The sequence below is a fragment of the Danio rerio genome, chromosome 12 (assembly GCF_052040795.2).
Source record: "Danio rerio strain M-AB ecotype USA chromosome 12, GRCz13ab, whole genome shotgun sequence".
Taxonomy (NCBI): domain Eukaryota; kingdom Metazoa; phylum Chordata; class Actinopteri; order Cypriniformes; family Danionidae; genus Danio; species Danio rerio.
The window spans coordinates 12,661,636-12,733,724 of record NC_141032.1 but is presented as its reverse complement, the minus strand read 5'-3'; the positions used below and the strand labels follow the sequence as shown (position 1 = coordinate 12,733,724).

At 38.4% G+C, this 72,089-nt stretch overlaps 1 long non-coding RNA gene across 1 annotated transcript; it reads right to left on the bottom strand.

Moving 5' to 3' along the window:
- Positions 1-30,700: 30,700 nt before the first annotated feature.
- Positions 30,701-52,773, bottom strand: LOC147841311 (uncharacterized). Its single transcript, XR_015503955.1, has 3 exons — positions 52,624-52,773; positions 41,902-42,048; positions 30,701-31,849 (listed from the first exon to the last, which is right to left on the bottom strand). It is a non-coding gene; the product is annotated as an uncharacterized LOC147841311 (long non-coding RNA).
- Positions 52,774-72,089: the final 19,316 nt, after the last annotated feature.

Below are 72,089 nucleotides of genomic sequence, written 5' to 3'. Positions count from 1 at the left end.
GTCTTCATTCACATACTGACATTCTGCTATGAATACCTCCTTTTGTTCAAAAGTATTATACATTTTGATAGGCTCCAAAAGATTAGGGCAAAGAATAAATGATGAAAGAATACATTTTTGTGTGAACTATTCTTGTAAACACAGACTTTGATCGACTTCAGAATATTTTTTTTTGACAGATTTCTGTTGTTCATTCATTCATTCATTTTCTTCCACTTTTCCGGAGCCGGGTGGCAGGGGCAGCAGCCTTGGGAGGGAACCCCAGACTTTCTTCTGCCCAGTGACTTCTGAGAGACATAGGCCCCGTTTACACTGCCAGTTAAATGTGACCCCATTCCGATTTTTTGCTCATATGTGACACAGATCGGATCTATTCTATGGGTGTGTAAACACAAAAAATGCATGCATTCGAATATTCAGAGATCGGTTTCAGGCCTCCTTCATATGTGGAAATAAATCAGATATAGATCGGATATGTGACAATGCGACTGTCATGTAAACAGGGAGATCGAATTTATTGAGGCATTCCGTTCTGTACATCATTAAACTTGCGACAATGTTGTGCTTCTCCGCGGTTTAATGACAGAAGGAAGAGCATGTGTGGAGATGCCGATGTAGTAAACAACATCAGAGGAAACAGAGGAGGGAATTGGTCAGTCACCACAATTTGCTCCCACCAGACCTGAGATCTCTCTCGTACCCACAAATTCCTCTGAATGGTGGAGGACATCATAAAGCATATTAACCATAAGCGCAAGCTGCGATGGCAGCCCTTTCCTACCTCCTCCGCCTCAAAATCATCTTAATGTTGGGTGAACTTAGTGTTGTAACTTTTACTTTTTGTCGCTATTATTACACGCACTGCGGCTTCACATAGAATAACTTTATTCTCTCCAACACACAGGCAAAGGCTACATCTTCAACTACACACACACATTAGGGCCATACCATTACATAAACTGCATAGGGTTAAATCTGGACTAAACCATTCACTGCTTATACTACACTTTGCATATTTCGCAGAGCTAAAAACAAGACAATTTCTTCCATCGTGGCTAGTGTGGCACGAATGCTAGAATCCGCCTTTATGCATGCGCGACATCGTAAATTGTATGGCAAGTGTTAACACATGAATTGGATATGGGTCACAATTAAAATAACGTGTAAACAGACAGGCAAACGAATCAGATATAGGCAACAAATCTGAATTGGGCATCAAGACCTGACAGTGTAAACGGGGCCATAGTTCCTTCAGCGTGTCCTCCTGGTGGGACATGCCTGGAACACATCTCTAGGTAGGCATCTAGGAGGAAATTAAAAACTGATGCCCGAGCCACCTCAGCTGACTTCTCAATGTGGAGGAGCAGCGGCTCTACTCCGAGCTCCACCTGGGTCACAGAGCTCCTCACCCTATCTAAAAATGTGCACTCTGCCACCTTGCAAAACCCAAAGCTCATGACCATAGGTGAGAGTAGGAACGTAGATTGACCAGTAAATCGAGAGCTTTGCCTTTCGGCTCAGCTCCTTCTTTACCATAATGGACCAGTGCATCGACCGCATTACAGCTGCACCAATCCACCCGTCAATCTCATGTTCCATCCTTCCCTCACTCGTGAACAAAACCCTAAGATACTTGAACTCTTCCACCTGGGGTAAGAACTTTCCTCCAATCTGGAGATGGCAAATCACCTTTTTCTGTTGGAGCACCTTGGCGTTGGACTTGGAGGTGCTGATTCTCATCTTATGCTCAATGTGCAATCAATAAAGATTGGCCACAAGGCTGGAAAAATTTTGACATGAAAGCTCCAAAACTAAATTGGCCAGCGGTGTTGTTTTCACAGAATATATAGAGGTCAGCTTTATTGCCCCTGTATATCCTGCTGCTAACGTACCCAAGTCAGAGTATTTGACTAGTTTTTTTGACATATTTTTTTTTTTTACAGTAAGAGTCTCAGTTTACCCCCTAGTGATCAACAGTACACCATTTTAGGTGTTTTTTTTATTTCTAAACTTGCTTTTCTTTTCCACCTGCAGCACTAAAACTGAGACTGCTGATGTACTGAAGGTTCCACTTTCTGTTCCGAAGCACTGAGATGTATTCCATCTCATTACAAAGAATCCGATACCGAATTGTACACTATACTGTGATTATATGTTACTGGGCTTAGCATTGTGCTGTAGACTATTTTCAATGATTGTTTACTTGCTTCCAAATCAAACTTCTGCCATTTGTCTGTTATTTTCTTTATATGTGATGCATTGACCACCTTCTTCAATATAATTCAATTTTCTGTTCTGATTACAAACCAAAAAAAATGAGAAAGCACCAATCAATGGCCGCATTTTGTTTGATGTAATTTTTTAGCTCTCTTATACAAAGTAGGTTACAGTATTTTAAAGATCTGTGAATTTCAACCTCCATTACCCCCGACCCCCAAGGAATGAATATTTTTTACCATGCTGGAAAATCACATTACATTATTACCTGCAATGCTATTCATTTTAGTTGAATCCACTCTCAATACAATTCATTAAGTTAAATTAAGAAATAGTGTAATAGTGACTTTCTTTCGAGCCTGATAAAGCAGAAAAGTGCAGTTTTGTTATTTTCGTGCAGTGGAGGTGTACTTTACTGGGGATTTTATAACGAACAATTTCTAAAGAACACTGTTAACCGTCAACATTAAATTTTATTCATAATTCACCCTACATTAATTACATGACACCTCCTGTGTAGAATTTTCTATAGTAAAAAAAAAAATTTTTTTTTGTCTGGGTGGGCCAGCCTTCAGTGTGAAAGGGCCAATGCCACCCTGGCCCTTATGTAGCCAAGCCACTGATTGACATACTACACTTACCAGCCACTTTATTAGGTACAACTGTCCAACTGCTTATTATTGCAAATTTCTAATTAGCCAACCACATGGCAGCAACTCAATGCATTAAAGCATGTATACATGGTCAAGACTATCTGCTGCAGTTCAAACCAAGTATCATAATGGTGAATCTGTGGTCTGTCGATGCCAGACAGGTTGGTTCAAGTATTTCAGAAACTGCTGATCTACTGGAAATTTCATGCACAACCATCTCTAGGACTTACAGAGAAAATATCCAGTGAGTGGCAGTTCTGTAGGCAAATTTTTTTTTGTTGATGCCAAAGGTCAGAGGAGAATGGTCAGACTGGTTTGAGTTGATAGAAAGGGAACAGTAACTCATATAACAACTTAGTATAACTGAGGTAAGCAGAAGAGCATCTCTAAGGCTGCGTCCGAAACCGCCTACTACTCAGTAGTTACTGCATTTGAATTTAATCGTACTACTCGGCCGTTAAAAAAGAATGTTCTTTACAGTATGAACGTGAAAAGTATGAATGGAATTCAGACGTACTACATGCGCCATTTTGTCATGGTCACGTGACCTACCTGCGTCAATTGCGTCGCTTTAATCCCATTCATGAATTCGCTTGCAGGGCATCATGGGATAGCGCAGCATGCATGGGATGCGCACTCTAGAATCTCGCCGGAAGTAGTAAGTCATCCTGGTAATTCTCACATACTGATTTTCGAATTCTATGAATTCGGACATACTACTCGGCTCTCATACTGATTTTAGCGTACTATATAGTATGGAAGTATGCGGTTTTGGACGCAGCCTAAATGTATAACACATCAAACCTTAAGGACGGATGAGCTACAGCAGCAGAAGACCATACTGAGTTTCAATTCTGTCAGCTAAGAACAGGAAATTGAGGCTACAATTCTCACAGTCTCACCAAAATCGGACAATAAAAAATTGGAAAAAAGTTGTCTGGTCTGATGAGTCTTGATTTCTGCTCCGACATTCATATGGTAGGGTCAGAATTTGGCATCAACAACATGAAAGCATGGATTCATCCTGCCTTGTATCAATGGTTCAGGCTGGTGCTGGTAGTGTAATGGTGTGGCGGATATTCTTGGCACACTTGGGGCCTATTAGTATATATTGAGCATGTCTTAATGCCACAGCCAGAGTATTGTTGCTTACCATGTCCATCCCTTTATGACCAAACACCTGATCTTAATCCAATACATATTTACATATTTAATGCTTTGTTTATCCTCCACAAATAAACATGTAGCAAATTATAATAATAATGTAGATTAACTTGCACGCATATCTACATTAATAATCTGTAACAAATTATAATGTAGATTAAAGTGCTCGCATACCTACACCATTATTACTGTAAAAATTAGCTCAATGTTATTCTTCCCGCGCCTTTTCCGCCGTTATAATGTTGCGAGTTATGATTTAGATTTCAATGCTCGCATACCTTCTGGAACATTATATAGCGGACTAGCTTAGCTGGAGGAAGATTCATTTGAACGGGGTTTCAAATGAATCGACTCTTTTGATCCAAACAAACGAATCGTTCAGCGATGCTATCAACATAAAGTTTGAGCAGGGTAGCAAGATCAAAGTTTAAAACATTAGATTCATTAATATACACAGACACCTTTCTTTATACAAAATTAAACTTTATTGACTATTTTAACAGAAACTAACACTTAACACAAACACACATTCATACAAGCATAGGGAAGAGTAACAAACGTGAAGAGGTTGAGAAGATGTGATGGGAAAACCTCTTGAGTTTGTAAGCGCAAACCAAACGTCATCAAATTCAAAATAACCCTTCTATTGTCTCTTTAGGGTTGAATTTAGTTCACACCAGTTTAGATGTTGGGAGAAAGGTAATACTTGCGGTCTGATCATGATGTCCGAGCTCCAGTTGTTGAGCACGTGGTTGGTTAGCTGATCTTTGTTCCTCACGAGGTTGTAGTTTCAAGTTGAAGCGGCAAAAAGCATTCTGGGCGGTGATATATCTGAGCGCGGTGCGATTAACCCTTTCCGTCTGGGTTTCTGCCTGCTTTCTTGAAGGTTTCAATGCTTAGGTTTTTGAGGAAGTTGCATAGAGTTTGAAGAATGTTTCAAAACAGAGGCCTTTGGAGCCGGGAGAGAGAGGGAGGAGCTCCCAGGCAGCGCGTTTCAGAGCAGAGAGGGGTGCGAAGAGAGCGAGCGAAGAGAGGTCCCAAGAGAGAGAGTTTAGCTTGGTCCTAAACTTTTATAGGGCGGGTTCGGATCCAGCCTCCATGGAAAGTTGACCAATTAGAAGCTAACTTCCTGGAATAGTAATTTCAGCTCTTCGTCTGAGGCAGAAGAATTTGCATAGGTATATTTTATACAAATCAGGACAGAAATGTTAAAGTCTCTTAAAACGTTAATATGTTGCACTCATACTAAAATAAAATGTCAAAGATCGATTTGTACAGCGAGTAAGCTTTTTAAAAAGTCCAAACCTGAAAAGTATAAGAGGTTGTTTAGCTTAGGTACAGTTAACATTATATGCAGGGGTATTAAAACCAAAAATATAAATACAAGAGAAAGGGAAACTTTGCAAAACATATGATTAAACATAAATAGAGTAAAGTTTATGTGAAAACGTCAGTGTTAAACCATTAGTTTAAAGAGTCCTTTGTAAGCTGTTCCTGTGTTTAATGCCGCTTGGCACATTCTTTTGGGTCGTAAATACCTTGGAATCAGGTTTCGAGTCTACTCTGGGCAAAGTTGGCTCGGTTGTGGAATACAAAGCAAAATAATTATGTGTCTGGTCGGCCATTCGTTACAAGAGTATTTTTGGAATGTGGTTAATTGGATGTGCAGCCGACAAATCTGCAGCAATTGTGTGATTTGTCAATACGGACTAAAATCTCTGAGGAACATTTCCAGTACCTTGTTGAATCTATGCCACAAAGGATTAAGAAAGTTCTGAAGGCAAAATTGGGTAGTATGTACCAGTGGTGTACCGGTGTACCTAATAAAGGGGCAGATGAGTGTATATTAGTATGCTATATGGTTAGGCTATACACTAGCATTAACGTTACCATTATTATAATGTCCACTTTTTTTTTTTTTGCTGCTGCCATCCTCACTTGCATGTCACCCACCTCACAGTCCTGTATTACTGCATGGGAAAACTCCCCCACAGTTTTGGCACTGCTTTTATCTGAAAGTAGCTGCAGCCTCTCACATGACAGCAAGGAAAGACACATCCAATGTTCAAATGTGTTTTGGGATGGTAAGACCCACATAGAGAATGTGATTTAACCCTTTCTGCATGTCTAGGTTAATGTTGACAATGTGATTTTTTTAAAGTTAAAGAAATTATTGGTGGGGACATTTCAATAGTTAGCATGCACGCTAAATCTATGCCCCTTCAAGGCACTGAAGTATTTGACAGAACATTTTAAGCCATTTAAATTAACCATATCAAATACAAATTCACCAACATGGACCACGCCACACTTTGAGCTAGACTCTATTGTAAGGATGAAAGGGGTGGTAAGGGAACAGTGGGATGAAGGGGAAGGGAAGTAAGAGGATTAACAGTGAGGTAGGTTGATTGGGCGTCCTACGATGATGCCCAGAGACTCAGAGTGGGGGTACTGTCTCTGTAATATTTTGGTGTGATCATAGTTTGAACCTAGGAAGGAAGAGAGGTTTATAGGATTGTTAATGGGAAGCAAGGAAATAGAGGGAGGGTTTGATAGAACGAGAAGAACAGTGCTAGAGGGCTGATCTGCCTTAAGTGTTTAGGCAGTAGGTAATTGGTTAAAAAGACAAAATTAGGCATGGTTCCACTGCCGAACCTTTGTTAACAAGTTAACTCCATTAACAAAATAGTATTTGGAATTTGAAATGCATGTATTGGGGCGGCATGGTGGCTCACAGCACAAAGGTCACTGGTTCGGTACCCAGCTGTTCCAGAGTGCATTGCTGTGTGGAGTTTGCATGTTCTCCCCCTGTTGGCGTAGGTGTTCTCTGGGTGCTCCGGTTTCCCCCACAGTCCAAAGACATGCAGTATAGGTGAATTGGATAAACTAAATTGGCTTTTGTGTCTGAGTGTGTTTGTATAAATGAGTGTGTATGGGTGTTTTCCAGTACTGGGTTACAGCTGAAAGGGTTTTGCATGTTTTCACCTGAGTTACCGTGAATTATCAGTGTGGTTATTATGACAAGTTTAGCTAATTCAACTTTCTTGCAAAATAAACATTCATCCTTATGTGCTTTTACTTTTATTAAATACATTTAAAAAAATCTAATATTTTTGCACTTTGACTTAAGAAATATTAAAAGTAAGGAAACTATACTGTACTTCTACTGAAGGAATATTTTATAGGGTTTTTGTACTTTTATTCAAGTGTTTATTTTGTATGTGATACTTTCATTAGAACAGTACAAAAAAAAAAAAAAACAATCCCATCCACAGAGGGACTTCAAATCTCAAATAATAATTTCGAAAGACATTGGTCACCTAAACACAGCGCTTGAAACACACTTGTACTTTGTAGCCATATATTAAGCACAAGAGACAATAGAGTGTCCCATTTGTATATTTATGGTTCAAATGGATGCTCAAGAGCCCCCATGTGTAGCCGCAAACACCCAATGACTCAGACTTTATGGTGGTGTTACATCACCTAAAAGTGGACTCAGATATAAACCCTGAGAGCTGAGGACATTGGGTACATGGCCTCAGAGACTTTGGCTGCTTTCACACTAGTGCTTTTGATGCTGACCCAAGTAAATTGCTTTTGTAGAGTAATTGGAGTTCTTTGCATCTCTCGTATTGCATCCGCTGTAGACTTTTGTGCTGGTCTGATGGTGTAAAGATTTAGTGATCTCTAAAGGGACAATACTTTAATAACACAGTGGTCCGTTACTAGGCTGTTATAAAGAATGGTCGCAAGTACTTACAAAAGTACTCATTTTGATAAAAAAGCCCCTAGTATGCATTAATAACGGTCTTTTTTTGGTTTTGGGGGTCTCCAACAACAGGATGATATGCATGCAACGTCAAAAAACACTTTTATTGTCTAATATTCTGCATTTATTTATTTATCCCAACCACTCCAATATGATTAGTTCAGAGATTCATTTGTTCCCAAACCCCTCCTTAGTGTGATGCTAATCTGTATGGATTAGTCCGATGACCTAGTGTCAGAAAGAATCGTCCACCACGGCTTATCAACAATTGTGTAATAGTCAGAGTGCAGAATATACATGTGAGCCTAATGCAGGTGTGCATTAAAGCAGTGCAGTTAAACATCAGCATATCGCTCCATTCCAGGGTTTCTTCGGGGCCTTAAAAAGTCTAAAATTTAAAAATTTTTAATTTTAGGCCTGTCAAAAAATCTAGGTTTTAAACATATTTGCACAGGTCCTATTTTTTCTATGTCCATGTAACAGTAAATTTATTGCTAATTTAAATGATTTTTTGTTGCTGTTGCTTGGTTTTTGTGGTGTTGTTTCACTAGGCCACTTTATTTCACTAGGCCTAATGTAATATGCGGTTTTACAACTACAAATGAGTCCAACATGTAATAGCCAGTAAGCTTTCTGTTATTGAACTTAGTGCGTGCGGCAAATGTTACATCATCAATGTGCTTGCGGAGGTTCGCTTTTGGTGCGCATGACATGATTTCGGCTGGTGGATCGCACAAATTTTTTGACTTGAGTGAACAGATCGTGCGCTGTTTGATTTGAGTTGAATATGAAACACTTTGAAGAGCTTTTGTCTGAAACTGTACACCTGTACAGACATCTTTATGATCCATCCTTGCATGAACATAGGGAGAACCAACTGATTCTTGACTATAAATTGCAACAGCAGTGGAAAAGGGGGAACGTTTGGAAAAGTTTTAAAAAAACTTGAGGGATAATTTTGTTAAAAGCAAAAAGAGAGGCCATGCAAAAGTGTTTTTAATATTCCAGAATATTTCCCACTGTTTATAGGTTTTACACTGATGTATATATTCATTCATTCATTCGTTTTCTTGTCGACTTAACTACAAACGGCCAACGAATCTACCAATTGAAAGTGTGGAAGGATTGCAGAAGCACTCGTCAGAAAAACTACGGGAGCACAGCACACATCAAAGGCTGGGGATGTAATGATGGGGCATTTTTGCAAAAATAAACTTAAACCACTGACTCTTCACAGCCTCATCTTTCGGTAGGGAAAGTAACACAAACTTTTTGCACAGCGTCTTCACGCTGTGATACGATTCAACCAGGATCTGCTACAGTGTTTGTGTTTTTCTTTCTACAGTGTTTGTGGGCGGAGGGTTCAATTTTCCTGGGTCTGCATGTGCAACAAATGGGCGGGACTTGAGATCTATATCGATGTCACGTCGATACGGCTAAAGATTTGTTACCCTGATGATTCATTTAAACCACTCCTTTCATTTAAACCAGAGTAGACTCTTCAATAGATAGATGAATCAATAGTTTTAAGCACATTTTCAGATTTAAGCCTTAGCTGAATATTTCAGTTCACTTGCTGTGTTACACACCGCATGGAAGGTCATTTCCCACCATAATAGGGGCTCTTTAAATAAACATAGTTCAGAAAAATACTTGGGAATGAGAGGGAAAGATGATGGCATTGATTTTCTGGACCAAGCAATCAAATCAAAAATGTAAGGTCAACTGGACTACCTCTGAAGCTATTACGGTGCATTTAAATGGGACTTCAGCGTCAACAATTGACAGAGGGCATGTCTAAAGTTCAGTCTGACGCGATAATAGCAGTGTCAGCCAATGATATTAGTCCGCAATCAGCTACTGTCTGAATAGGTGTATTTGCATGCAGCGATCTGATTGGCTGTCGCTTCTGTTGGCACTTAAAAAGTTGAGAAAGTCCCAACTTCTACAGCGAGCAACACCACTGAAGCGGCACAGACAGATCCACAATGTAGTTCTTCAACACCTGACATCACCCATTAAAAGTAAATGGGAAGCATTGAAGCTGATCCCCTGTGTGAATGGGGCGTTAATCTTAAAATGTTCTACTAATTTCAACTAATTCCAGTTATTAAACTGTGCATTAATACATACAAATGTCTAATTTTTAGGACAATCTTTGGCAAAGAGACGATTATTTAAAAACTGCAATCTCAGGCTTAAAAAAATGAATATTGAGAAAAGGACTTTTTTTGTCTTAATAAAGTGCGTGTGTGTGTCTCTCTCTGTGTGTGTGTGTGTGTGTGTGTGTGTGTGTGTGTGTGTGTGTGTGTGTGTGTGTGTGTGTGTGAGTGTGGAGAAAAGTAGCTTTAGGTAATAACTGCATGTTTGCAGTATTTATTTGTGTAGTTACCAGGAAACAATAAATTTATAACTACAAATAATTTTCCTTTTATGACTATTATCCATGGCTGACTTTAAATAAGATAAGATAAAATAATTTTTACATATTTATGTTACATTATGACTTACATTTTGATTGATTAATGGATTTAAATAGTAGTATTTATTTTTAATTTAGTATTTTTTTGTTTTTATTATTTTTTATGTTTTTTAGTAATTATTGCTATTATATAGTTTTTATTTATTTATTAAGTTCTCTTATCTTTTAAACACATTGAAATAACATATTTCTTTGGCAATGAGGCAAAATAGGAGATAAATTATGTATATTTTTTCTATTTAATTTCGGTTCATGTTTTTTTTCAAGGCTTTATATGTAATCCTGGTGATTACATTATTACTGCAGGACCATGACCTTTTGCACATTCATATGAATTTTAATCGAAATATTTGAATTCAAATTTAAATACTAATAAAAAAGTTCATGGAAATGTTATGTATCATTCTCCACATTTACCAGGTTTAAAAAAGCAGTGCTTCAATATCCAAATATCTACTTTTTTGTACACTGTGAAAAGATCTGGCTCACGTTGCATCATTTTTGCCTCACTGCCTCTATCATCATCCCAGATCTAGATTTACAACCGAAACAGGTCTGTAAGTGTCCCATGGCTACAGAGCACTGTTGTCAGCACGTTACAAGGTGTATCTGAAGCTAATTGCTCCATAAATGCAACATCACGCCTGTCGTACGTGGGACTGGTCCCCACTGTGAATGCAAAAGTTGTCCTTGGTGTTCATGGAGGGTGAAACTGCAGCCAAAACCAAGACAGTAACAACCTTACCCCACACCTCTAGCTCTACTGTCCCGCTGTACTACCTGACCTTCACTTCCACTGGCAAAATGTTTTTTGACATTCAATCATTTTGATTTGTTTTTGTTTAAAATGAGATATGATTTTACTCACATTCATCTTCTTCTGTTCACTGTGCAGGAAACTTCTTTGCTGAATGTTCAATTGTTTCAACCAAATCCAGGTCCACTGATAAACATCATGCCTGTGGCAATATTTCAGAAAATAGATTTTAAATATATATATTTTAACATTTCACAACATTATTAACAGTAAAATGTTAAATGTGTGGCCAAAAAGAAAGAAACTATGACAGAATTAAACGTTAAAATTTTTACTAAGTAAAATTATGACCCCAGATTAATAAAGGGACTAAGCTAAAAAGAAAATGAATGAGTGAATAAATGAATGAAGTAAAATTATGTTAAATATATCATTATGAAATACAGATTTCTTTTTTGCATGTTTTTCACACTCTAATGTTTCAAATCATCAAAGTAAAATAAGTAGATGATAACACAAGTAAACACATCATGTGATTTTTAAATGGTGTTATTCATTCATTCATTCTCTTTTCGGCTTAGTCCCTTTAATAATCTGGGGTCGCCACAGCGAAATGAACCACCAGCTTATACAGCATAAGTTTTATGCAGCGGATGCCCTTCCAGCTGTAAAGCATCTCTGGGAAACACCCTTACACACTCATACACTACGGACAGTTTAGCCAAACCAATTCACCTTTACCGCATGTCTTTGGACTGTGGGGGAAACCGGAGCACCTGGAAGAAACCCACGCGAAAGCGGGGAGAACATGCAAACTCCACACAGAAATGGCAACTGAGCCAGCCAAGGCTGAAACCAGTGACCTTCTTTCTGGAGGCGACTACCCACTGCGCTACCGCGTCACCTAAATGGTGTTATTATAAATGGAAAGTAAAATCCAAAACTTCATAGCCCTGCGTGAAGCACATAGATAAATCCCATGAGATCTAACAGACAGAAAGAGGTTATAAAACCATTTTTAAAGCTTTGCAACTGCAGTGAACCAGAGTGAGAGCCATTATCTCCAAATGGCCAAAACATTGAACGATGGAAAACCTTCACAGGAGTGGCTGGTTGACCAAATTAGCCCAAGCGCAAAGCAAACAACTCACAAGAGAGTTACAAAAGACCCTACAACAACACCCACAGAACTGCAGGCCTTGCACTTGCCTTAGTTAAGGTGAGTGTTCATGACTCCACCATAAGCAAGAAACTGGGCAAAAATGATTTGCATGGAAAAGTTTTGAGACAAAAAAAAAAAACACAGCTGAGCAAAAAGAGCATAATTATTCATCTCAGTTTTGCCAAAAAACATCTTGATGGTGTCCAAGATTCTTGTGAAAATAATGCGTTGATGAGACTTTTTGGAAGGTGTGTGTCCTATTATTCGTGGCTTTAAAGTAACACAGCATTCCATAAAAAGATTATCATACTAACTGAACTGTAAAATGTGGTTGTGTGATAGTGTAGGGCTGTTTAACTGCTTCAGAACCTGAAAATGTGATAAATGGAACCATGAATTCTGTTATGTACCAAATTATCCAGAAGGAGAATGTCCAGCAATCTGTTACTGACCTCAAGCTGAAGCGGATTTGGGATCTGCAGCAGGACAATGATCCAAAGCACACCAGCAAGTCCACTTCTAAGTGGAAGGAGAAAAGCTGAATAAAGACATTGGAGTGGCCTAGTCATAGTACTCACTTTAATCCAATTAAGATGCTGTGGCATGGCCTTCAAAAGCCGATTTATGCTCAAAAACCTTCCAATGTGGCAGAATTACAAAATTTCTGTAAAGACAAGTGGGCCAAAATCCTCCACAGCTTTATAACAGGCTCATTGCAAGTTATAAAAATGCTTGATTGCAGTAGTTGCTACTAAGGGTAGCCCAACCAGTTAAGCACTTTTTTCACACAGGGATGTGAAGTTATGTATTTTGTTTTTCCTTATTAATAAAAACCTTAATTTTAAAAGTGCATGATGTTCACTTGTGTTATCTTTGGCTTGTGTTTATTTGTTTGTTTATTTATTTATTTGTTTATTTATTTATTTATTTATTTATTTATTCTTGATGATCTTAAACATTAAAGTGTGACAAACAAATGCAAAAAAGAAAGAAAGAAAAAAAGAAATCAGTCAGGCGGCAACATCTTTTTCACACCGTTATATTTTTTAATAAGGACTTTAATCCCAGGTGTGATGATTGTGAAATGCACACTAATGAGTGAGAACTAGCACTGAAATCTTATGATGTTTCTTACACAATAATTTGTATGTATTATTATTATTATTTTGTTTGTTTGTTTTATTTTGTTTCATGCATGTATTGAAATTACATTGTGAGAGATTTATTTACCTAAATAACCAAAAACCAACCCAGACTCATTCTAATTATGTACCCCTATACAATACCTTTTTGAAAAGAGCAAAGTATGCCGCAGGATCTACTTTTATTTTTGTTTTCGCAAATCCACCTCTGGCCTCTGTATACGCTTTTTTAGATCTCAAATTTCTCTCGCGAGTGCCATTCGCGCCTGCTGTTCTTACATAAATCCACCAGAGGCCTAAGTCGACTTACTGACTGACCGATCCCCCCATCCTCCCTCTTCCCTAAACCCAACTAATAGTGTTTAAAAAAGCACCGATTGACCAGTCCACCACCTTCCCTTAACCCAACCACAGTGTCTATACTTTTATTTTTTGTACAAAATATTATTTCAAACTACTACAAATGCAGTAAAATGTGTTAAATACTACAAATGGGTAAAAAAGGTTTCAATTTTAGCCCTGAAAACACCTATGAATCCCAAAACAGCCAAACCTTTAACAGATTTTTTATTATTATTTATCTTTTTTTTAAGTATTCCTGCTGGACTCTGTAATGTTGCTAAGCTCACACTATGCCATAATTATTATTATTTTGATATGACCACAATCATGTGATGAGTTATTCATGTCCTCAGACTCCAAATGTTGCATTCCTTTGGCAACATTATCAATCCCAAAACAAAGTGGCTTAATGAATCTGCAGCAGTCTGGTAGTTAAGCTTTATTAATAGTTTTCAAAAGACCTAAAGTGTGTTATGTTGGACTTGATGTTGGTTTGTATCTCATAACTATGGTATTATCAAGATGGCAAAAAATGCACCTTGTATCAAGAACGAGGCTGGTGTTTTACTGCCAAGTTCATTTTAGTAAGTATAAGCACAATTAAAGTTTTTGATTATAAAATAATCTTTAAAAAAAACTGTATTTTTGGACAAAATAAATGTAAGTGGCTACACAGGTTTACTGCCTTCAGAGAATGAAATAGCTTGGATTTATTGCTCAATATCTTTTGCAAACAATGAAAAGGGGATAGTGATGGCTAAATTTATTACAATCAATAGGAAATTTGGCAGGAAGCAATAAAATATCCACAATAAAAAAACTAATACAACCAACACTGTGAAACAACACTGAGAAAACAAAACATAGAAGCATGTTTCGTTTAATAAACATACACAATATCAACAAAAAGTAATTGAGTTTTATAGTCCCAATACACATGAAGTGCAGTTTTGAACTGAAAAACTATCACCAGCTCAGACACACAATAGCAGTGTCTAATTTGTGAACAGGCACTTTTTATTATTTTTAGTCGAATGATGAAATGAGTTTACATATTATATTGTACATTGGACTAGTCTAATTTCATCTGTTCTCAAGTAACAACTGATTCAAATGATTTAATCAAAGTGAGTCTACAATTAACAATTTACTTAAATCCCAAACCTGAGCTAAGAACAAGAAACCTTCAAAACTCAAGTGCCTGTGACTGATACACCAAAAAATTTAATCATTAGTTCATTGAAGAGCCCAAGAGCAGTTTTAATGATGTGATTCGAAAACACATTAACATGGCAAAACTATACAGATTTGATGCAAGGTATGTCAAAACTCAAAAAAAAAAAAAAAAATTAACAACAATGGGGTTACAATAACAAAGCTTGATGAGAGGCCCGTTGCACAAAACTGGTTGAACAAACTACAGAGTAAGCTTTGGTTTGACAAGATCAGGATAAGTTAATATGATATTAAATATTGTTAAGCTAAAATGCATATATCACCAAATAATTAAAACAAAAAAGCAATTTTTTTTGTACAAAGACTTGCATTGAATTACTGCGAAAACAATGCATACGGACAAAGCTGTAAATGTGCGTACGCAGTAAAAAATCAGATGTATGAAACACTGCGTACATGGTATCCGATGTATATTCTCTTTGTACATCCAAATTAACGTAAAACTGAGCGCACGTGCACGAGTGCAAAATCTTTCCCTGCCTCTTCATGAAAATCAAATGAAAAAACAATGGCAAAAGCAAATAAGAAAAAAAACTTCACAGAATGTGAATTGAAGTTGCTACTATCGGAGGTAGACCGGAGAAAAACTGTGTTGTTTGAAAGTTTGTCCTCGTGAATTAATAACAAAAGAAAAAAAAAAAGAGTGGGAGAGTTTAGCGGACATGGTTAATGGGGTCTGAACATCGCACTGTGAACTAATTAAAAAAGAAATGGTCTGATGTAAAGGTGCAGTATAAGAGAAGAGCAGCGGAACACCCTTAAAGTGTGAACCGAACAGGCGGGGAAACAGAGGGTGCTGAACTAACACCCTTTGAGGAGAGAGTTGCCTCAATTGTGGATGACACTTTACTGTCTGGACTTGTATCCGTGTCTGTGCGAGTCACAGATTTATTAGAGGAACACTTTGTTAGGGAGGTAGAGCAGCACCCCTCCACTTTCAAGGCCGCGCCACTGGTATTTCAACTGCCCAAACGCCTGCTCTACAACCGGCCAAGTGTGAGATTGGGCATCATTGTATTTGCACTCTTGATCAGTTTGTGGGTTGTTAAGGGGGAATAACAGCCACGTCTTTAATTGATAACAGCCGTCTCCTGATATGAAGTTAAATAATTATGCTCAAAATAAATTAAAAATAAAAAACTTAGCTAGAATAATATCTTAAAATACATCACTCACCAAGAAGCAACCCATGAAGCATCCTGCCACCTTGGAGCCTTTGAATTCGACCATTGACAATGTCGACCAACACTGCCATTGCCATAGACTAAGGGTTGTATACATTTGCAAATGCTTTAAAATGTTCTAAATCAAATAATTGGTTAAAAAAATGTGTCAATTAACCCATTTTATCACTTATAAATTAATAGCAATGTTTTTTACATGTGTTGGTGCGATAATTTGTAGTGTACAATTTAGCATAATTGCCTCTAGGAGTCGCCAATGGAAATAAAACAAACACACAAGAAATACACGCGAGCCAGACGTGAAATCAGCTTGGACCAACTCTCTAGTAAATTCTCTAAACTTTCTAGAATTCTCTAGTAAATTTCATCATAAGTACATCCAAACGTAAGCATGAAACCTGGCGTACATTTTTTTGGCGAACGGAAGTTTTGTGCGCACACAGCGTTGATACATGAGGCCCCAGGTAACCTTTTTGAGTCAAACTAAAAGAAAAAATTACACTGTAGAACTTCAACACATCTAGCAAACAGCAAAAATTTATGGTAAAGAAAACAGTTTTTACATATAAAAACAGACCTGGACTTGAACAGATGTCAAATTTTGCACCATTCTTTTTGAATGGCCTTTCTATATTTGCCTTACCTGGCTGCTATCTTTTTATTCTCACGTTTGTTTATCAAACCACAATGTAGCCAGTCAAGACTAATGCCGAGTTCACACCGAATGCAAAATGAGAACTTATGATAAGCCAACATGACTTTACAGTTAGAAGAATTTCACCATCTCAGCATGCACAGTCAAGTTAGGTTGTCAGAATCTAAGGACAATGTTATTTTAACATCTAATAACAATTTGAAAAGACATTGATATTTTGTTGATTTTAGGTTGTGTTGGAAAGTGACTAAAATCCAACGTCGAGCCAATGTTTTAAACGAGGGATGCCCAAACTTTTTTTATGAAGGGTCACAAACCAAATTTGATTGAGGCTAGTGGGCTGAAGGCAAATTTAGGGGGTGGCAATTTACCATGGGTAATTTCCTAACTTATTTATGCTTAAAAATTACTCGAAAACATTGCTTTATATTAACCAATACAGTATTTTTTACATTGTACAATGAATTTATTACAGTAAAAACAAAATCTAAATTTTTAACGGAATTAGGTCACGCTTTATTTTGGTTGTCTGTTTGTTCAATTGAAGTTACATTTCAACTAATTCTCATTAAATCATAAGGTTGTACTCACACTATGCACAGTTGCCTCGAACCGGGCCAATGCACGCTTGACCCCCCTCCCATCTCCCCCGACGGCCCGCACTCACATTACAATCGGCCTAGGCACGCTTACGCCATCGATGCTGCGCTGTTCAGTAAGCGCTCTCGCTCAGCACAGTAGAGATTTCTCTAGTTACATCGCTTTAGTCCTTAGGGATGCGGTGACACGCAGTCATATTTTGCCGAACAGATCAGCCACTTTTGACACTCATAAACAATCATAAAGCCCTCGTGCTGCAGGAATGAGGAGGTTTGCTGAAGGTGCGCAGCTGTCATGCAGTGAGGGGTTTGAGTATTTAATAAACTAAGGCAGTTTGCGTTCATTGAACAGTAAAAATGATTAATAAATCCACATGAAACGGTCCCTTAAAAGTCACATTTCGCTTTCAGTTTCGGGCTTTGGCGCGTTCTGCAGCCCAAATGAACCGCGCTCAGGCACACCTCTTCCAACCGGGCCAGGGCTGGCCGAGTTAACCCGATTTAAGCCCGATTTAGCGCACTCACACTTCTTAAACAATCCGGGAAATGGGTCTGAGCACGGTACGGATTGCATAGTGTGAGTAGGCCCTTAGTAGATTGCAAGGTTCGGGTTAGGGTTAGTGTAAGTTGACATTTACTTTCAAAGTTTCTTATAGCCAGTTAAATCTCTGTTGAAGCATCAAAATTAAAAATCAGATTAATTGACATTTTAATTGATTTACACATTTAATTTCAGTTTACTTTTTTTTGTAGCTCAGCAATAAAACAAACGAAAAGGTTATGTCAAATTAAGAGTGACGATCTCTGTATTAAAGGCATTCACCCCAACTCTCTCGATCATACTCACTCTCCTCTCAGATGGGATGGTGGGCCACATCAAAGGTTACAATGGGCCAACATTGGCCCGCAGGCCCTACTTTGGGCATCTCTGTTTTAAACTAACGTCATATTGACATCAAATACCGACATTTACTTGTCAGGTATGGCAACCAAAATCTAATGTCTGATAGACGTCATATTTGCAACATCCAATAGATGTCAAGCTGTAACATCATCGGACATTGATATTTTGATGTTTTTAGGTTGTGCTGGAAAGTGACCAAAATACAATGTCTGTCCAACATTGAACATTGACCTCACCCTGTCGTTTTGTTCTAACGTCAACCTGTTTTTCTTTACAAACAAAATGCAACGTCCTACAACATTGGAGTACAATGTCAATCTGATGTCATGTTGATGTCCTGTGCCTGCTGGGTGCTTTTGAAATGCTTTTTAATGCTTACACTATTCGTTTACACTAATACGTTTTAATTTTAAAACACTACTTTCATCTCATGACCACACACACACACTCTGGCATGCGCTGCAGCGTATGCAGACTTCTGAGCCCCAGGCAGTCAGCAGGTGCTTTGAGCACACCTCCCCAGGTGAGAGCAGCACACGTCGGTCAGTTCATCAAGGATCTACGGCTGGATGTCATCTCAATAAATTTGTTAACCATGATATTTCATTAATCTTGTGTTTATCTAATAACTCTTTGGTCTTTTGAATCTATTACTTACGTGTAATGTGTTTTGGAAAGATACGTTAATATTTTCATTTATGTAACCACATTGATTCTGCACATTTGACAGATGGCTATATTGTATAAACTTAATGTACGTTATAGTTTTATAATGGCCGTTATTCATTATTAAAACTGATATTCAGTGATAAGTATGTTTTGGATTATTCAATGAAAATGAAAGGAGGCAGTTATGTTATAGACTCTTTTTTCTTATAAATATGCATACAGTGAAGATAACAGTCATAAATATTTAGCTACACAATGCCTCAACATTTTTAGTGTCAGTTAAGTTGTTGATATAAAATAAAAAATAGGCAGTTCCTCATATCAAGTTTTCATTTTTATGTATATTTTTATTCATGTAGATTTTTTTATTGTTAAGACAAACAACATAGCCATGTGAATGACATTATAAAGTACATTGTTCCCTTTGAAGATTTACCCGACTTGTCCTTGAGAGTTTTCCATTTTAAACTTGCGAAGTCTCAACTAACAAGGAAAGAATGCAGACTGAACTTTGTGCACTTCATATTGAGGAAAAGCCCCAATCAGACAGTTGAATGTCTGCACTCACGCCTCTGTTTTTAGATGTCTCCGTTTTCCCCCATCCACACTGACACAGAGCAGAAGCGGTTTAAAAAATGAAAACAGCCTCTCCTTTTTAAAATGCTCTGTTTTTGGTGCTCGAAAACTCTGGGGTAGAGTTGACAGAAGGCGTAGCCATAGCAAAGCTTATGCATTTTAAAACTAAAACAAGTGTAAACAGGGCCTTAATCACATCCGCCACACAGGTTAAAAAATTAACTGAGGAGTAAATTGGCTTGAGAAAGTAAATTAGAACATCTCACAAGTAAGTAGATCAATGACGCAGTGCTTTGTATTTGGTGTGACCCCAGCACACCAATTTACATTATTATGTATTTAATTTTCATTTTTTCAGACTGAATGCTGAATTACAAAAATTATTTATCAATATTTCTATAATATAAAATAAATAATATTGTTGTTAATTTTAAAAGAAATAATATAAACCTAGTACTGGCAAGATGGGCCTAAAGTAGTCTGTGTTCAGTATTAAACTTAATCCACTGTGTCTCACAGTACACAAACTCTTGGCTGTTTTTGGCTATTTACCTGTCTTTTTGTATCTAGATGACAAAGTTGTTGATGTTGCTTCTCACATTTGCTCCTCTATGTTTTCTGGTGGGCGTCATGTACATGACTTTTCTTAATGACCGCCTTGGGCACTGTGTTTTTGACTTTGTTTAAAGCTCCTATATTTGCTTCTGTCATGCAGTATTTCACTTGGGACTTATTACGCAGGGTGGCTGGGTGTTCTACAGGTTCCAAATAACATTTCACACTGTACGTTTATTTATTATTGCTACCCAGTGAGCTCTTTGAAATGAACTTCTGAATGTCTAATGCTTGCTTCGGTTTGGGTGAAGCACTTTGAAACTCTCAGAAGAAGTGATTCATTTAAAGTCATCAGTTCAAGTCCCAGATAAATTCAAAGCCAAGATTTTTTATACATTTTTTTTTATATCCTTGCAAACATAAGTCTGGAATGCTAAGGTCTCTCCAGTCTTTCCTAAGTCAATCAGCCTAGCTCACATATTTATGCTGCATAAAAATATGCGTTAGAAAATACTTACATTTCTGTGCTTTAACACTCCAGAGAATACTTTAGACTATATTAATCAGATGTTTGGTAAAACTTGCCACAGGCAAAGTGTTTGCTATGCAGACTGGAATTTGAAATGTTCAAATGTGAGAGTTGTGAATATTAGATGATTTGAGCGGTGGAATCAATCTATCATACTCTCACAAGGTCAAGTTCTATTGGTCTAGAACAAGTTTGATGTCGGGTTAGGTGTCAGATAGGGTAAGGTAATGACTATGATCAGAGTGGGTAATTGAGTTCTTCTTTCTTATGATAGCCAATCGAATCCAATCTGACATATTTCCCTATTAATAGTGTTTTCAGAAAATCCAGTTCTTGATCCTCAAAATGGATTGCTAGTTGAACATGTCAAGTCTTGCTTAGGGCAGGCTAGATGTAGCAACATCTTGTTAGTCTTTATTACTGTGTAGATTTTAATTGACATTTTGATTGAACAAATTGATATTTGTTCACCTTTAGACATATGGTCAAAAAGTGATTTGCAGTTTACAACTTAATCGGTATACTTCAGAAAACTAGTGATTAACACATCGTCTTGTGGAATAAAGGATAAATATTAAACAATAATTAATTGTTTATATGCTAAACTTTGGCTATATGTAAAACTGACTTAGACCATTGCATTTAGATGACAAACAGCAAAAAGAAGCACAAAAGCCCACTGAATACAGCTTTACCTTGGGTAGCTCATTTGGAATTTGCACTTGGATGTATGGATCTTGGATCAATGGTTTAAACCCAAAATCTACATGATTTTGGCTCAATACTTTGACTCATCAATCTATCATTTGTTCCATTGAAAATACATTTTAAACTGTTTAAATATATGTATCTACTTGATTTGGATTGGCTGATGAACATTATACCCAGGTAACAAAGTATTCTGGCCCAGATTTGGCATAAAGCTGGCACAGCAGGAGTTCATCCGGCACTTGTATACGGCATGTGGGCCAAATATGACTCAGGTTTGGCAGAGGTTGCACCATCTTTAAGGCAGCACAGAAGACTTGGGCCAGATATCAAATGTAATATTTGGACCAGATGTTGTGAATTTAAATGTAGGCAATGTAAGTTTGGCCTATGTTGAGCCCCTTTTAAAATACATTTAAGTTTTTGAGTAAAAAAAACCCACCAATTAGGTTGCTTCAAGGTGTCACGGTGGTACAGTGGGTAGCGCAATCACCTCACAGCAAGAAGGTCACTGGTTTGAGCCTGGGCTGGGTCAGTTGGCAGTTTTGTGTGGAGTTTGCATGTGTCCTCGTGTTGGCGTGGGTTTCCTCAGGGTGCTCCAGAAACATTTATAGGTGAATTTGGTAGGTTAAATTGTCTGTGGTGTATGTGTGTGAATGAGTGTGTATGGGTGTTTCTCAGTGATAGGTTGCAGCTGGAAAGGCATCTGCTGCGTAAAACATACAAATTTGTGATTCATTTTGCTGTGGTGACCCCAGATTAAAAAAGGGACGAAGCTGAAAAGAAAATGAATGAATGAACGAGTGAGGTTTCTTAAAAAAAACATACCCATAGTGCAGCCAAAGCACAATGCTTCACCAGTTCAGGCCCAGTTATGGGTTACTAACTTGGCTGAGACTTGGCCCAGATATGGTCCATGTTTGGCCTTTGTATGGAAGCAACCCAGGCTCATTCAGAAAACGTACCTATATTAACATTTCTGGAGGCCGCAAAATATGTCCCAGGAGGTACGTGTTTTTGCAGTTTTTGTTTTTGCAAATCCATGAGAGGCCGCTGTGTACGCTTTTTCATATCTCAAATTTCTCTTGCAAGTGCTATTCGTGCCTACTGTTCTCGCACAAACCTACCAGAGGCCACTGTTGACTGACTGTCTGACTGACTGAATGATCAATTTACTGACCCACCCTCCTCCTTCCCTAAACCCAACCAATATTATCAATTGACCCTCCCACCCACTTCCCTAAACCCAACCAACATTTTTTTTTAAAGTAATCCAGAAATAGGAAAGAAAAAATATTTTCATTTCATATTTTACAACATTCTCATCGTTATTTACTTGTTTGTTTGATTTTTTGGGTTCTGTTTTTGTCTTACCTGCTTTCGGGAACCGTTCTTCACCAGATTTGAACACCGTTGTCGCAGTCAACTCCTCTCTGCATCTCAAGGTATACATGACAAGGTAACTGGACAAACTGGTAAAAGTGAGAAAAGCCATCCATACAAAGGTAAGCGGTTAGCAGGTAAACGCGAAAAGGAATGCGTCATACCGCCTCGTAGTATTAGTTATAATGATGAAATGCAGCCATACGTACTTCTACCTTCTCCAGAAATGTATTTATGGTTACGTTTTCAGAATGAGCCTTTGTTGGCAATAACATCAACTTCTATACTACTACAGAAATGCATGCTGTAGAAATAGCTCAAGAAAGAAACTGGAGACTAAAAAATTCAACGGCTTAAATCGTAAAATAAACAATCAACTCGGTGGGTGGCAAAACCGCATTCCTACATCACGTTGTAGTGGGCCTCAAAATGGGAGGTATTTGGATCCTATTTTAATGTCAAGAAATAAAAAAAGAGACTTATTTTCTTTATATCACCATAACATAACAGTGGACACATTATACCTACACACAGTTCTATCTAAATAGCTTTCAAAAACTGATTTTCATCATAAGTGCCCTTTAAACTTCCTCTCTTCTTTTCTATTCTGTAATAATAACTGCATTGTCACATTAATCTGCTAGCAATGGCTCAAGTAGGAGCAGTTTGAGGACAAAAACCTGCCAACCATGTGTACTAACCAAAGTACTAGCAAAATACCTGACTCAGGGTCATTGAATTATCAGAAATTCTTGAATTTTTAGAATTCTGTTTCATGTCTTGGCCACATCAAGAGCTTGGATGTGCAGTGTTTTCTAATTATTCAACAATATTTTAATTAAAAATGCTGTCCTCGTGAGTGATGTGTAAAGAATTTTACATAGCAGCTGAGCAAAATATGGTTTTATAGCAGGATTCATTCATTTTCCTTTAGCTTAACTGCTTTATTTATCAGGGGTCGCCACAGTGGAATGAAACATCAGCTTATCCAACAAGTTTTACACTGCGGTGACCCTTTCAGCTGCAACCCAGTACTGTGAAACACCCATACACTATCACATGCACACATATACACTATGGCCAATTTAATTTATTCAATTCGACTATAACTGGAGCATCCAGAGGAAACCCATGCAAACATGGGGAGAACATCCAAACTCCACACAGAAATGCCAACTGACCCAGCTCGGACTCAAACCAGCAAACTTCTTGCTGTGAGGGGACAGTGCTAACCACTGAGCCACTGTTTCGGCCTTTGTCGGATGCTAGTTTTAATTAAGTTCTAAAACAAAACCAAAAGATTTGCTAACTAACTTTGTTAATGGCATAGAGTCATAGGTGGGTAGAGTATACAAAATCTATACTCAAGTAAAATTACTTGCGGAAATGTTTACTCAGGTAAAAGTAACAATCTTAAAAGTTACTCGAATAAGAGTAAAAAGTATCTGATAAAAAAATACTCAAGTAAATAGAAGTTATTTTTTATTTTATAAATAAATATAAATATGTATAAATTTTCATAGTATTTCCTTTTTTTTCTAGAGAAGATCTTACTTGCTTTATATCAGCTAAAATCAAAAGTGTTCAATGTTTTTAAAACCTTTTTAAGGTCAAAATTATTACCCCCTTTAAGCAATATTTCTGTTGCTTTTCTACAGAACAAACCATCACTAATTACCCTAACTTGTCGAATTAACCTGGTTAAGCCTTTTAATGTCGCTTAAAAAATCGTCACCTTAGAATTAAAAGGTTCTATCTGCATTCTGAATTTTGAGATTTTTAGCTTCAAAGTTTTTGCATTCCATATAGCAAAAAGTATGTGTGAAACATTTGTTTTTTAACTAAAAAGTCTTAAAATGTTAACAACTTACTAAAAAAACCCATAATGTAAATAAGATGTCATTTAATAAGAATATGTCAATAACTCAATTTTGACAAAAAAAAATCAGATGGAACCTTACAATTCTAAAATAAAATGTCTAGTATCTTGAAAAATATCTAGTCAAATATTATGTACTGTCATCATGGCAAAGATAAAAGAAATCAGTTATTAGAAATGAGAAATTAAAACCATAGAAATGCGTTAATAAAATATTTTTGTTAAAGCAATTGTACGTAAAAAAGTAATGTTTAAATTTTATATTTGTAATGGTTAAATGACTAATGTGTGCAGGGCTAATCAGTTATTCAATTAAGCAGCAGTTTCTTTAGTTATCCCATATTTACCATTAATAAGGTCTAAATATATTGATAATGTTGACACTTACCACTACGTGTTTTTTTTTTTCAGGTTGGAGCTGTCATTCATGTATATATTCCGATGTCAATTCGATGCGTGCATCGCATTATGAAACTATTCTTGTTGACATCTTGGAGTAAAAACATAGACTGAATTTGAGGCCGGGTGCCCTGGTCCGATAAACTCACTGCACTGACAGTGTGACCATCCTTCTCCAAACCGCAGATGGTGAGCGGGACCAAAGTATAAACTTGCATGTCTTCCAAGACTTCAGCCATTATTTCAACAAGCGTGCATGCTCTAACTAAAATCGAGAGACACGTTTCTATAGCAACCTCTCGTGAAACAACCTCTCCCATGCGGCGAATAATTTCCAAATAAGATATATGGATCATATTGACATTTCTTGATAATGGATCACATTATCATTTGACAGTAACAGAGGAACACCACCAAATGTAGCGAAGAGTAATGATTTTTCTCTAATAATTTACTTAAGTAAAAGTACACATATTAAAATGTACTTAAAAAGTACAATAATTTTACTCAAGTAAATGTAACAAAGTAAATGAAACTCATTTCTACCCACCTCTGGATAGTGCACCAGAAATATATGAGAAATATTTCTGAATATACACACACAATCTTTGAATACAGATAGCAGGCTGACAAAGTTTACTACTTTTAAGTGAGAAATGGTAATTGCATTTTAGGTTGAAGATGATTGGGAATTAGCTTTGCTGGGGACATTCTGCTTTTTCAGTAATAATTGGGAGCAAAAGTTCTTGTATGCATGGAAAAGGTCTCATGCAAGACCAGATTTTGCTTATTTTAGGAACATTTAATTATTCAGTTACATTCTCACAAGTTTTTGCACAAATGTGAGCATGTTCATGGCTATTGAATGTCACACAGTACATGAACTAGGGCTGTATCTGCTTTCCTAGTTCCCAAATTCATTAATTCATTCATTTTTCTTCTTAGTCTTGGCTTAGTCTCTATTTCAGAGGTCCACAGCGAAATGAAGCACCAACTATTCCAGCATATGTTTTATGCAGCAGGTGTCCTTCCAGATGCTCATACACTATGGAAAATTTAGTTTAATCAATTCACCTATATCGCATGTGTTTGGACTGTGGGGACAACTGGAGCACACGGAGGAAACCCACATGAACATGGGGAGAACCGTGCAACGAACATGCAAATTCTACACAGGGGCGCAACTACATATTTACTGAGGGGTATGGGGGTTCAAATTTTGTGTGATCCCTCTTATTTTATATTAATTAATTAATAATAAATGAAGACAAATTTTCAGATTAATCTTATAACTTTTGACATTATGTATGATTTGACAGTTTATTTTGATAAAAACAAAAGCAAATCTAAACAGTTACATCTACATGAACACTTTCGGCTGTGGGACTGCATGTTATTGTGTTAAATGATTTTGAATTAAACAATAACAATATTATATTCGTTTAAAACGCAAAATAATGTTTTTTTAACAAAACATATTTATTTATTTTTATTATTTGAAACTTTTAATAACGATAATTTAAAAAAGTAGTTTTGGCACAACGGCGCCCCCCCCCATGTGTGGCGCCCCTATGCGCCGCATATACTGCATACCCCCTTGTTGCGCCACTGACTCCACACGACATGTTTGTACAATTAATTGTTTCAAACTACCACTTTGGTAACAGTTTAGAATAACTATTCGTTATAACTAGTTTACAGATCATTAATAAACTGTTAGTTAATGAGTTATAAATGACTTGTTAAATAAAAGTCAATAGTTTGTTAATCATTCATAACCGTGCCTTATAGATAGCCAACAGATATCTTACAAGCTGTTAGTTAACAAGTTATAAATGACTTGTTAACTGTTTTTTAATGATGACTATACCTAATAAATTAGCAATAGATCATGAGAAAGATGTTGGTAAATTACTTACTAAAGACTTGTTAGTATCAGTTAATAGTTTAAATATGGTATTGGGACGTTATTCTAAAGTTGCAATTAATCTTCATTTATTAATTGTTGGAAAATGAGGAACAGTTGCAACTTTGGAATAATGTCCCAATAACATAAATAAACTAATAACTAACACTTAACTAATATATTAACTCACGCTTTACAGATCAGTTGTTAGTTTAACCATCTATTAATACCGGTGAAACTTTGTAGAACAGCAAATGGATGGAACAAGTTCAAGCCACAGAAATTTGATGTGATATTTATAATATAAAATGTTTGTAACTTAACCTTGTTCCACTCATAGGCTTTTCTGTGTACTGTAGTTACTGAACATACTGTAACATAACATACTGTAACATAACATAACTGTAACATACTGAGCCATCGCATGGCAGAACAACACAATACAAACCCACGAGGTTTGGGCACTGTTTGTGCTAAACATGAAAACAAAATAAATAAATTAAAAAAATTACTAGAAGAATTTCTACAAAGTTTCATTGGAATTAGTATATGGTTGACAAACTATAAACAACTGATCTGTAAAGTTTGAGTCAATATATCGGTTAAGTGTTATTAGCTTATGTATGTTATTGGGACGTTATTCTAAAGTTGCAACTATTTTTCATTTACTAACAGTTAATAAATGAAGAATAGTTGAAACTTTAAAATAACGTAAATACACATATATAAACTAATAACAAGTCTTTAGTAAGTAATTTAACAACATCTTGCTCATGATTTATTACTATTACAAATTTATAAGGTATAGTTTTCAATAAAATACAGTTAACAATTCATTTATAACTTGTTAACTAACAGCTTTATCTGTTATCTGTTGGCTATCTATAAGGCACAGTTATAAATAATTAACAAACTATTAACTTTTATTTAACAATTTATTTATAACTCATTAACTAACAGTTTATTAATTATCTATTATCTAGTTATAAGAGATAGTTATTCTAAAGTGTTACGGTTAAGGTATCACTTAATTTTAGGTGGTAAATTACACTAACTATTGTAATTACAATGAATTTCACATATTTACATTTAACTAACCCAACATACAATACAGATTCTAACCCCAACCATATAAGATATACATGTAATAGATTATTATTACTCAGTAGTTACAATCCCAAATCAGAAAAAAATAGAAAAATGCAAATAAAAACAAAGAAGTTAAATAAATAGTTTAATAAATTAATAATTTCCAAATTTACTTTGACTTGTGTATCATCACAGACGATACAACAGCACATCATTTAAAGTGTCTCTCATTATTATTTATTATTAATATATTTTTTTACTTAACAGGTATTCCAATTTTGGCTCCTGCGTGTTGGTTCTTCCTGCAAACAAGTCCTTCGTTGTCACATTTTGCGCTACAAAATGAGCCACATATTGTCTATTGGAGGTCAGGACTGCAGGCAGGCCAGTCAAGTACCTGTACCCGCTTCCTCTACAGCCATGACTTTGTAGTGTGAGCAGAATGTGGTTTTGCATTGTCTTGTATAAATATGCATGGGTGTCCCTGGAAAAAAGTCAGCATCTTGTGCTCAAAAATCTCTATGTACTTTTCAGCATTAATGGTGCCATCACAAGTGCAAGTTAACTTTGCCAAGGGAACTGACACAATCCAATACCATGACAGACCCTGACTTTTGGACATGATACTGGTCTAGATGATGCTTATTTTCTTTGGTCCGGAGCACACAGTGTCCATTTCTCCCAAAACATACAAGTAAGATTGATTCATCTGACCACAGTACACATTTCTTCTGTGTGATGGTCCATCCCAGATGCCTCAGAGCCCAGAGAAGTCAACAGCACTCTTGGATACTGTTAACATAGGGCTTCCTATAGGCATAGTACAATTTTAACTTGCATTTGTGGATGTAACTACATATTATGGTACATGACAAAGGTTTGCCAAAGTAGTCCTGAGCTCATGTGGTGATGATGCTTCTAGATGAATAATTATTCTTGATGCAGAGCCGCCTGATTGATCTGTGATCACAATTGTTCAGCTTAATCTTGGGCCCTTATCCTTTATGCACTCAAAATTTCTCCAAATTCCAATCTTTTAATTATGTTATGCTTATATATACTATATGTGTGTGTTTTTTAAACATTTCAATAATTTTCTCACATTTTTGCTCGCAAACTGGCCAGATACTTGGCCCATCTTTGCTCCTAAAGGACTAGACCTTTCTTGGATGCTGCTTTTGTACCAAATCATAATTGCAATCACCTTTTAACATCAACAGTTTTAAATCACATAATTTAACTAATTTACCTGATTTCCAACTCTAAACTGCTCCCGTCCCAACATGCATGATAGAAATGCATGTATATTTTACAAATGAAATAAAGTTGACCTAACAAAACAGGAAATATTTTGTGTTTATATTGTCTGCAATAAAATGCAAGTCACGGTAAATTAAGAAATCACTACTTTCTTTCTTTATTTGCATTTTCCATACTATCCCTACTTTTTTTTTCTAATTTGGAGATGTCAATTAATATTTACACTGTACCTAAGTCACTTTTAAAAAAATGAGCCAATGTTAATTAACCGTTTTTTTTTTTAGTGTGGTAGTCATCATGCAATTCATTTCACTTGTATAATCCACCAACTTGCCAGGCCTGATCCACACTGCACATCTAATTTTCTCAAAGCATTTTCTCACACTTCACACAACCATTAGAAGCTCTAGGCTGCCTATATGCTCATGAATTCAGCTACCGGGGATGTTTACCCCAGAGTCTATGCTGTTTGAGTAATTATGGCCAGTTGGAACATATATCCTAATCCTTGCCGGATTACAAGAAAATGTCAGTGCTTCAGCATCGGGAGCCTCTTTGTGTTATATGCATTTTCAGAAGTGTTTGAGATTTTGCCCCCGGTGGGCCAGAATGCTGCAACAGCGGCTTTAACAAAGAGGATTCTACTCTTTGAGCAAAGCTGGTTTCTTCTTTGACCATCGCTATAAATTCAGCCTAGACCGCTGAGAGTTTTACCAGCCATCCAAGCAGGAGAAACAACATCAATGCAGAAGACAGAAACAGCAACACAGGGAGGGGTGGTGTATAAGTCTGCATAATTGACATAAGCATGGAAGAAACACAAGCAGAGCGATAGGAACTGCATTAATGCAACAGCTAGTCTCTGGGAAATGTGCTTATGTGCTCTCTCACACATAAGATGCTGGTCACAGGTGTGGAGTGACACAATAATGTCTCATATCGTGAGGGTCATTCATGAGTGACCTTTTCAAGTGATGGTTACTAAGCGGAAAGATTTCTCCAGGCGGCCTGGCAGCAACAAATCTAAGCCTGTATAATCTGTTAAGCCAATATCATTCCTTAAATCTCAGATAAGTGCAGTTTTAGTCAATGGCTAGATCTTGATTTTTTTCTCCCCCTTAACGCTGTGAGATTTGTTTATCGCTTAAAGGAAATAGCTTAGCTATAAATGATTGAATCATTATTTACTGTCCCCATGTCTAATCTGTATGACTTTCTTTTGACTATAAAAGTTTATCAGATTGATCACATTTGAAGGAATATAGTGTACATGGGGTAAAATAGTAACTTTATAATCTCTTTATGGCCCATATTTCACTAAAGGCCCGTGCACATCGGGACGCTTTTTGCTCAGGATTTCCATCGACATTTAACTCCTTGTGACTAAATAAAGAACACAAAACGATCGGTGTAAAATCGTCTTTTTTTTAAAGAAACGCCTCATGCTCGTTTTTTTTTTTTTTTTTTTTTTTTTTTTTGAAGTGCCACATTAAAACCTTATCCTCCAATCAGATTGGCACTTTTGTTTACTTGCACAGAGCTGCTGAAGTTACTGTAAACAGCACTTGGAGGCGCTCAAGCGCAAAACTGTCAATACGAGCACACATTGAAGAAGATGCCCAGAGGTAATAAGAAGGGGGAGCTGCTTATCGCTCTGTGAACAATAATCATTTCTTTATTGCTAGAGCTGGAGCTGCTACTTGATCCATTCATGCTTGTTCTTTAACAACAAGCATGTGAACTTCCTCTCTTTCTCTTCTGTGTTATAAGCAAGGTGTCAGAAGCTTAAAGTTGTGTAGTGCCATCTAATGTCAAGGAGTGATTTTGCATATTCCTCTGCTTGATGCCAGTGAAAATCACTTAGATTTAAATCTGAAAAAAAAGTCTCGTAAAACGCTGAGGATAAACGCAAACAAAAAGCATCCCTGTGTGTACGAGCCTTCAGTCTTACAAAGCCATATGGTACAGACTGGGGGGAAATGTACAAACATTTAATCTTTAGGGGTACAACAGATTTGATTATTAAACTGCTTTAAATATTGGTTAACCAATTTATTTATCTAACAACTCGTGTGAATATTTTTAGACTATATCCTAACTACACTACAAACAGCACATCTTTTTGATGTTAAAAGGAGTTTTTGTCCTACCCATCTGCAACGGTAACACAAAATGTATAAAATGGTTTCTATGTTTGCAACGTCTTGGCTGAGAAACATTGTAAACTATTATGACAACAATTACCTCAGTTTCTGATTATGTGCTTTATTCGGTGTTAAATGCTACTAATGTCAGTTACTACTAATGTGAGTAATATTGTATGTGAGCTTACCATTTTACATGACATGTATTGCCATGCTGAAATTGGGAGCAGATATTTTCAACATAGTCTCATTCTGAAAACGTAGCCCTATATACGTTTCTGGAGATCGCGAATTATGTAGCCAGAAGTAAGTTTGGCTGCATTTCATTTTTAAAACGTAGGCTACGGGGCTGTATGATGCCGTTCCTTTTTGCGCTTACCAGCTGATTGCTTACCTCTGTATCGACGGCTTTCCTGCTGTTAGCAGTTTGTCCAGTTAGCTCATCATGTACATCAGTGGACTTGAGACACAGAGAGGAGTTCACTACAATGAGGGGGTTTGAGTCTGGTGAGGAATGGTTGCAAAAAGTGGATAAGATAAAAACAGAAAATAAACAAAAAATATAAAATAAAATAAACAAATAATTAACAGGGAGAAAATGTGGTAAAATCTGAATACCTGATAAAAATCATACACGGGCTTGTAGGAACTCATCGGCATAGTGCAGTGGTCAGCACGAGTTGAATCTGAAATCTTGGGTATCTCCAATTGTCTCATTCATTGAACTAGCTTGAGGGCTTATACCATCAGGATAACAGAGCGCCAATTGATTTCGGGCTCCTCTGACCAGTACTTCTCCTCAGATGTTCTGGTAACCTTCGGCTAACTAGCCAATGATTAATTAAATCAAGTAAATTAAAAACAATGGCCCTTACAGGATCTTCAGCGGAAACCGTTTCACGAGACTTTTTAAATGACTTCTGGTCATGTGCTCGCCTTGGGCACATCCTGCTAGATGCACAATTTCGTAGAGACAAAGAGATCTCTAGAAACATTAATGTATATGAATGAAAGACAATCTCTTAAAATGTTAGAACTAAGGCAGATGTATCTTTGAATAATATGCCATAATGTTCCTCATATGCTGTTTATTCCAATCAACCAGGTTAATCAATGTGTTGTTTTAACCCTTATAACAGAGTGAAATGTTCTGTATGTGTCTGAAATGTATGATGTCTAGTATTGAACGAAAGCTAGTGACATTTGCAATACGTTGGTGTAAATGAAAAACTAGTAGTACAAACAGTATTCATCTTGTAACGTGTGGTGTAAGATAGTTTCAATCTTGCAAGAGTTCTACCACGTGAAATCTACATGCAGTCTGTTAATTATTGACCTTTCCTACGTCAGTACGGGGCGTGGCCCCGCCCTTCATGGAAACTGCTCATTGGCAGACAGTGCCATGGGGACGAACCAGACCAGGGGCCTCATGTATCAACGCTGCGTACGCACAAAAACTTTGCGTACGCCAGGTTTCACGCTCAGAATCGCTCACGTTTGGATTTACTAACAATGAACTGAACGTGGGAATGTGCGCAACTTCACAGCAGCTTTATGGATGGTGTACGCACATTTTTTGTGCGTGTCTGTTTTATTTCCATTGGCGACTCCTAGAGGCAGTTGTGTTAAATTCCTCTCTACAAAGTGTCTGAGCCTTGCAATGGCAGCTGTATGAGACGGGTTCAGCAGGTATATAAGGTTTCCATACCATACATTTGACCAGCTAAACATTAAAGCACAATTTGCAGCAGTCGCCTGTTTTCCCAATGTTATCTGAGCAATCTACCGCACGCACATTGCTATAAAGACACTATCTGAAGATGAATTTGCATGCGTGAATCAGAAACATTTCCATTCAATAAATGTGCAAAAAAATATGATGCTTATTGATATGATTGATATGATAACTTATTGATGATTCCTACTTGTCTTTCTCGTGATAAATAGTTGGCAAAATCTGATATGTAGCGGGGGAAAAAACAAGAAAGAGTTCATCAGACGCTGGATTCGAGCCGAGTTCATGCTCGAACATATCAATTCATGATCACATGCGTCTTACGAGTAGCGCCACTGAGACTGTTAAGCGTCCTGCAACATTTTACAGATATAAACCACACTATTTCTTTTTTTTAATGCACTCAGTGCGATGTTCAGACCCAACTGTGTTGACCGCATCAGCTAAACTCTCCCACTCTATTTTTTTCTTTTGTTGTTAATTCCGGAGAACAAACTTGCAAATAACACCACTTTTCTCCGGTCTACCTCCGAAAGCAGCACCTCCAATTCACATTCTGTTCAAAGTTTCTCTTTTTGCTTGCTTTTGACATTGCTTTTTCGTTGGGTTTTGCCATTAGCATAGTCATTAGCATATTCATACGGGGGAGGAGGCAGGGAGGGGTTTTGTGCTCGTGCATGTTGAGCTCAGTTTCACGTTCATTCAGATGTACAAAAGAATATGCATGAGATTCTGCGTATGCAGTGTTTCACACATCTGAATTTTTTTCTGCGTACGCACATTTACAGCTTTGTGCGTACGCAATGTTTTAGTAAGATTTCCACGCAAGTCTTCGTACATGAGGCCCCTGGTCACTTAAAAACGCCCTGCGACAAAAAAAACTTTGCTTTTCGCATTAGCTGGCTTGCGCATGCTTTTGCTCTCTGCCCCCTTTCGCCTGCCCGGACACCGCGCCGCCACGCGATTGGGTCACCACGAACTTCCATGCAAACCTCTTAAGTTTCGGGACTCACGAAACTGCACAAACTTCTGCAAAACCGACTCTCAGCAGTCCGTCACCTAGGTAACCCAGGAAAACAGCCATTCACAAGCACGTGAATCCCAAAGACGTCATAGAAGCAAGAAACCACCCAATCAGGAGCACCGTGTCTCCCCAAGGCCAGCCGGCGAGGGAGATTCAACTTCTGCAAAAAGGGCACAAGTAACACAAACTAATGTTGTCTCTTGCTGATCTTGTGCAGATTAATCTTAAGCAGTTAAAGATAAGCCATATTTCTGCTTTTGTGGTTTCTCAGGTGTTATTCTAAGATCTTGTAAGAAGTATTAGAATTAATTTGGGACGTTGTCAACTCATTTTGCATCCTCTGAACTGCCTCTGTGTGTATGTGTGAATGTGTGTGCGTTTGTTTGTTGTTTGCTTATCACATAGTTAGTTTCAGGTATCGTAGTGTAGCTCAATAAATCTTTGTACTCATTTGTAAGAACTGTGTTCTTGTTTATGTGCTTCTAAGTCATTGCCTCGAGCTGTAGATTTTGTTACCTTGCTAAAAGTTAACCCAATACTGTGTTATGTTATTATCGTTGGCCACGTAAATAATATTAACAAGATTGGTAAGATACGATTTCATCTATTTGCGGGACAAATGGTAGATAAAGTGTGAATCTTTTGATCTGATTCAATCTGACTCAATTGAGTCGAATCAATGATTAGAATCATCAAGATTCGGTTCATTGAAATGAGCTAATAAACCCCTGATCGATTTTAAAACGTAGGTTGATCCCCTACAGGCTTTTCTTTTTGTGGATTGCTTTTTAAAATTGTTGGTTGTGTTTAGGCAAGTTTGTGGTCATGTCAATCTGTGCTTTTGAAAACACTTTTGGTTGGGTTTAGAGAAGGAGGAGGGTGGATCAGTCAATTTTCAGTCAGCCAGAAATTCAGTCAGTCAAACAGTCAATTGACAGTGGCCTCTTTTGGACTGATGTGAGAACAGCAGACATGTGAAGTGTACACAAAAGCTGTGTATTCGCGAAAAATAAAACTGCTAAAAAAATAAAATAAAAAATGCATATAGAGGTACAATTTCAGAAAGAGCCTGGGTTGGATAGATTTGAATATAAAATAACGAACAAGCGTGTAGGTTAAAAAGAAACATTAAAACTGTGACTCCCACACTGTAAAAAACAATCCTGGTTGCCTTAAATTTTCAAGCTGAATCAAATTACCCTATGAGTCTACTTAACTTACATTATATTAAACTGACCTAAAACAGCTTGTGTAACTAATAAAACTAAATTAGAACATGATTTAGAACATAAACTTAAAACATATACTGTAATGACTAATTGATCATATAATGTTTTTTGCAGTGCAACAACATCAGTCATTCAGCATCAGGAAAGAGTACTAAAAATCGTACCTAAATAAAAGTACCATTACTTGCTTAAAAATGTAGTGCATGTAGAGTAAACTTAACTGTTGTAAATATTACTCAAAGTATGAGTAAAAAGTAGACCTTTCAAAAGTACTCAAGAGTAGTGAGTAGTATGTTGTAAAAAACTGATGCATTTACTTGTAATTTGTGGTTGTTTTTAAACGTAACATTCTGTAGTGCATTTAGTTATTGCTCAGCAGGCACACGTCATAAGACATTAATATTAGGTTAGATTTAGGTTGTGATGTCAGGTGACCAAAATTCAATGTTTAGCCAGCGTCTATGGATTTAGGGTGTGTAGAAATTGTTCAAAATCTATCGTTGAGCCAACATCTTAAACGACGCTGGGGTACAATGTTAGTCTGACGTTATGTTGATGTCTTGTTCTATGTTGACGGCCATTTCGGTCATCATACAGCAAACATCCATCATCTTCTCATTAGTAGCATGCATCTAATCAGTCTCTAGGTCAATGCATGTATGGATCTTCTTGGACACTTTTAATGCTTCCAAACAGTTTGCTTCAATTATAAATAGCCCATGTCTTGGGGTAGATCAGTATGATGCGATTTACCTTCTGTGCGATTTGATTAGACAGGAATCACAAGACTACTCAGCCAATCCTCATAGACAAGAAAAAAAGTAGAGACTCCAGATTGAAGGAAAGTAGTGGAGAAAAAGTACACTTACTGCACTAAAAATATACTCAAGGTAAAGTAACAGTACACATGTTTAAAACTACTTAGTAAATTACAATTCCTGAGAAAAAAACTACTCAATTACAGTAGTTTGAGTATTTGTTATTTGCTACTTTATCCCACTGTTCAGCATCTACTTTTTATAATGTTAATTATTAAAGACACAAACAGCTTACCCAGCAGGCACCTTGATGTCAAAACAACATTTAAAAACACATCAAAAACCTCATAAAAATTACAAATTGAATTAATACATTTTATAATATTGACTATACATTGATGTAAAAAAAAACAACACAGATTGGTATCTTACTCTGGTGTCAAAAAAAAACTTTCAACAATAGATTAAAGATGTTTGAAGTGTTTTAGATTCCAGTGTAAGAGTGTAAGTGTATTGTCAGAAAAACACTTTAGAAAACAATTACAGGAGTCCTGAAATCAATGTGTTTTTTGACACCAATGTTAGATTTGACACCAATGTTAGACCAATGTTACACCAATGAATTTTGCTTTGACATCAAGGTAATCAATTGAAATCAAAGTGATTTGCCTTTTGATGTGTTTTTAAATGTTCCACTGACATCAAGGTTCCTGCATTTGACAGGTGCAGTTTACATGCAGAGACATAAAATCATGTGTATGTTGAGAATTTTGAATGGAAGCTTTTATATCAATAAAACATGTCTTATATTATAATACTTTTTTGGACATCAACATTTTTAAATCAAATCAATTAGCAGTTTTTAAATGTTTGTTGACATCATCGTCAATTTGATGGTATTTTGACATCAAGGTGCCTGCTGGGTAGTCTTTTGTTTATCACCACTCACCTCCATACTACAAAGACAAACACAACTGGAAAGGGAACAAGATCTTTACTTCAGCAGTACTGCCAATCAACAGAAGCTAACTAGTAAGAGCTCTACAAGTAAATCTCATTCTAATTCTTGTGACAAATACAACTAGTCATGCTCTTTAACCCAACCCAGGCTCATTTTGATTACGTACCTCTATATACATTTCTGGAGAGAGCAAAATATGTCCTAGGAGTTTTTTTTTTTTTTTTTGCAGTTTTTGTTTTCACAAATTCACCAGAGGCCGCTGTGTACGCTTTTTCAGATCTCGGGCCCTATCATACACCCGGCGCAATGTGGCGCAAGGCGCAACGCAATTGCTATTTGCTACTTTCACCTCGGCGCAAGGGTCATTTTGAGGCATTGCACCACACTTTTTAAATAGCAAATACATTTGCGATTATATGTGCGCCCACAGGCGTTCTGGTCTAAAAAAGCAGGCGTGTTTTGGCGCGTTGCTATTTTGAGAAACTGTAAATAGTCTGTTCTTTAGACCAGAACAAAGTCGGTCTATTGTCTGGCGCAAAGTGCGCCAGGCTTACACACTACACACAAGATGTAGAGCAATACGCAAATATCTTTACATATGAAAAAGATATAATATATTAAGGATATATATAATAAAGATATATATAATAAGGATATTTATTAAAATTAAAATATTACAAAACATTAATTTCTAGCCTACATGAATTTAAAAACCACTGCCTTACTTTCTTCATCTCGGGAGGCTTTTTCAGTTCATTTAATTTGCTTTAGTATAATGTTATTATTATTAGCAGTATTACTTATTATATCCATATTTATATTTATTTTATTAAAAACAAGCTTAGATTTGTCCACCTGTCAGGTTTTAGACCGTATGGGGCATAGCAGGTGTATTTGGAAATTACTCAATATTTTGACCACACTTCGTTAATATTGTTCATTTATTCATTTGCTGGAAATTAGAACTGAATTTAGAAATAGTTTTGAAACAAATCTTTGCGCTTAAACGAAATTAATTATTTATAGGCTATTTGATGTCTGTGCGTAAAGGTTTCCTCATCCACAAGAGCAAAAGCGAAAGTGAACTTACTTTACGTCTTGTAAATAGCGAATGCGCTTATGACATGATGCAGCTGGCTCTTAAAGGTTATGAAAGATGAGATTCTGATTGGTTTATTACCAAAACACACCTAAAACGCATTAAGAAAATAAACTCAACCCTTTTAGACCATGCAACACGGTGCAAAGTGGATTTTCCCGTCCTTAAATTTGCAACTATGGATTCAGACACGCCCTGAAAGCGTTTGCGGCCTGCGCTTTGCATTTTGCGCATGGACCGTCAAAATAGAGCCCCTCAAATTTCTTTCACGAGTGCCATTTGTGACTGCTGATCTCATATAAATCCAACAGAGGCCGCTGTTAACTGGCTGACTTATTGACTGACCAACGAACCTATTCCCACACCCTCCCCCTTCCCTAAACCCAACCAATAGTGTTTTAAAAAGCAAAGATTGAGCTGCCGACCACCTTTCCTTAATCCAACTACAGTGTTTTAAAAAGTAATAAAGAAAAAGAAAAGCCCCGTTTTTTTACCACGCTTCAGATTTTACCACATCCTCACCCTGTTACCTATTTACTTGGTAATTTTATTCTGTAACTTTTGTTTTTGTCTTACTTGCTTTTTAGAACCATTCTTCTCCAGACTCGAACCCCTTTGTCGCAGTCAATTCCGCTCTGCTTCTCAAGTCTGCCAGTTTATATGTCGAGCTACCGGAAAAACTGGTGACAGCAGAAATGGCATCTATACGGAGATAAGCGGTCAGCTGGTAAGGAAAAAAGAGGAACGGCATCATACCGCCTCGTAGTGTTCATTTTAAAAATTAAATGCAGCCATAGGTAGCTCTTTTTTAGAACGAGCCTATGTTGCAATTGCCGTGGGCAGCTTATCTGGAATTTCCAGTTGGATGTCTATAAATGTTTTAAACACAATATATACTTGGTTTTGTCTCTCATAACTTCATTAGATTTCCCACCTCCCATGCCAGAATCACAGATTAAAGCCCTACTCAGAGCACTTGGCTGAGTTGCATGCTTGTGCTGTAATGCAAAGAGAAGAAAAGCTGCAGATCTTGACAAACAAACATTTTCCAACCAATATTTAGATTTTTTAAAAATATGTTTGACAAGGAAAGCTGTAGAAACACTCACCCCAGAAAAAAAAATGCCAATTTCTCTCACAGAAAAAAGGGCAGTGGCTGCAGCCTCCTTTGACTTCTACATGTGCATGTGCCTGCTGAGATCTGGACAATCCCTGAAGCACTAGAGACCCTGAGGTTGAATCCATTTCCAAACCATATAAACTGCTGAATGTGTATGGAGAGAACCAGCCTGCAGCAGCACATATATCATTGTAAGGGTGCATCCCAAGCATGACCCTCAGAAGGTTCCACTTTCCTAATGGAGTGGGCCCTTAACCCCAGAGGCAGAAAGCATCCCACGCGCTTCACAGGACAAGATGTTAGCATCTATGATCTATTGTGAAAGGTGCTGCTAAGTGACCTCTGTTGCGGCCACCAAAGCAGAACAAGAGCTGGAAGGATGTACACCACTGGCCCCATTGTGGACATGGAACCTCAAACCACAAACTGGATGTGAAAGGTAAAGGCTTTGTTACACTTTTTACACTTGGGGCAGACAAAAGTATGTTTGCCAATGTTACAGTGACTTGCAGATATAGGTGTCAGCCAATTGGCATCATCAATATTATATCACTGCAGGCCAGAGACCTCCAGGTTGGAGAGACTCATGCCGCAAGTAGGATGGGCGATCTTCAATTGGCAGGGACATCCAGCATGGGAAGGTTAGGGTAAGGTTAGAAATTTTACAGCTGTGACTACTGAGCATGTGTACCTAAATATAGGATTGTTTTGTTATATTAACAATAATAACAGTTTATCTTAGGGTCAGGTTTAGGGTTGGGGTAGGTGTAGACATTAATAAAATCCAATAGGTCACTGTAAGGGGTAGGTTTAGGGTTGGGGTAGGTGTAGACATTAATAAAATGCAATAGGTCACTGTAAGGGGTAGGTTTAGGGTTGTGGTAGGTGTAGACGTTAGAAAATGCAATAATTTGAGCCATTTACAAGACATGCTATAGGAGGGTTTGTACAGGGCACTTGGTGCTAAAGTCCCACCCATTTAGAGCTGGCTCTGACCTCAATTTGTAAGTTACTTGACACCATCCAAGAACCAAAAACAGTAGAGGGAGTATAAACTCGATTGGGGGGCAACTTTAAAGAAAATAGCTTTTAAATGGACTCTATTAATATACAAACCAGGGAGTTAACTTCAAGTGGTATTACTTAGTATTTAAGCTCACTTTTATTGGTACACTAGTGAGCAAATAATCACAATTTATTCTGATCTTCTCTTTTCTTTCCCTAACATGAACTTGTAATTCTATCGACTTTGGTACTGACATCTGCCACTGCATATACAATGATATATTAGCTATAGTTTGATACTACACTAAATACACAAACGATCAAGCTAACAACTGTAATTATTAAACTAACCATCAAGTCCAGTTTTTTTCTGCAATTCTTCGCCCACCACGTTTATTGTTGATGCTTTTGTTGCCACTGTGACTTTTAACAGCATAGTATTTATTCTCAGACAATAAATATTACAAATACTTTTCATGCAGATGTTTCTTAGGCACCTTCTCTGGCTTTCTGTTCACCTTTCTATACAATAGTGCTTCCAGGCTTGACCTTTTGTACAACTGCTACAGCTCCAGGCAGATGATCTAAAGATCAAATCTAATTGGGCTGGAGTATTTTATAAAGGGTGAAAAACTTGCTTTATTGTGAGGTGATTGGGTGAGAATGGCACCAAAGTTTTGTTCTTAATGAATGTGTATGTGAATGAGAGAGTGTATGGATGTTTCTTACAACTGGGTTGCAGCTGTAAGGGCATCCCCTTAATAAAACATTTGTCAGAGTAATTTGTGGTTTATTTTCTGTGACAACCCCTGATAAATCAAAGTCTAAGCAGGATAATGAGTGAGTGATTCAATAGTGTCATTGTATTGTACGTTAGGCAATTTAGTGTAAAATATTTAATAATATAACTAGTATTAAAATATAAAATATAACTGCATTAACACATTATTAATAAGTATTATTGGATTTCTTATATATATATATATATATATATATATATATATATATATATATATATATATATATATATATATATTATATATATATTTTTTTTAAATGATGTATGTTTGTTTCTGACAAGACTACAGTAGACGTTTTCTTCTTTAAACGAATCTTTAGTATTTTTCATTAGTGACAAGTGTAAAAAAAATGTAATTGTAGTGAAGGTAACAATTCAGGCACAATCTGAAAACGTAGCCCTTTATACATTTCTGGAGAGTGCCAAACACATCCCATGAGGTAAGTTTTTTGTAGTTTTTGTTTTTGCGAATCCACCAGAGGCCACTGTGTATGTGAAGTGCCGTTCGTGGCTGCTGTTCTCGTGTAAATCCACCAGAGGCTGCTGTCGCCTATCTGACTAAAAGACTGACTGACCAATCGACTGACCCACCCTCCTCTTTCTCTAATCCCAACCAATAGTGTTTTCAAAAGTGCCTATCCCCCCACACACCATCTACCCTAAACTCAACAGACAGTGTTTTAAAAAGCAATCCAGAAAAATAAATGTGCTTTTTAAAGATTTTGTTCAAGTTTTCAGATTTTACCAAATTCTCACCCTGTTATTTGCATGTTTATTTTATTTTTGGCTTCTGTTTATGTCTTACCTTATTTCTGAAACCATTCTTTGCCGTACTCGAATCCCATAGTCCTGGTTAACTTCATTCTGCATCTCAAGTCCGCCAACGTATATGGCAAACTACTAGACAAACTGGTAACAGCTGAAAAGCCGTCCATACGGAGGTAAAGGTCAGCTGGTAAGCAAGAAAAGAAATAAGGTCTTGTCGTCTCGTAGTGTTTGTTTCAACCCAGGCTCATTAAATACGTGTCTGGAGGCTGCAAAAAAAATACATCCTAGGAGGTACATATTTTGTGCAGTTTTTGTTTTCACAAATCCACGAGAGGCTGCTGTGTACGCTCTTTCATATGTCAAATTTCTCTCTAGAGCGCCATTCAAGCCTGCTGTTCTCATGTAAACCCACCAGAGGCCGATGTTGACTGACTGACCGACTAAGCGACTGACCCACCCTCCTCCTTCCCTAAACCCACCCAATTTTATCGATTGACCCATCCACCCACTTCTCTAAACCCAACCAACAATTTTCAAAAGCAATCCAGAAAAAGAAAAGCCTTCGTCTGATTTTTACCTGCCGAGGCTCGAACCAGCGACCTTGTTGCTGTGAGGCGAACGTGCTACCCACTCTGCCACCGTGTCACCTAATATGTTCTTAAATAAAAACAAACATGTGGTGTAATTTTTTTTTTCCTTGTACTCGCATAGCCTCATACACGCGGCGCAGACTGGTCCAGTTATCTCTGCAGCTGCTAGCAGCATATAATAATAATTGATGCAAGTTGCACCTCTATACCTGGGAAAAGACAACAGCATTCTGGAGCCGAGAAGAAGAAAAACATACAAGATGAATCGCGTGCATCACTTTCAGGTAACTTATGTCCATGAATCTGGAATACATATTTTTGGTTGTTCAAGTGAATTAGTGAGGCTAACGTTTAAACTTCACCACAACTGCACCAAATCTGCCTTATTTGTTGATGTTTACGTTCAGTTTCTTGCTTTGTGGCTATGCATTGTGCTTAAACTATGATAGGAAATTTTTTATGAGTTTTGCCACACACTAGCTGCATACACATGCACTGCACAATTATTTCACTGTATGTGTTATTTATTATTATATAGTTATTATATTATATTATATAATTATATATTATATAACTCTTTGCTGTTATCATTGTTTATTGTTTTGTCTATTACTATACATTTCTTATTGCTGCTGTTGTTTTTAATGTAAATATTTGAATGTTTAAGTATAATTTTGAGTGATTAAATGTATATTTATGTATATAAATAAAAAATTGATGTTTAAATACATATGTTTGTGTTCCTCTGTGGGGGCATCACAGTAAAATGTTGCATAGGGCTACCTTTTGACCAGCAGCTGCCCTGTGTATTAGACTCTGTTTTTAGAATGAGCCTGTGTTGGTTTGTTTTAATGGCAAAATGCAGCCATGCCTACTTCAGCCTACATAATTCACAATCTCCAGAAATGTACATAGGGGGACGTTGTCAAAATGACCCTGTGTTGCAGCATAAATATCACAGGTTAAATAAACTTTCACCATATTTGCACATGAAAGAGGGATATATTTAAGTAATATTTTATGCACCCTAAACTATGAACCTTTAGGAAAAAAGTAACCCTCAGTGACAAGCGGTTGCCCATTTTCTTCTGACAGGAAAGCATTCTGTGACAAATATACATTATTCACTAAAGAGCTTTCTCTCTGCAGTACTGTAGCTCTCATATCACATTTGTATGTATTTATTCAAATGTATCACACCAAGATGCATCATTTCAGGTTTGATAGGATGATGCACCACACGGGTTATATGGAGTTCTTTAATGGTGCTTTTTTGTCAAGGTCAAAGTCCAAATTCCAGTGGTAATAATATGCACATTTCCAAGAAAACTTTGAAATTTTAGTTTTTCAAGTTGAATGCAGAGTATTAGTATGGAGATAAAATATTCTCCTTAAGTGTGGACTTTAACCCGCTCTGCGTCTCTCTTGCTGACATACGTGTCGAACTACCGAACAAACTGGTAACAGCGGAAAGCTGCCCATATGGAGTTAAGTGGTCAGCTGGTAAGTGAGAAAAGGAACGGCATCATACCGCCTCTAAGCATTTGTTTTAAAGATGAAATGCAGCCATATGTTGCTCTGGACAACATAAGTCACGATCTCCACAAACGTATAAAGGGCTAGAATTTCAGAATGAGCCTATGTTGCAGTTTACACCATATACTCAGTGGTGTGAAAATAAACAAAAATTACAAAAACTCCAATTACTGTAACTGAGTAGTTTTTTCTTAGAAATTGTAATTTGCTAAAACTGTGTACTTACACTCTCCCTTGAGTACATTTTTAGTGCTGTAACGGTACTTTTACTCCACTACTTTCCTTCTGCGGTCACTACTTTTTAAATTTCTTGTCTGTGGTGATTGACTAAAGTAGAAAAATCCGTCCTGGGATTCCTGTCCAATCAAATCGCACATAGAAAGTAAATTGCATCATACCGAACTACCTTAAGATATGGGCACTTTATAAATGCAGCAATCCTTTTGGAAGCATTAAACATATCCAAGAACATGTCCAAAGTTTTTACACAAAATGACCCAGAGACTTTTTATAGATTACAAGTCACTGATTGAAACTTTTACATTCCAGAAAATTCACAATGCTTTTTGACAAAAAAGAAGCGCTCTGCGCATTTCATGTCGCCAGGCAAAGACTGAATCTGCTGCATATTATGCAAGAGTATTGCTGTTGATATTGGTATAATTTTAATATTTAGTAACATTGTGATATTCAAGATTCGTAATGTTATACAGAACCGTCCTTCTCAAAATAGAAACCACAAGTCTTTCCTATTCTTGAAAGCGCAAACACTAGAGTCAACTCAATGGAAACCCCGCCTCTGCTTTCAATTGATTGGAGAATGAAAAAGACACGACTGAATGATTTTTGATTGGAGAATGAGAAAGATGTAATACTCAGGGTTGACTTTTCTTTTAACTGCGAGCATACAGTGCACAATTGGCAAAAACGCAAACCGCTGCAAGCGGTAAAAACGCAAGCCATGCAGGATGCAAATGCTCACGGCCATTAGTAAATCATTCAAAAAAAGGTGCCTCTCAATGCAAAAACCGTGTTCGGTGTGATCGGCCCCCAAGTAAGTAAGGAAGGAATGAAGTAAGGAAAAAAAGAAGTAGGAAAGTACGTATGGAAGTAAGGAACGAATGAACGAACAAAAATATGAACAAATAAATGTATGAATGAGTGAACGAGTGAAGGGAGGAATTAAGGAAGAAACAAATGAATGAAAAAACGAGCAAACAACTATAGAAGGACAGAACGAACAAAGGAAGGAAGGTTGGAAGGAACTAATGAATATAGTAAGATCACTAAATGCACTACAGAATGTTACGTTTACACTTTATGTAAACGCATTAGCTTTTCACAGCGTAATACTCAGTACTCATGAGTACTTTTAAAACCGCTAATTTTTACTCATACTTTGAGTAATATTTATAAAAGATACTTTTATTCTAGCCCAACGCAGTGGTGCAGTAGGTAGTGCTGTTGCCTCACAGCAAGAAGGTTGCTGGATCAGTGGTTCAAGCCTCGGCTGGGTCAGTTGACGTTTCTGTGTGGAGTTTGCATGTTCTAGCTGCATTCGCATGGGTTTCCTCTCGTTGCTCCGGTTTCCCCCACAGGCCAAAGACATGCAGTACAGGTGAACTGGGCAGGCTAAATTGTCCATAGTGTGTGTGTGTGTGTGTGTGTAAATGAGTGTGTGTGGATGTTTCCCAGAGGTGGGTTGCAGCTGGAAGGGCCCCTGCTGCGTAAAAACGTGCTAGATAAGTTGGTGGTTCATTCCGCAGTAGCGACCCCGGATTAATAAAAGGACTAAGCCAAAAAAGAAAATGAATAAGTGAATGAACGTTTATTCTACTTGCTCTACATTTCTGGGCAAGTAATGGTAATTTTACTTGAGTATGATTTTTTAGTACTCTTTTTACCACTGTCATGTGTCCTCCAAATAACATTGTCAATAGATGAAAATGTTTGTTTTGTAAGCTAAGCTTGGTTTATGTGTGTGTTGTTGGAAGCTTCAGACCCCCTCTATTTCCTAACTATGAAGTTAATTACTGTGCATCTGCAATACCTCACAGCGGAAGTAAAGATAGTTGTTTTTCAAACCCTCTGCCAGTTTCATTAACGCTAATGCTAAGCGTGGGCTCTGAGCATCAACACTGGCTGCCATTGTTTGTGTGTGTGTGTGTGTGTTTGTGTGTGTGTGTGTGTGTGTCAGCTATTTGACAGTCACCTGGATGTACTGTTGTTAAAACAGCAAGGTAGAATAATTGGGTTAATTGCTTCAATAGTAAACACTGTGTACAACAAGGAAGCACATCCCATGGAAAGGAAACTTGTTGATTTATGAGTACATTTAGAATGATTGAGACAGACTGAATCTGAAAAATGCCAACCTGGACAGGAAGAGAACAGATGTGTAAAATTGCTCAATGTAATCAACATGTGAATCGGTTCTAAGAAGCAGAATAGTTGTAAATAGGTTTTTTATTTATTTTATTTTTTTGTTATACACATATATTTGTGGAATAACTAGATGTTTCAACAAAAGTTTAGATTTTTCAGATGATGAGATATGCTTAAAAACCACTATTATATTATTAAAGGTCATATTTTGCTTTTAGGGGTCTCCAACAACAGGCTATTTATGCATGCAAGGTCAAAATAATTTCATTGTCTTATAATATGCATTTATTTTTACCTAGTTATCCCAATGACTATTATAATTTGTTCAGCGATTCATTTTTTCCCAAACCCCTCCTTAGTGCAATACTAATCTGCGCGGATTGGTCTGATGACCCAGTCTGTTGGGATTGATCAACTGCATTCAGTGCGAGACAGATAGAAACGCCCACCACAGCATATCAACATTGTTGAAGTAGTCAGGGTGCAGAATATACGTGTGAGCCCAATGCAGGAGTGCATTAAAGCAATGCAGTTAAACAAAAGCATATTCCTCTATTCTTAACTATAAGTAATATCAGTCACACACATTCAGCATTAATCCACACAGTGGCAAGAGCTGAACTATTTTGAAACTTGACTGCCGCATGTGTATAGAAACAGCTGAAGGTAGCAATTGCAAACGACAGAGAATTGCATGCTCACAAACATATTTAAATCCAAAACAAAGCGGCATGCGCCATGTTTTCGAAGTAGCATTAGACACTATGTGTGCATATAAAGAGGTAACCAGGTACAGCACAAGCCACATGGAGTGATTTCAAGTAACAAAACACAATTAAATACGTATTTTGCAAGCTAGAGATAACAAAGAGGGAAGCATTTTAATCACACTTACGCTTGTGAAATGGAGGAAGAAACTGATCTATGAATTGTGTACTGATAAAGTTCCTGTCAAGCTCTGACAAATTCTCATACATCAATAGTTTTTTTCTGATCCTTCCTTCGAAAAATTACAGACGAATCAACAGGGTAGATTATTGCATTAATTACCAAAACATTCACTCGTTAATGTTCACTCTAGGGTTGGGCCTATAGACAATGCCATCATCCATCGCTGATGGCAAATAGACAACACGATGGTGAGCCGTCATCGCCGATGCTCCGGCCCGCCCCCATCTCAAACCCTCTCGCGAAAAATGCACATTCAGGTCCCGTTTACACTAATACGTCTTAGTGGTAAATAGCACATCTTTGGATTTTCATAATGCATTAGTAAATATTTAACTATTATTAAAACATGCTGGGGAACTATTGATTATTCTTAGTTCATGTTTTGTCGTATGTTTTAGTGCACATAAGGCGTCATTTAATTATGACTTAACTATATTCCTGGTTCCTTTCTAGATTTTAAATTATTTAAAACACTAACTCTATATGGAGGGTCAGAAAAAGCTCTCGGATTTTATCAAAAATATCTTAATGTTTGTTCTGATAATTAAAAAAGGTATTTCGAGTCTTCAGGGTGAGTAACTAATGACAGTATTTTCATTTTTGGGTAAACTATGCCTCTAACATTGGTTTTGTGCTGTCAAAAATGGTCTTTGTTGAGAGCAGTACACATCTCACAGTAAAATATACATTTTTCTATTTGGAATGTTTCCATGTCGATGGAGAAAACATGAAGAAAGAAAATAAATGTTGTACAGTATATCTTAAATGACTGGGGGTTATTGTTATATATTTTTTAGGTAAGCCTCATTTAATATGACGTGGGTTTGTGACTTAAAAAAATAAATAAAAACATCAGAAACTGGATGGTTGGTTTGTTTGTTTACTTTCTTGTTTTACAGTTTGCTTGGGGATATCAAGTTTGCTTGCTACTTAGTACTTTTTCTGATGTAATTCTTATGTGTCTGAACAAGTTTAAAATGAAGAATGCACAATTCACAGCTCCGTAAACGATGCTGCACCATCTTATGCTAAAATATCAAGATTATTTTCATTCTCTATCTCTCTCTCTCCCATTTTAGCAAAAACAAAATATGTAAGACTCAATATGTAAGGTTCAGGGTCTTGCAAAACACTTGAGTGCAAACAACATGAGGATTGGCTTGTATTGAAGCAGTGTCACAAAAAATGAATCACAGCTCTTGTAATGACGATTTCTGGTTGTCTTTGGAAGGTTATGCAAGGGCTTGTTTTTGAGTACTGCATACAATCTATGACCAGCCTCGCTTTGTTGGGGAAAGAATGTTCACTTTGCATGCTAACTAGACACTTCAACCAAGGTTTTTTCCTCTGTTTACCTGGACTGAATCAGGCACTGGAGTGTAACAGGTTTTTTAATAATGCAGGCATATGTGTATTGGCACAATACACATATGCCTGCACAATAATTGCAAGTAGCTGCGTAAAACCTTGAACAATTATATATATATATATATATATATATATATATATATATATATATATATATAAATACAGACCCATTTCCCCCAGTTTCCCCAGGTTTTTTTTTTTTCAGAAAAACATCAGACATGCTGTGAAAATGTCCTTGCTCTGTTAAACATCATTGAGGAAATATTTGAAAAAAAAAAAAATTTAAGGTGGGCTAAAATTTCTGACTTCAGCTGTATATACAGTGTATTTAGAAAGCATTCATATCGCTTCCCTTTTTCCACATTTTTTTATGTTACACCCTTATTCCAAAATGGATTACATTCATTAATATTCTCGAAATTCTAAACACAATATCTCATAATGCCAATGTAAAAAAGATTCTTTGAAATTGTTGCAAATGTGTTAAAAATTAAAAACCTGAAAAATCACATGTACAGAAGTATTCACAGCCTTTGCCTTAAAGCTCTAATTTGAGCTCAGGTACATTCTGTTTCCACTGATCATTTTTGAGATGTTTCAGCAGCTTAATTGGAGTTCACCTGTGGTAAATTCAGTTGATTGGACATGATTTGAAAATGCATACACCTGTCTATATAAGGTCCCAGTGTTGACAGTGCATGTCAAAGCACAAACCAAGAATGAAGACAAAGGTATTGTCTGTAGACCTCTGAGACAGCATTATCTCAAGGCACAAGTCTGTGGAAGGTTACAGACAAATTTCTGCTACTCTGAAAGTTCCAATGAGCACAGTGGCCTCCATCATCCACCAGTGGAAGATGTTTGGAACCACCAGGACTCCTTCTACAGCTATCCAACCATTAAGCTGAGTGATCGGGCTGAGTGAAGGGCTTTAGTCAGGAAGGTGATCAATAACTCAATGGTTACTCTGTCTGAGCTCCAGTGTTCTTCTGTGGAGAGGGAAGAACCTTACAGAAAGACAACCATCTGTGCAGTAATCCACCAATCAGGCCTGTATGGTAGAGTGGCCAGACAGAAGCCACTCCCTCCTGGATTTGCTAAATTCTCTGGTCTAATGAGACCAAATTTAAACTCTTTGGACTGAATGCCAGGCGTTGTGTTTGGAAAAAAAGCAGGCACCGCTCATCACCAGGCTAATACCATCCCTACAGTGAAGCATAGGGATGTGTAGTGGCAGCATCATGCTATGGGGATGCTTTTTAGCAGCAGAAACTGGAAGACTAGTCAGGATAGAGGGAAAGTTGAATGCAGCAATGTACAGAGACATACTGAATAAAAACCTGCTTCAGAGTGCTCTTGACCTCAGATTTGGGCGACAGTTCATCTTCCAGCAGGACAATGACCCAAAGCACACCGCCAAAATACCAATAGAGTGGCTTCACAACAACTCGGTGAATGTCCTTGAGTGGCCCAGCCAGAGCCCAGACCTAAATCCTATTGAACATCTCTGGAGAGATCTGAAAGTGGCTGTACACCGTTGCTTCACATCCAACCTGATAGAGCTTGAGAGGTACTGCAAAGAATTCAAAAATTCCCAAAGACAGGTATGCCAAGCTTGTGGCATCTTATTCAAAAAGACTTGAGGTCTGTAATTGCTGCCAAAGCTGCATCAACAAAATATTGAGCAAAGGCAGTGAATACTTATGTACATGTGATTTTTTCAGGGATTTTTATTTTTAATTTAACAATTTTAAAAGCCCCATCCATTCAGAATTGGTTGTCTGAACTAGTTTCATGCAGTCCCACTTTCTATTAAGTGGCCCTAATTACTATGTACTTACATTTAAAGGAATCATATGGTATGATGTACTTCTGTATATACCTGAATGCACCCTCATACACTATGTGAAGTTTATTCATAAACTAATTTCGAGAAGATTACGTGCTTATGATTGATCACGGCTGGTCCCGTATTAGCTTATACATGATTCACCAATCAGCCAATTCCTTCTATTATCTTATAAGTTAGCTCCTAGATTATTTTATATGTAAATTGACCATAGCAAATTGGCACCATCAGCTAAGTGTGAACTCTTGAAAGCCAATTTTGTTTACCCAATTCACCTAAAGCGCATGTCTTTGGACTGTGGGGAAAACCGGAGCACCCAGAGGAAACCCACACGAACATGGGGAGAATATGCTAACTCCACACTGAAAAGCCAACTGGCCCAGCTGGGACTTGAACCAGTGACCTTTCTGTTGTGAGATGATAGTGCTAACCACTTTGCTATCATGCTGCCCAAACTTAAACATTTTGACAACAAAAAATACAACAGTCTAAAGGGCCAGTACACACCAAGCAAATGCCAAACAAGCACAGACGAGACCCAACTTGTGCTACGTTGGCTCTTGTCTGGTTCCCAAAAGCTGTGCATGAACACGCCAAACGGTTGAAAGCCAACTAGAACGAGGGTGCGCATTCTGTACCTGCATGGGAGAACATGACTTCTTGTAATTCAGAAGGGGAAACTGGAACTTCTGATGTGCAGATGTTTGTTTAAACAAAGCAGCCTTTAATACTTTTATTACAGCAATTGTAACTCACCACAGAGGGATTTGCTCCTGCAAATGTCTGATAATCTAATAATCCATATTGTTTGCACCTAAAAAGATGGGTGAGATTACAAACAATGTTTACATCGCTTAATGATTAAGTCCGGCCCTGTTTGCATGTGAGAAAATGCAGGCACTTTCTTAATGTGCTTAGCATTATAAGAAAATGCAGCACTTTTTTCTTCTTCTTTTTCTTCTTCTTCTTCTTCTTCATATTATTATTATTTATTCAATCTGACTATTTTTTTCAGTAATTGTGTTATCTTAAATTGCAGCATGTTAAGCTCTCTCAGACACCTTAGTCTTTGCTTCTAAAAATTGTGAGATGTAATCCTCATGAAAGGTTTTCAAAAGTAGAGCACAAGGGTATCTGGACACAGCCACTGAGGGCCAGAAACTTGTAACGCTTTGCCCATCTCTGAGTTCTTCTGATTGGAACGGACACTAATAAGCAGTGCTGCATGTACAAATTTAAGATCTTTTAACTTGAAACAGCATCTAAAATAGCATTGCTCATGTGCACTGTACTTCTAAAGCAGCAAGCTTTAATGGTCATGCACTGTCAAGTGCATGTTTACATTGAAAAATGGAAAAATAGCACATTTAAATGGAAACACACCTTCTGTGTGAACAGCCCCTTCCATATGCATACCATCAATCCTATCCTTAACATTACCCGTATCCCACCACAATAGCACCAGAAGTGTTATAACAATATAAACACAATACATGCAGTGTTTTTATGTAAGTTCCTATAGCAGTTAAGGCCACTTAATAAAAAGTGGGACCAGTGCATTTTTACTAAACGATAGAATATTCCCAAATATCCAAAATTTGTATTCTTAATATTTTTCCTGTTACAAGTTCTTGTAACCCAGGCTCATTCTGATTACATACCTCCATATACATTTCTGGAAAGTGCCAAATACGTCTACTATTTTTTATTTATTTATTTATTTTTTGCAGTTTTTGTTTTTGTGAATACACCTGTGTTCTCTTTTACAGATCTCAAATTTCTGTCTCGAGTGCGATTCACACCTGCTGTTCTCACATAAATCCACCAGAGGCCGCTTACTGATTGACCAACCGACAATTCCCTCACAGGCAACATCCCTCTTCCCTAAACCCAACCAATAGTGTTTTAGAAAAGCACCAATCGGCCCAATCACCCCCTTCCCTAAACCCAACGGCAGTGTTTTAAAAAGCAATCCAGAAAAAGAAAAGCCCTGATTTTTACCATGTTTTCAGATTTTACCATATTCTCACCCTGTTATTTACTTGTTTATTTTATTTTTTAGCTTTTATTTTTGTCTTACCTGCTTTCTAGTATCGTTCTTCACCGGATTCAGTCCCCATTGTCGCGGTCAACTCCCCTCTGCATCTCGGTTCCGCTGATGTACATGTCAAGCTACCGCTCAAACTTGTAACTGCGGGAAAGCCATCCATACGGAGGTAAGCATTCAGCTGGGGAGAAAAGAAACGACATCAAACCACCTCTTATCATTCATTTTAAAATGGAAATGTAGCCATACATAGCTCTGACCACATAATTAAAAATCACCAAACTCAGAATGAGGCTATGTTGACTTCTTTTACCAGCTCAGATAAGAAACTGTTGACTTTCTGCTTGTTTCATGCGAAACTTATGATTGCTCGTTACTGGAAAATTACAGTAATTATCTCATTTTAAACAATGGTTGCAAGAATTGCCTCAGTGTTTGGGTTTAGAAAAATGTACGTATATTGATAATAGAAAACCTGAAATCTTTTTCAAAATATGGAATCCCTTTGTAGGATTACTGATACAAATCTTTTGACCATATAACTTATAGCCTGCTATTACTGTAATATACCATTGTTTTGATGCTTTTATATTGTATGTGTTTGCCCATGCATTTATTTATTTATATACTTTTAATTGCATTTGTTTTCTAAATGTTGTTTTTTTTTAATACATATTAAAAGTTCCTTAAAAATTAATAAAGACTGTCAAACAAAAGGTGAAAATAGCTGAAATTGTCAGGATTCTCCCACTTTGGTTTTGCTAGTTCTTGTTTTGTCGCAGTGTCAGAGATTTGAAAATAAAGGAATGTGCCCAACATAATACAGGACCCCCCCACCCACGCCTTAAAAAAATCACTAAATCTTTTCTTACTACTGTAAATTACTGAATCTGTTGTTCTGGAGCAGTTTCATTGGTAATAAACAGTTAAGCGGTCAGTAATTTGTTTTATTATTATTATTTACAAAACAGTGGGGCGAAGCAGTGGCACAGTAGGTAGTATGCATATGCTCCCTGCGTTCTCGTGGGTTTCCTCCAGGTGCTCTGGTTTCCCCCACAGTCTAAAGACATACAGGTGAATTGGGTAGCTAAATTGTCCATAGTGTATGTGTGGATGTTTCCCAGAGATGGGATACGCTCCATGTTATTGAAGTCAGGAATGCATCTTTTAATCTTGGATTTATCTTTGATAACTTGACTGAATGAATTGGCATAATACATATTTACCTGACTAATGAATTGTTATGTTTTGAATTATTCAAACAGTCCTTGTGTTATTATCACTGGTAAATGTTGTTGTCCATAGCACTACAAGCCACTGTACAGGTTAGTAACGGACTAAAACATGTTAGAGGGAGCAGCGTGGCACGCTATACGATGTTGTTAGAGATCCGACTAACAAACTGGCATTAATTAAAGTATACTTAGACTGTAAAAGGCCAACAATGGGTTTTCTATTTAGAACAACAAAATATTGTTGAAACCAATCTAAATGTGGATATTTAGGCCTTCATCTATAAACTTAAAATCCTGTGTGATTATTAATAAAATACTTTGTCTTGATTTAGTAGATAACAGATCTATGGGGACCACATAAAAATCTCCTAAACTGAGTAAGTAGGGTTCTGCCACTTTAGGAGAGTGGTTAATCGCCTCTGTTTAATGACCAAGACTGACAAGCTTGTATTAAGAGATTGTATACCCGGCCGGTGCAAGACTCGGGATGCTATAGGAATCTGAATAAATGAGAATAAGGTATAATAACCAAAAGAATCATCAAAAGAATATTCAATCATAATCTAAAAAAAATGCTGTGAAAGGAAACAAAAAAACTTCATCAATGTTTTATAATTGGAGTCAGATAAAACGAGGATAAATATATTAATATTCTAAACCACCTCATACTAAAATTGGAGTCAGTTAAGTTTAATATAAATCAACATTGTGCACTGGAAAGACTGAACATGTAGTGAACCTTCATCCACCAGTGGAAACTGTCATTGGACCAACAGGCCGGACCCTACAGGAGAAAATAAATAGTATACATTAGCAGCAAATAAAGTAGCAAACAGTTCAGGTTATTAAAATCATTAGCTATTATAAACAAATAGAATCAAGTTATCAAATCTCATTAACCTTTTCTTCACTGTATAACTTACACATTCTAATTGAAGAGCAATGAATGAATATCATTTATTTGGATTTTTTGTTTGATAACATTATATAACAGCTATCACTTTGAAAAGGCACACATCTAATTGCTTTCCTAACTCATTTAGGACAAAATTACTTGTGTTTGAAAAAAAAAAAAAAACACCAAGATCGACATCTTTTGATGAGATGTTGTTATTATTATTAACTATGTGTATATGTCTGTTCAAACATGCACCCAAAACCCAGACTTTCGCTTCGCTTCAAATCGCGCATACAGAATCCATTTGGGAAACAGCGCCTATTTATCCCTATCAATCGCCTCAGCTGACAGTCACGCACCGTTTTGAGAATTGCATAGGAGGGACGATGGCACCTCTTACGAAAAGGAAGGGAATTTCAATGAAAGAAAGTGTTTTCATGCCTAAATAAAATGCACAAAAGAAAAAGCACAAAACAGCCACAATTCAGAGAAAGCCTAAAATAACAGCAGAAATACAGGAAAATACCTTTAGGGGACGATAGCAGGATAGAACTGCAAAATACAGAAGAATCCTGGGAAAAAAAGGTATGATCCAGACACTAGTCCTGACTTGTCCAGTATATTGTGCTCAGCTCGAGTTTTCTTAAGTCAAGCACTCATATTTCTCGTCATTGTCCCTGTATGAGCACTGTGTTGGCTGCTTGTGATGCATGCCTTTGTCCTGGGTTGTTGTTTTGTTCGCGGCATGGAGTTTTCATTCTCAGCGCTTCAGTCCAGCTGGTTTCAGTTTTGGTTGGTGCTGGGATCGGAAACATTAATCGTGTGATCATGTCTTGCGTTCTGTTTGTGTTGGTGTTGTGTTTAGCATGTGGTTAATGTATACATGCGCCGCCTGTTTAATGTTGTTTCATGTGAACATGCGGTTATTGAGTTATCTCATTGGCTGTGCGTTCTAGCCCCATCAATTGTCTAGTACCATCCTCGCTGTTAATCCATTATTAGTTTATTAAAATTACCTGCTTGTTTGTTAATTCTTTATAGTCTCTTCTTGTCTGCTGTTCAGTGCCAGTTTATCACATGTCATCTTTCAAGTGTCCAGTCCTGTCCAGCCCTGCTCTTCCCAGCCAGTTTGTTTGTTTAGTTGCTTTTGTTAATGTTTTCCACCACGGGGTACTTTTTGTTGCTCTTTGTTTTTTGTTTTTATTATTACTAAACCCATTTTTTTAGTCTGCATTTAAGTCCTCGCTTCTCGCACCAAGCATGAAAGAAATAGCTGAAATCTTCATTATAATGAACTTCCTTTTTTATTTTAAAACATTTTTCTCTTCCATTCAATCTTCCACTTGGATTGTGAAATTTATCTGGCCACCAGGAACTGGTCTGCTTCTTATATTCTTCTTTTTAAATTCCCTGAAGCTCTGGCAGATTGAAAGCAGCATGTCTGTGAGCTGCAATCTTTAGGTCAAGTCAGACATTTCTATGGAGTTCACATCCAGGCTTTGCTTGGCCACTTGAGAACACTCAGAAATGTCTGGACGCCACTCCAGCATTGTCCCGCTGCTGAAATCTCAAGTTTGGTTTTTCAAGCACAGACCTTTTTGTGCTTGGCTCAGAGCAATTTTTCCTTGGGTTCTAACTAGTGTCACAGTCTGAGAAGTGTTCACACAATTCTCTGCTGCCCACGGTGATGAGTGCTAGTTATTTTGGCCAAACAAGGCAAACACTGAAAATATACAGTGTACGAAATTGGCTTCATCTGGTCATTTTTTTAGTGTGGCATGGACTTGTAAAAAAGACTGCACAGATAATTTACAAGTTTATTATTCTATAGGGAAATTATTTCAGACTTTAAATATTTAGCTTTGATGTCTAAAGCTCACTTTATCATACAAATGATGCTGAAAGATTAATGATTTAATATTTGTAACAGGGTGTGACAAAGACAACTGAAGTTTGGATCCACATGCAGGTTTACTCGGAATCAGGCAACCAATGGTCAACACAGGTGCAAACAGATATATGAAGGCGTTCCAGAATCGTATTCAAAAGATCAGACGAGAGGTCGAAGGGCAGACGGCAGACTAGGACAAAAAGACAACCTTGGCAAAGGTCAAAACACAGAGAAACAAGAACACATTAAATTTAGAGAGGGCTGACGTGAAACTGGAGTTTCGACAGTTTCGAGATCCCGAAGCGCAAGTGTCTCGAAACACTGCACCGAAGCATGATGTGAAACACCAAAGTCACGTGATTAAAGTGTTTCGAAACACTTGGTCACGTGACTAAAGTGATTCAAAGCATTGATCAGTTAAGAAGCGTTTCGAGACCTGGCAAATCTACATGTTACTGGCGGAATCTGATTCCTTACCTGTTAATATGGCCTGGTGGACTGTGCGTGTGCATGCTGTTACTCTTCTTGCAATGTCTTTTGGGTTCGAATCCTGACTTGTACAAATACTCCCAAATCATGGTTTTATTTATTTTAATCATATTTCTGTTTTTATGGTGTAGCCGAAATAGATTACAGCTGCGGATACACCATCATTATAGCATCATTTTTGTAACACTAAAACAATAAAAAATAATTTTACAGTACTGATGGTTGGGTTTAGGGTTTGGGTAGACGTTAAAGAAATACAATAAATGGGAAATTCAATGAATAATATAACTAATTCTTGATACCTTCTGGCCACAACTGTGTCTGATCTAGCAATAACCGTTTTAATACCAAAACAAGACATATTTATTCACAAAGTGTTTATTCAAATGTCAGACCAATGTTGAAACAAAACATAACAAGAACAAAGCATTACCAACTGGTATTAAAGCATTTCAAAATAGCTGTATCAGGCTGAATTCAAACCCACTATCCCCACATGGAAGTCAGAAATCTTAACTGCTCCACTAAATCTCTTGAATATATACTTCTACAAAGTGGGGTTTAATGCCTCAATTTGCTAAAATGTTCTTGCTGAAGCTGTTTCGGTGCAATACAATAAAAAATGACCACTAGGTGTCACCGTAGAGATGGGTTTTGAAACGTTTCGAAGCTTCGACTCATTTGCTTCGATTGTTTCAGTGTTTCATGAAGCCTCGCTTTGCCCACCACTAATTAAATTGTCACCTTACCGATAAACAAGACTTCAAAAAGAGTGAGTGTGCTGCTTAAATAGTGTGTGTTGTCTCTGACAATCCTCAGGTGGTGCGAGTGTATTCCGTCAGAATGAGGAAGCATGTGTGTGTGTGAGCGAAGTGCACTTATGAAAATGTAGTCTAGAAATGGTGGATTTGTAGTCCATAGTGATTATGAGTGAGATTCAGGGATCTTAGAAGGCACAATCACTGGTCATCATGACAAAATTTAAATCAAAGAATTACCTTACAAAAAAAAAATTAAAATTGTTAATAAAAAAATCATTTCCTGAACAAACATTTCCTGAATGACAGTTCTCTTAATTGAACATAAATGCAAAAAAGGGAGTGCTGGTTATAGGATGACCATATGACCTAACTTTCCCAGGACAATCCCATAGTTAAAATTTTAGTACAAGTAGTAGTATTCTATTATACAAAAATAGCATATATTGTAACCTAACATATTGCATTTCCCCTTAAACACCAATTCAACATATGCGAAATGGGTCAACAGGGGATTTTTTTTTTATTATTAAATTAGTTCATAAATTAGAATAATGTTCAAGAAGAAAAAGAAAACAGATCATGTATTCAAGTTCTGCAATGTTTAAATTTGCAGTGAAATAAAGTAGTGTGTTTATTTATTCAGACTAATTTGAGGATGTGGAACATGGGGTGATAAAAGATTAACAGTGCCTATAAGATACAGTCTTACCCTTTGAAAAAAAGGGTTTTTTTTTTTTTTTTTTTTTTTTTACAGCCTGAAATAAAAACCTATTCTGAAAAATAATAATTATTATCTTCAAGCTTTATTTTAAAAGGTTGCTTTGCAACATCAAAATGATAAAAGAGAAAAGCAACAGCTCTGAAAATTAATAAATAACTGAAAAACTTGAACAGTTAGAATGTCACCAGTCGGTGGATTTAATTCTTTGTAGAGTCTCCTTTTGCTTTAATTACAGTCATTAATCTCTTTGGAAATGTCTCCATTGGCCTTACACTCCTCGATTGAAGAATATTTGCTCATTTAAATTTGGTGGTGAGCAAGCAGCAGTGAACTGCTTTCTTTATCTAGTCCATCCATTTTCAGATTTAGGTAGGGCTGTGACTTGGCCCACCTGCCTGCTTACCCCCGTGTGGGTGGCTTTTCCGTTGCAACCAGTTAGCCCATTGGATCATATATATAAATATATATTAGTGATAGGCTGTTATCGGCGTTAACGTGCTGCGTTAACGTGAGACTGTTATCACACAATAAAAGAAAATATTACTGTTAATATATTCTCAAATTTGAGTTGGGAGCTGGGTCTATTCTACCCAAGCTATGAAGACTTTCACCTTGATATTTTAGCGCAGGTGCATACCTGACTGGTGAGCAATCTGACAAAAAAAAAGTGCCCTTCTGAATCAAATCAGCAGGATGCCTGACTTTAACTTAAGTTCGGCAGTTTCACTTTAACTTACAAAAATTTCATTCATCCCCCATGACAAACTGGGGTATTAGATGCAAATAAGGAGTAAGGAATGGTAAAAGTGTTATGGAATTTAATAACGCACACCAAATGGAAAGAAAAAACTTCTGCATTTCTCAATGTGTGTGTGCGTCTATGTGTGTATGCGGTCCGGTGCAGTGCGGTCTTTTACTGACAGACGTGTGTGTGGATCTTGTAGGAAAATATGCAGAAAAGTCCTCAATGATGGTAATAGTTTGATTGCGGTGTTTACTTCAATAATGCCACAAATATATGCAAACTGATGTCTTAATTCCACTTCTGTTTAGTTCAGTAATGACTTTAGTCAGATTCAGGTAATCAAAAAGCACTATTTGGAGCGCTTATATATGTAGGCCTACAGTTAAAAATTCATGATTAACTGAATAAACAGTTAGTAAACACAAGTACGGGCGAGGCAGTGGCGCAGTAGGTAGTGCTGTCACCTCACAGCAAGAAGGTCGCTGGGTTCGAACCTCGGCTCAGTAAGCATTTCTGTGAAGAATCATAATTCGGTCTTTATAGACTTCTTTACTTTCCCTTTTGTTCTATTTGTTCCCCTTTTCTGTCTCTATCAATGTTATTTATTCATTTTATTATTAATATTATTTATAATATTTGTTTTCTATTTATTATTATTATTATTATACATAAATTATTATTATTATATATATATATATTTTTTTTTTTTTTTTTAATATACCAGTACTTTTCCTGACCAAAAAAAGAAAGAAAGAGAAGAGGAGGAAAAGAAAAAAAAAAGAGAGAGAGAGAGAAAAAAAAAACTACTTACATGTACTAAATTCACAGGGTAAAGTGTAACATAGGCATGGCAGCCTCGGTACTGCACTGGACTGATCCATGCCGCACGTTACACTTTTTTTAATGCATCACAAAGCAACTGACAAACACTATATACCTCAATGCCCATCACACAACTACAACCTCCTCAATTTATTGTTACAGCTGTTGTTATTTTTATTATTATCATTATTATTATTATTATTATTATTATTATTATTATTACCAGCTTGAGTATATTATAGTTATCAAGTTAATAATCTATCATACATATCTTTAATATTATTCATCCATGTCGGTTTGTATAATTCATAATTAGCATTGATATAGTGTTTTCTTTTTTATTTATTTAGTTTTTATTATTTTTTTTGCTTATTCTCATTGCTTTGTTTGCTGAACTTTATTTATTTTATTTTATTTTATTTTTCACTCTTTTTGTTTCTTTTCTTTTTCTTCGACTCCTCCCCTTCATTTTCCGTCTGTTTTTTTTATTTTATTTTTATTTATTTTTTAATTTTTTTATTATTATTATTTTATTAATTTTTGTTTATTATTATTAGTTTATTTTCCCTTTTCCTCTCTTTCCCCTTCAACTTACTACTACTATTATTATTATTATTATTATTATTATTACTTGTCTTCTCCCTGATTTCCCATCCTCCCCTTTCCTCGACATCTTTGTCATAAATGGTATTACTTTTATTTTTTGTTATCATTATTATTATTACTGTTCTGACTTGTCCTGTTATCTTTTCATTATCATTATTACAAGTATTTACACCATTATCATTAGTAAGGTTGCAGTTGTTGTAGTTGTAACTGTAGTAGTTGTAGTAGTAGTAGTAGTAGTAGTAGTAGTAGTTGAAGTAGTAGTCATTGTAATAGTATCGATTGTTATTGAGTAATTGTTACGGAGATTATAGAAGTTGTAGTTCATGTAGTAGTAGATATCATTGGTATAGTAGTAGCAGAAGTAGTAATGGTGTGGTTGTTACAGTAGTAGTAGTAGTCGTTGTTGGTGTAGTAATATCAGTAGTAGATGTTGTTGATGTAGATGTAGTAGTAGTAGTAGTAGTAGTATAGTAGTAGTCGCAGTAGACATTGTTGTATTAGTTGTAGCAATAGTACTATCAGTAGTGGAAGTCGTTGAAGTAGTATCAGTATCAGTAGACACTTTAGTAGTAGTCGTCGTGGTTGTAGCTGTAGTAGAAGCAGTAGTAGTTGTAATATAAGTAACGTTCGAGGTTACTAAAGTAACCCTTCGTTCCCCGAGGAGGGGAACGGAAGCACTATAAGTGGATTTGATTGTAAAATCCACGCATTGGGAGGTTCGGTTCAGAAGCTACTCGTCTGAAAGAGTATTGAACGGGCCAATTAAGAATGAATTGGCAGCGCAAGCCTGCGCAGGTGAGCGGCATAAGCAATCAACTGAGTATATAAGCTCACCTGGCGCAGCAGACGCTATCCTTTTTAAGCTGAAGAGACTTTCAACAGCTAAGGGACAGTCATTATGGCGACGGAGTATAGTGCTTCCGTTCCCCTCCTCGGGGAACGAAGGGTTACTTTAGTAACCTCGAACGTTCCCCTTCGGGGGGAACTTCAGCACTATAAGTGGATTTGATTGTAAAATCCACGCATTGGGAGCCCATTGAAAGCGCCATAATGACTGCACCTTACCAACACCCCCGATGAGGAGATAGTCAAGCAAGCGTGACGCACCCACATCATGGGGGGCGCGGTCCTCCAACGTGTCCCTGGCCCTAATTTATCCTACTTCAACAGAAGTTTTACGGATTTATATATATTTTTTGGGGTGTCGTGAGCATCTAGATAATTCTAGGAAATACGACAGTACGTTGGGAAGCGTGCAATCCCGATAGGGAGGACGCTGCGGAGGCCATCCGTTACCCAAGGGGGGATAGATGGCAGAATTTACATATGGACTAGCCCTAAAAAGGGGGAGTACGCATAGCAAAAGAGTGGTTAGCGGGGAGGGAAGACACGGGTCCGCCCAGGGGGGGGGGGACTTAACCGTGGCTGAATAAGCATATGGGATCGCCTAGTGGGGACCACGCATAGCAGACACCTTTACCCAAAACGCGGGCTGACCAGCGGGCAGACCTACAACGTAGTGGGCCAGCAAGTGACTCCTCCGCTGAGTCAGTGCTGGGGGCCACGGAGGAATCTGCAGGGCTCTTTACTGACAGATAACTTTACTGACAGATAAAAAGGCGCACGTATCTCCGTGTTAGGGAAAATGGCGCAGCAAGCGTGTTTCAACACCCTACCGAGTTGTTTCCTCAATCACCAAGGGTTACCTAATACCCTTGAGGAAACCGGCTCCACTCGCAGATTGTAAAACCTTGCAAATGTGTTGGGTGTCACCCAGCCCGCAGCTCTACAGATGTCTGTTAGAGGGGCGCCGCGTGCGCGCGCTCGAGAGGATGCGAAGCTCCGAGTGGAGTGCGCACGCGCTCTCGGGGGACGCGGCTCATCTCGGCTCTGATAGTGAAAGAAAGGCATCCACAATCTAGTGGGAACTTATTTCGGTACGGCACTTCCCTGCTGCCGACCGCTATAACAGATGAAGAGCTGCTCAGATGATCTAAACTCTGAGTGCGGTCCGGATAATACGCAAAACGCGAACTGGACAATAAATAAGGGCTGGGTCTGCCTCCTCCGAGGGCAGCGCTTGCAGGCTCACTACCTCGTATTAAAACGGAGTGGTAGGAACCTTGGGCACATATCGCGGGCGGGGTCTCATACGTGAGAGAAGCCAGCCCAATTACAGGCACGAGTCACTGACCGAAAAATGCCTCCGGGTCCCCGACCCTCTAATCGATATCAACGCGACCAGCAGAGCTGTCTTCAGGGACAGAAATATACTGAGTCGAGGATCGAAGGGATCTGACGCGGCTTGTGTAGCGAGGGCGAGATCCTAAGAGGGCATGAAGGGGGGCGGGGTGGATTAATTCGCTTAACGCCCCTGAGGAACCGGATGATGAGGTTATGCGTTCCCACGGTGCTGCCAGCCACCGCGTTATGAGAGCGGAGATGGCAGCCACGTAACCTTGAGTGTGGAGGGCGACAGCCTGCTCTCCAACTTCTCTCGGCGTAAAGAAAGCACAACGCTGATCTGGCAAATTACGGGGGTCTTCTCAGCGAGAGACACACCATTCAGTGAATAGACTTCACGTCAGGGCATAGGCGCGCTCGGGGAGGGGGCTCTAGCCCGAGTGACGGTATTAGCCACCGCAATCGGAGGTTACCTAAGTCTTCCTCGCGTCTAAAAATCTCTTCAAAGATCGGCGAGGGTGCCAGGTGGTGCCCTGTCCCTGAGAGAGTAGGTGCTCTCTCGAAGGGACTGCCAGGGGAGGGCTATCGCGAGGGAGAGCTCTGACATCCAGGTCCGGTTGAGCCAGAGGGGCGCAACCAGCAACCTGTTCCTCGTCCTCCCTGACCATGCACAGTAACTGCGCGAGCAGGCTCACTGGGGGAAACGCGTATTGCGCGTGCCCCGAGGCCAGCTGTAAGCCAGTGCATCCGTGCCGAGAGCACTCGGTCAGGGAAAGAACAACTGGCAATGAGCGATCTCGGGGGAAGCAACAGATCGATCTGGGCTTCCCCGAATCGCGCCCATATCAGCTGAACAGACTCGGGGTGGAGTCTCCATGCTCCAGGACGCAAGGCTGCCGTGAGAGCGCATCGGCTGCACGGTTGAGCTTGCCTGAATATGAATGGCGTGCAGCGATTTCAGCCGCGGATGACTCCAGAGGAGCAGACGGCGGGCGAGCTGAGACATGCGGCGAGAGCGCATACCCCCTATACGGCTGATATACGCCACCGCCGCCGTACTGTCCGTCCTGACCAGCACGTGTTGCCGCTCCAACACCGGAAAAAAACGGTGGAGAGCGGGGAACACTGCCAACAGCTCCAGGCGATATGCCAATGCAACTGGGTACCTTTCCACAGGTCCGCAGCCGCATGCCCGCAACGCACAGCCCCCCAGCCCGTGTTGGAAGCGTCTGCTGAAACGACAACAAGACTGGACGCCTGTTCTAGAGACACCCAGGCCTGTAGGAACGAGGGGTCGCTCCAAGGGCTGAGGGCGCGGCGACACAGCGCAGTAACAGAGACTCGGTGTGCGCGCGCGTGCCATGCGCGTCTGGGGACTCGATCGTGAAGCCAGTGCTGAAGTGGTCTCATATAGAATAATCCGAGCGGCATGAAGCGGCTGCGGATGCCATATGCCCCAGGAGCCTCTGAAATTGTTTCAGTGGGACCACTATTTTACTGTCGAGCTCTCTCAGACAGTACAGCATCAGCTGAGCGCGCTCTCCGGAGAGGCGCGCTGCCATGGTGACCGAGTCCAGCTCCAGCCCGAGAGAAGAGATCCTCTGCACGGGGGCGAGTTTGCTCTTTTCTCGGTTGACCTGAAACCCCCACAGGTGGAAGTGCCAGAGCACTTTGTCTCTGTGCATAATCAACTCTGTGCATAATCAAAAGAGAGGGCAATTCAGCCAGTCGTAAAGAAATTGAGTATGCAGATGCCCGCGAGCCGAAGGGGCGCTGAGGCACCCTCCGCGGGCTTGGTGAGGACCCGCGGAGACAGAGAGAGCCCGAAGGGGAGGGCTTTGTATTGCCAAGCTCGACCTTCAAACGCAAACCGCAGAAACTGTCGGTGGCGAGGAAGAGTGGAGACATGGAAATACGCGTCCATCAGGTCTAATGCTGCAGACCAACCCAGAGGACGAACGCACCGGAGGATGCGCTTCTGCGTGAGCATTCTGAACGGCAGCTTGTGCAGGCAGCGGTTCAAAACGCGCAGATCTAGGATTGGCCGTGACCCACCGCTCTTTTTGGGCACGATGAAGCGTGGGCTGTAAAACCCGCTCTCCATCTCGGCTGGAGGGAGCGGCTCGATTGCATCCTTCGCCAGGAGGACAGCAATCTCCTCTCGCAAGACAGGGGCGGACAGGGGGCTGACCCTGGTGAATACACACCCGTGACTTGGGGGGCCGTTTCGCGAACTGAATCGCATAGCCGAGTCTGATTGTGCGTATGAGCCACCGCGAAGAGCTGGCCCGCGCTAACCAGGCAGGCAGAGCTCTCGCTAATGGACTCATCGCTACAATCGCTGACGTACCAGCAGTGGGGCAGCGCGGAGTGGGTGTGCTGATCCGGGAAGCTCGCGGGTCCCACGGAAAAGCTGGAGGTGGGATATTTGCTCTCACTCCAAACCCGAGCTCCGGAGGGGAGGCTCGAGGGGTGGGAGAAAGGAGACCGTCCTCCCAGCGCTCGTGAGCCACTGGCGAAACGCACCGAATCTGCAAGCTAGAAAGCATAGCGTCCCAGACTGGCAGATTTCGGGCTGTCACATCTGGGGAAGTGAAAAGTGCCCTTTCATAATGTTTTCATGGCAGTAAAAAGTGCCGTTGGAAATGGGGCCCCGCCCTCCAGCGGGGAAAGAGCAAGTTCCCTCTTCTCCAGATGGCCTGTCCCAGGGGCGCTTCGCGGTCCGTTGCCGGACTTAGCGGCGTTCTGGGCAGGGGGGCTGCCTGCTTCCGAGGTGCCCGACGCGCTCGCTTCGCCTTAGGCGTGTGCGGGGGCGGAGCAGCTCTCGTAGGCGGACGCCTTCGGCGAGGAGCAGGTATGAATGGCACGGCGGGCGGAGCGGGCTACGGACCGCCGATAAGACATCACCCACCAACTGCTCTCTCACCGCCTTGAATTCCTGGGTGAATTCACAGACAGTGTCGCCGAACCTGGCTGGGGATATGGGGAAGTCAAGAAAGCGGACTTTGTCGACTTTGCGCATATCAGCCAGGGGTGGCGCTCCTGGACCACTAATGTGGACATCGTCCTCCCCAACGCACACGCAGCGGACTCAGTAGTCCGAAGAGCTAAGTCGGCGGCGGTGCGAAGCTCGTAAGCCTGGGTTGGACCCACCCTCGTGCAGCTCGGCCAGCGCCTGCGCTTGGTAGCGCTGGTAGGTGGCTATCGCATGCAAGGCGGAAGCAGCCTGGCCTGCAGCTATGTAAGCTCTAGCTCCGAGGGAGGTAGATAACTTACAGGCTTTGGATGGGAGACGAGGCGGACCCCGCCAAGAAGAGGCGCCGCGCGGATTTACCGCCATCGCGCACTCAACCTGAGGAATCGCCACATACCCCCTGGCTGTTTCACCGTCAAGAGTGGTTAGGGTGGAGGAACACGCAGCACGAGCAGAAAAAAGTGCTTTACAAGACCGCGTGAGCCTACTGTGCACCTCCGGGAAGAAGGGAACGCCCCTCTAGTCGGTCCGGCCGCGGAGCTGGGGGATAAACCATCTCCAACCCACGGCCGAAGCAGCCCGGGAAAGCACGGCTAACATGTCCGTTTCAGGATCCGTAGTGACAGCGCTCACCAGCCCGAAGGGGGCGAGCGGGTCTGGATCATCATCGGACAATGAAAGCCCACCCTCCGATGCCGCGGTGGACATCTGGTCTCCGGTGTCATCGGGCGTAAGGGCTACCATCTGTTAGACGGATCGCTTCCTCCGCCCGAAGCTTGGATGGAGCGCTTAGAGGAGCGGGAGGTCCGCGGGCCCGTGGGCGACGGATTATCTCTCGCTGAAACCCTCAGATCTGCCCGAGTGCCCGCTGCAGAGCAGGGGACAACTGGGGTGGTTCGCCTTTTTGCAAAGGCTAACCGCGATCTTGCGCAACAGTCATGGCATCGCAATGACGACATGAACTGCCCGCGAGCAGCGCATTAACATGCTGGACCCCCAGACATGTAACACAGTGCCCGCGCCCATCATCCGAGGACAGGAAACCACCGCATCCAGAAACGCACAGTCGGAGCGCCGTCCTGATAAGGACGTGCTGCACGACTGTGTTGCTCTTTCTGTGAAGTTTGCAACTTTATACGCACCGCTCTGGAGGACCGGACCCAAAGAACGCCAGGCAAGGGAGAAACCCAGCTCGACCGTCTGCCACTGCGTGTACACACTCTGGACCGGGAGAATGCTCTCGTTCGCTCAGAATCGCTGGTCACAGCAGGAGGAACCCTCATCGACTCGATCAGAAAGTCTCTGAAGCGAAAAGGATAGCGTCTGCTGCGCCAGGTGAGCTTATATACTCAGTTGATTGCTTATGCCGCTCACCTGCGCAGGCTTGCGCTGCCAATTCATTCTTAATTGGCCCGTTCAATACTCTTTCAGACGAGTAGCTTCTGAACCGAACCTCCCAATGCGTGGATTTTACAATCAAATCCACTTATAGTGCTGAAGTTCCCCCCGAAGGGGAACTTTCTGTAGTAGTAGTTGGTGTAGCACTTGTGATTTATTATTATTGTTGTCAGTTATTACTGTTGTCCTTTCTCTCTTTTTACTCTCATATTTACTATCATACATTAATAAGCATTGTTGTTACTCCTTACCTCTGACTGGTTTCTTTCTATATGTTTTATCTATATCTGTGACACTTGCTTCATTTATTGACTGTTATTGTTCCTAATGTATGTACTCTGACCTGTCCACCAAGTTACCTTTACATGCATACACACACTCACACGCACACATTCACGCACATACCAGTACCTGACTATATTGTTGATGTTTTTGTTTTGTTTTTGTTTTGTTGCTTTGTATTTGTTATCTGTTGATGTTTTCTTGTATTTGTATGATTTTTGCATATTCTAATAAAAAAAAAAAAAGTAAGCATTTCTGTGTGGAGTTTGCATGTTCTCTGTGCGTTCGCGTGGATTTTCTCCGGCTGCTCTGGTTTCCCCCACAGTCCTAAGACATGCAGTACAGGTGAATTGTGTTGGCTAAAATTGTCCGTAGTGTGTGTGCATGTCTGGATATTTCCCAGAGATGGGTTGCGGCTGGAAGGGCATCCGCTGCATAAAAACTTGCTGGATAAGTTGGCGGTTCATTCCGCTGTGGTGACCCCGGATTAATGAAGGGACTAAGCAGACAAGAAAATGAATGAATAAACACAAGTACATCTGATTATATATATATATATATATATATATATATATATATATATATATATATATATATATATATATATATATATAGTCAGTACTAAAGCGAAAATCTGGAGCATATCCAACAAAATAATTTACCGTAACGGTCTAAAAACTAGTACAACCAAATTTATATGTTATAATAAAATATTAAATACATATTTTAAAAAGAGAAAAATCAAGAGAAGCAAAAAAAAAAAAAAAAAAAGTTTTGTTAAAATTCTGTAGTTGTAATATAAATTTTTTGCAATATTTTGCATGAATTTAATTGTATTATCTTTCATTTTCTAAATATGTTTGGTGACTAAAATATTATTTTAATAAATATATCTGTTTAATAAATCTGTTTTGTTTAATTCAATTATGCTGAGCACTGTATACAGTTTACAGTTTAAATAAATATATATGTAATTTGGGCGTTTCATTAATTGTCATCAAAATTAAAAGAAATAAACACTCGAAATATATCAGTCTGTGTGGAATGAATGCTTATATTATACAAGTTTATTTCTTAAATGGAATAAGTCTAATAAATCAACCTAGATAAAGCACCTGGATAAAGTTTTTTAGGTATGGTAAGCACTGAATGTTCAGTCCAGAAAGGTCTATACTGATCTATTGCACTTTTTGCCAATAACAATTACATCTGACAGTCATTCAGATATGTTTTTGCATAGTGTTAATGAGAATTAGTGTGGCACTTTCTCAGAAAAATTCTGTCTTGCCACAAGTGCCTTACAGCTGACAATGCATTCACAGACCGACCAGTCCCAGCCATAAAGCCTTGTAAGTAATTCAATAGTACTTGCCTTTGGCCACTTGGTAGCTTCTCTGATCAATGTCCTGCTGGCTCAGTCATCAAGTTTGAGCAGACAGCCTGTTCTAGGCAATGTGTTGGTAGGGCCATACGCTTTTCATTGCTTAATGATCCTCTCAATAGTACTCAGAGGATAGCTAAAACCTTAGATATGTTTTCGTACCGTCTTCTACTTGTACCTTTCTACACTTTTCTCCTAGAGAAAGCACTTTCCTAACCACGGTGAACTTTTTGGCAATGCTTGCACTACTAATTTGGTTTTCATAATAGATTTGAACAATTTAGCCTTAATGGCAAGAAAAGCCTCTTATGCCTTAGAATGATTTCACTGTAGATACAGAATTATCTAGGGCCCTGTTACCACACCTGATATTAAGATGCATTTTTGTAATTTCAACTACTAGTGCATAATGGAGGCACATTAGCACATTACACATGTGGCATTTAAATATCTCTCTTTTGTCCACTTTGTGATCCAAAGTTTCTGGGATTGCTCATCTGAAAAAAACTTATTATCCAACCCATGAATGTTGCTTTAAACAGAATAAAATTCTAAAAAGTACAATAATGACTTTACACAAGAAATAAAACAATTCACAAAGCTGTATCTCATGAAAAACAGCAATTGTGCTACATAAAAGGTATTCATAGCGCTTCACTTTTTTCACTTTTTTATGTTAAAGCCTTATTCAAGAATGGATTAAATCCATTTATGTTCTCAAAATTTTACACACAATACCCCATAATGACAATGCAAAAAAAAATGAAAAAGTATCAGCATCTTAATTGGAGTTCACTTGTGGTAAATTGTTGATTGGACATGATTTGAAAAGGCATACAACTGTCTATATAAGGTCGCATGGTTGATGTCAAAGCAAGAACCAAGAATGAAGACAAAGGAATTGTCGTAGACCTCCGAAACAGGATTGACTCGTGGCACAAGGCTAGGGAAGGTTACGGAAAAATTCCTGCTGCTCTGCATCTAAGCTGATTGATAGCTTTCTTCTGTGGAGAGAGGGATCTAACAGAAAGACAACCATCTGTGCAGCAATCCACCAATCAGACCTTTATGGTAGAGTGGCCAAATCGAAGCCCATCACCCTCACCCATCACCCACCATCGCCCATCATTCTCAACAACTCGGTGAATGTCCTTGAGTGGCCCAGCCAGAGTCCAAACCTAAATCCTATTGAACATCTCTGGAGAGATCTGAAAATAGCTGTACATTGTCACTTCCCATCCAACATGATAGAGCTTGAGAGGTACTGCAAAGTGAAATAGGCAAAAATTCCTAAAGACAGGTGTACCAACCTTGTGGCATCATAATCAGAAAGACTTGAGGCTGTAATTGCTGCCAAAGGTGCATCAACAAAGTATTGAGCAAAGGCTGTGAATACTTATGTACATGAGATTTTTCAGGTTTTCTAATTTTCAATAAATTTGCAACAATATACAAAAAATCTTTTTTCACATCGTCATTATGGGGTATTGTGTGTAGAATTTGCTGAAATAAATTTATTTAATCTATTTTTGAAATAAGGCTGTAACATAGAAATATGGAAAAAGTAAAGCGCTATAAATACTTTCCGGATGCACTGTTGGTTAGCCTATATTTTTTATTTCAATTTTTTATTTACATTTTTTTTTCAAAGAGAAACCCAATAATAAATTTAATTAAATGCAATAATCAATAAACATTCCTTTTTTTATTTTTTATTTTTTTTTTATTTATACTGTAGGCACAAGTAGAACTTCAGCATTGTAACAAATCAGGTAAGTATTTGGAAAATCAAATGAAACCAGGAAAAAAGCAACAATATCTGCTATTACACTTACTCAACCAAAAAATAATTGTATTAATCACAAAAAAGCACAAATCCAAGCTAATAAAAACACACCCACAATTTCACTTTTTTCCAAAACCCAACAAAGATCCAACATTACCATCAAGCTATTGTCCCATCTCTTTGATCAATGCTGCCCATAGATTGCAAGAGGTTACACTTTCCATGACACATCCAGATCAAACCGGTTTCATCAAAGGTAGACTTGCAAAAATACACAGTCTTTTCAACTTGACATATTACATAAAACATTATAGCGTCTTATTATAGTGATACACAGATAAAACATTTAATAGGGTTAAACTATGAAACTTCATGTTTTCCACATTGGCGAGATTTAGTATCATTTGGAGTCATTTATGTATTGGATTCAAATTCTCTACACATCACCTTCAGCCACTGTCATCACCAAGCTTTTCACTGCACCAGGAGGCATGTCGAGGATGCCCACTTTCTCCATCCTTATTCACCATCTGTACTGAATCATTAGCAAAAAATAAGATTCCAATATCTTATTAGCCTAAAGTTAACTGTGTGCACATGGTTATCCTTTAGTTATAGCACATAGAATGTTTGTCATCAGCTCTCATTTGCTTACAGTTGTTTTTGTTAATGTAATTTAATTATCATCCCTTACAATAACATTGTGCAACATGGTGGGGCAGTACGTAGTGCTATCAGCTCGCAGCAAGAAGGTCGCTGGTTCGAGCCTTGGCTGGGTCAGCTGTGGAGTTTGCATGTTCTCCCTACGTTCGCGTGGGTTTTCCCCACAGTCCAAAGACATGCGGTACAGGTGAATTGGGTAGGCTAAAATGTCTGTAGTGCATGAGTGTGAATGAGAGATGGGTTGCAGCTGGAAGGGCATCCGCTGTGTAAAACATATACTGGATAAGTTGGCACTTCATTCCGCTTTGGCGACCCTGGATTAATAAAGGGAGTGGGACTAATCCGAAAAGAAAATGAATGAATAAATGAATAAACAATAACATTGCTTTAATAGCAAATTAACTCTCCATTTATCTAGTTTACTGGTAATCTGGGACATTTAGCCTGGACAGACTGCTGTGTATAGTTTTAAAAATACACATGTTAAATGTCAATAGTTTTTAAGAACATTTTTGTTGAATAAAAAGTTGTAATTTGCTTGTTTTGACCTATTATTTAAAATTTCTGGCAAGGAAGTAAGTAGTTTGGTGTGGCCAGACATTTGGTGAATCCTTAGTGTTGAGCCCTAAAAAGTGATTTTAGTGAGTTAAAACTAATTAC